The 72,089-nt window shown below is 43.5% G+C and overlaps 1 protein-coding gene across 1 annotated transcript; it reads left to right on the top strand.

Annotated features, from left to right (window-relative positions):
- The first annotated feature begins 15,061 nt into the window (after positions 1–15,061).
- FGG (fibrinogen gamma chain) lies at positions 15,062–39,928 on the top strand. Its single transcript, XM_085641699.1, has 9 exons — positions 15,062–15,190; positions 15,282–15,329; positions 16,991–17,177; positions 17,695–17,788; positions 19,071–19,201; positions 32,191–32,324; positions 35,571–35,755; positions 35,920–36,197; positions 39,606–39,928. The coding sequence occupies exons 1-9, from the start codon at positions 15,140–15,142 to the stop codon at positions 39,803–39,805; spliced, it is 1,308 nt and encodes a 435-aa protein (XP_085497825.1). The 5' UTR covers positions 15,062–15,139; the 3' UTR covers positions 39,806–39,928.
- Positions 39,929–72,089: the final 32,161 nt, after the last annotated feature.

Below are 72,089 nucleotides of genomic sequence, written 5' to 3'. Positions count from 1 at the left end.
TGTAGTTATCTACCCTTAGATGATGGAGGCTCTCACACGGAAACCCAATTGAAAAGCTTAGAGGCACTGTTTTGCCTACTGCCTTTTTATTTGTGTTGCTTCCTGAGAAAGACAGTGTATTCTAGACGAAAATTGTCCCATGGCATGTGGCCACTCATTTGAAAATCACAGGCCACATGTTTACAGTCCCCTTGTTATACAACGAACTGTTTAAAGCATCGCACTTGCTTCATCAGAAGGCGTTCAACATCAGAAAGGAAGAAGGAGCTGGTTTTGCCAAGAACCAGAATTTCAGTACAAAAGAGCGCCTGTCATGTGCTGGTAACCTCTGACAGTGTGCAGTCCCTTGAGCCCCTTGGCCTGAGTTTTTGGCCACACACACCCCCTCTTTTCCTTTGCTTCAATGGAAGTGCAGTGCACCGGCGGATCCAAGATTGACAGAAGGCACTACATTCCAGTGCCCATGGAAGAGCAGCCTGAGCGTCCTCTGACACTGAGTGACGAGTGTTGGAATCTGAGAATGGTCCCGAATCTGCACGAGATGACCTGTGCCTTTGATCAATGGAGAGCACACTACCTGTAGTGCCTGCCGCAAAGGAAAGATACTGGCGCACTGCCTTGAAACATTGAGACTCTCGATTGAGCTGTGAGGGCACTCCAACTAAGCAGTACTTTCTTTTCTCATGTAAGGCTTGAATGAAGAGGCCCATGCAAAAGAAAACAACAGAAGAAGATTTGATGGACAATAGAAGCCTGCCAGAGAGGCTTTTTGAACGGACTCTGGGCATAGGTGGTTTCACGAGAGGTTTCCGTGTGATTGTATAGACTAGGTGTTAGAAGACTGTTTGTTTTGCTGGCATTGTCTAGTATAAGCAGAATAAAATCCATTTTCTGTAGAAAGGTGCCCCCTTTTCACCTCAGAGCATTGATGAGGGTCACCACTGTTTCACCTGGACATAAAAAAAATGTATAGGAGCCCTAAAATGTTACTAAATATTTCATTTGTAATGGTGGTCGCTACTTTCTCCCGTTGTCTATATATATTCTTAATAACGTGTTTTCTAGTGGGTTTTAAACATGACGTTGTCATTTATGGGTGGGATTGTTTTTTCTCTACACAAATTGACTTCTGCACCCGCTTCTCAACCTATGTCTTTTTTCCACTACTGTTTCTTTGCACTCTTTTCACCCTTTTTCTGAACATGAGCAGGTTAAAAGATTAGAATTCGTAAGCAATTCTTCTATACAGCTCCTGCATCGACACTAGTTAGTAGTAAACATCACTAATTGTTGGGGGTGTGATCTTATGCCACCTAGATAAAGGTATTGCTTATTTTGTCCTGCCATATGTTACCTTTGTGCTTCTTCGTGTTCAAGGAGACCTGTGCAGAGAGAGAGTCCAAGTACTAGGATTTTGCTCCATCAGCAACATCTTGATGATCTGGTGAATATAGACCTGGACTAAGATCAGTATGAGTATAGTGATTGCCTATGTAAGGGCAAAAGGAGGGTCTGTCGTACTTTGGTATTTGGGACCACGTAGGAGACAGGGCCCTACCCCTGTTTATTCATGTATTAGCAAACCGCGATTGGTCAATGCGGTATGTACAAGCGCTTTGCATAACGTCCCATTGCCAAATGCACTATGTATACGTTATTATACATTGACTCCGTGGGTTCCATCTTGGAGCGGTGGCCATCTTGTCATTGCCCTCACATAGACAAACACATTATAAGCAAGTACGGGCCTTTAGAATACATGTACTTTCTTCTTGACTCCTCCATGACCTGGGCAGCTGTTCTCCGCTGCCCCAGGTCAGTCCGGTCTCACGAGCTCCCCTTCCTCCGGCCACCTGTGATTAGCATCAGGGCTTGACACACCATAAAGTCCTTTCATCGCACACAAGCCTCCGGCTAATCACTTTCGCACCTGCTTGTTCCTGCTTTATGGCCTGTTTCTCAAAACAGGAGATGCTCATGTTTATGGGGGTCAGTTGATATCGGATGTGGGATCTGAGCCTTGCTGGGTAAATAATTGCGGGCTGGCTGAACTGAAATGTGAGATTGCAATCATGACTCTGCTTGTTCTTTGAAGTAAAATATGTGAATGACCAACTGCAAGAGAAGGGCGGTGTTGCCCAGATTCTGTATAAAAAAGGAAACTGGTTTCTGTTCTGGGGACTGCCTCATTCAGTTGCTAAGGCTTCTGTGCGACGTAGTCTCACTCATTTGAGTTTAATAAAGATGTCTTTTCATATTTCAGCTTCTGTTGCCAAGTTCTTTGTGATATTATCAAGATATGCAGAATTTTATAATACCACATCAGGAAGTACTCGAAGGCATAGGGTGCTACCCCTAGCACCTCTGGAGTCTCAAAAATTGGAGTACTTCAATGGCACGCAGAGATGTGAAATATACCAAGTCGCATATTGAAAAATTAGACCAATTACCTTTCACAGTGGCTGAGACAGCATCCACCGACAGGATAATCCATGGTTACATCAACCTACCTGTCACGACTTTCCAATTCCCATATTGTCTCCAATACCAACAGGTAGGGCGATATGAAGTGCTAAGGGAAGGGTATGTGCACAAATATTGGGAATTACCATTTAGGTTTAGATGCCAAAATGGGGATACTGAAGTTTTTCTTCGTGTCTCCAACTGTGAAGATGCTTTAGGCAGATCCTTAGTTTGCAAGGACATTTCTCTCCACATGGCATACAAATGCTTCATTAGCGAACTTGTCCTGTTATCTGAAGGGGTCTCTAGCTGCCATGATTCCTTCTGTGTTCAGGCTGCTCTTGAATGGGAACTATTTGACACTGAATGATCAAGGTTGCTGTGGATGGGAACCAGGCATTGCTTATGTGATGACGGTTAATTCCATAGTGACTTGTAGTGCACAAGTACTGTTTCAACCGGCCCGCACAGTTAGGGAGGCAGCACTATGGCATTCGATAAATGTTAAAACTTACAAAATAGGTAATCAGATGGTATCTCTACATAATTTCCAAAATTTAAGTTATGAGGGTGGGGGGATAGACACATGTGTTAAGACGAGAACCCTTACTCACCCTAAGGTGACATGCTTCATCATTGGGTTCCCTCTTGCACACTGTGACTGCAAGGTACACAGTGTGGGCTACAACTGTCCCGCAGGAGAGGAGCGTGAGGTGTTTTTACTCATCCAATGTAGGTCAGAGTGAGGGGCAGAGTGCAAAAAAAGTCAGAAAGTGGGTTAAAACTATTTCCTGGAAGTCAATCATTTATTAGTGTCCCCAGTGGATAGATTTAAAAACAGCTAAGTGAAAATAGGGATATGGATGTTCCCTATTGGGCTCTGGTCAACATATTTCTGCCTAGTTAGACCAGATGGTTCTTGGCATTCTTCAGGACCAAATGCTTTGTTACTCTGCTAAAACAGTGAATAAATCATAAAGAAAATACCATACTGTAACTGTTATGGCATTGATCAGTGGTACCAACTGTAATCAGGTCCACCTTCTGTAAGGATATAGGAACAAATATCAAAGATATAGTATGCAGTAAAACATCACATTATTTACAAACCACCAGTGTCGAACACACTCACTGCACAAGTGAAAAAAGTCATACTCATGAGTAAGCAATTGTGTGTAGTTTCACCAATTAGAGACTACTAGTCTACATCCTCCTTCGAAAAGTCCTTTAGTAACAGGTTCTATAAATGTTTCCCAAAAATGTTTTATTCCCTGAGCAAATTAAAAGCCATGCTTTTTCAAAAGGATGTGGTCTTAACTTTAGCTACAGAAAGTTTGATCTCCAGGTTGCAAGGTCCTCGTCTGAGATACAGACACTACTCCACGCTAACTTTCGCTGCATTTTGGGGAGTTTGTCCACTGTATTTTTAACATGTCTGATACGAAAGGAATAGTGCACTTTTTTAAATGTATCGGCTCTTATTTGGTTAGCACCTTTCAGATGATTTTCGGAGTTATACCATCTTTCATACACTCATGTTGGGAAGAATTTTTGGAGGACTCCCACTTGTCCTGCTACTTGTGGCAGGAATCCTGATTTTATTTGATCTACTCCGCAATGGACGTCCCAGTTCAACTCTGAATGGAGACAGCACTGCTAGTGCTGAGTTGTCGTGAGCGCATGGTACTCTGCTTTTGCACATCTCGGCTTTAAGAACTAAACGAGCATTGGTTCACAACCTTCAGTCCTGTCTCGCTAAACTACATATAACGTATCTTACGCTGTCTGCTTTGCAGCTACAAATGCGTCATGGATATATGTCCCAGATCAGAATTGGTTGTGCCAACAGACATTAAATTACTGATGGACCCCTTAATGACCCATGAGTATTGCTTTCCCCAGCGTATTCCATTAATAATTAATGCATTCTTAGAGCCACCCTGGGATGCTTCAGCTCCTGGTGATGTGAACAATAGCTCTGCTGAAAACTTATGGGATACAGTAGCTGCAGTGGGAACTGAATGAAATCACCTTTGCTCCATAAACATGCAATTTGGCACCTTTTATAAACAAAATGAGCCAAAACAGCTTTTACTTTTTCTAGTCACCATGACTTTCTGAGTGCTTGGGATGTCAAACGATATAATGACTTCTAAATAAATATTTTAAAGGGAAGAGTGCTTTTAAGAAGCTTTTAAGAGTAGTTTTAAATGTTTTTAAAATTGTCTGCTGGCTTTTTACATAGCTTTTTTAGACATTGACCCTTAGTATAAGGAGTGGGTGTTATATTCCCAAGTTAGGCCCATGTAGCGAAGCAGCTTATTTCTTACATTGTCCTCCCAAATAACATTTTCAGCTGTGACCTTTTGCACATATTTCCGTGCATGGCAATATGGCATGACAATATGGATTTGTTTCCCTGAAACTGAACTTGTTTACACATCTAGCTTCACACAACATTATCCCAATGCCCTGAACACCATGTAGAAGGCCTCGTTTAGCACTATGTACAAATGTCATCTCTATCTTCATCCATGGGGCGACAGGGCTATCTACATATCCATAACTTCGCTAATCTATAAACACATCACAAGACTGCCTTCTATTATTAAAGATGAGCAGCCCGATAGATTAGCAGGGGAGGCTCTTCTGCTGACACTGAGGGTCCTTGCATGTAGACAAATAACCATGCAGCGGTCTGACATCTTGTGAGTGGTGTCCAGTATGTGACCAAGACAGGGTCCTTCATTCTCTCCCACCAGGTAATGGAGTTGGATCGTCCTTTGGGGAATTCTTGTCTCTACACTTACACACACTCTAGGTACACTTAGAGTGGGGTTTGCATGGTAAGAGTATGCTTGAACTCTGCCTTGTTTTATATGCCTGCACATATGCATTGTTTTAGCACCATGGTAGAACTATATCAACTATTGATGCTTTTGGTGCTTGTATAACAACAAGCAACAATATCTCAATTGGTATCAATGGCGGAGACAGTTAACTTAGTATGTAGCATACATTACGAGGAAGGAAAGGGGGAGACTCACGAAAGGTTTTTCAAGTGTGCACATGGCATCATATATTTAGAAAGGAAATTTTGGAAGCGGTACAGTTGTATCAGCACTGAAAGCATGAATTGTATAGACAGCCCAATTTGGACTTGGTGCACAAATGTGCTTGTGACAAATATTAGTGGTGACGCAAGTGACAAAGTAAATAACAGCGAAAAGGCGCGTAGTGACACATGGTGAAAATATGTACAAGTGACTGTGTGGTTCAGCACAAAATGATTTACAATAGTTGCATAGGAATGGATGGCGTGATTTAAATAGAACTACACGGAGTAGGGGCGTCTTCAATTGCGCTAAGGAGACGACGACGTTTCGATCCTATGGACTCAGGATTATCTTCAGGACTGGGCTGCTGTTTTGAAAGTGCTGAGAATGCTGCGGTTCCAAGTCCTCGCTGGGACTGTGAAAGAAATCCGGCGTCCGTGAGAAAATGCACAATGGCGTGTGCAAGGCGCGAATGATTCTGTGCAGAAGTCGAGTGGAGGGCCGTGTTGAAGATCGACATTATTGGCCCGGCGCCATGGAAGGAAGGCGCTGTCGGCAAAGTGGGCCAGCGGGTGTAAATCCACAACTGTGGCGGTCCACAGCAGACTGAAGCGCCGCACCCCTCCTCCAGGATTCACTCCTTCGCCTGATCCACGATAATCCGGACCCAGCGTGGATTTACACCCGCCGGCCCACGTTGCTGACAGTGCCTTCCTTCCACGGCGCCGGGTTCATTAAGCCGATCTTCAACACGGCTCTCCACTCGACTTCAACACAGATTCATTCGCGCTTTGCATACGCCATTGTGCATTTTCTCACAGATGCCGGATTTCTTTCACAGTCCCAGTGAATACTTGGAACCGCAGCGTTCTCAGCACTTTCAAAACAGCAGTCTCGTCCTGAAGATGATCCTGAGTCCATAGGATCAAAACGTCGTCTACTCCTCAGCGCAATTGAAGGCACCCCTACTCTGTGTGGTTCTATTTAAATCACGCCATCCATTCCTATGCAACTATTGTAAATCATTTCGTGCTGAGCCACACAGTCGCTTGTACATATTTTTACCGTGTGTCACTACGCGCCTTTTCGCTGTTATTCACTTTGTCACTTGCGTCGCCACTTATATGTGTCACCAGCACATTTGTGCACCAAGTCCAAATTGGGCTGTCTATACAATTCATACCTACAGTGCTGATACAACTGTACCGCTTCCAAAATTTCCTTTCTAAATATATGATGCCATGTGCACACTTGAAAAACCTTTTGTGAGTCTCCCTTTTTCCTTCCTCGTAATGTATGCTACATACTAAGTTAACTGTCTCCGCCATTGATACCAATTGAGATATTGTTGCTTGTTGTTATATTAGTACCCAGATCTCAATTGGTTTATGGGTCATACTCCTGTGGTTTTTTCCAAGTTTGGTGCTTGTAATCACTTTTATGTGCTTCTGTCAATTAATCATTGCAGAGCAAACACAAGGAGATGATGGATGGAGCGCTGAAACTTTTCAGACATTCACCCCCAGTCACAGATCTGGGTTGAATCCATCATCATTCTTTAGCTCACTTTGCCACCTCAGTTCAGACCCAGCTAAATGCAAATCAGTCTTGACCCTGTGCCTCATGGGAACAGTCCAGCCCGAACTGCCAAGTCAGGTCTTCCCTGAACCGAAAACAAGCATCCTGGGACCGGTTTCTGGGTAACACCCTTCATCAGCCAGGCTAGCTTGAATCCAGTGGCAAAGTGAGCAAGGGACCCATGTCTGGGCATACCGGGCTATCTTAGGGCGAACAAAGCAAACACAAGGAGATGATGGACGGAGCGCTGAAACTTTTAAGACACTCACCCCCTGTCACAGATCTGGGTTGAATCCATCATCATTCTTTAGCTCACTTTGCCTCCTCAGTTCAGACCCAGCTATATGCAAATCAGTCTTGACCCTGTGCCTCATGGGAACAGTCCAGCCTGAACTTCCAAGCTAGGTCTTCCCTGAACCGAAAACAAGCATCCTGGGACCGGTTTCTGGGAAACACCCTTCATCAATCGGCCAGGCTAGCTTGAATCCAGTGGCAAAGTAAGCAAGGGACCCACATCTGGGCATGCCCTGCCAACTTAGGGCGAACAAAGCAAACACAAGGAGATGATGGAAGGAGCGCTGAAACTTTTCAGACACTCACCCCCAGTCACAGATCTGTGTTGAATCCATCATCGTTAAAGTGAAAAGTTTCAGCACTCCGTCCATCAACTCCTTGTGTTTGCTTTGTTCACCCTAAGTTGTAAGGGTATGCCCAGACGTGGGCCCCTTGCTTACTTTACCACTGGATTCAAACCAGCCTGGCTGATGAGGGCTGTTAGCCTGAAACCGGTCCCAGGATGCTTGTTTCTGGTCCAAGGAAGACATGGCTTGGCAGTTCGGACTCGACTGTTCCCATGAGGCACAGGGTCAAGACTGATTTACATATAGCTAAGTCTGACCTAGGGTGGCAAAGTGAGCTAAATAATAATGATGGATTCAACCCAGATGTGTGACTGGGGGTGAGTGTTTTAAAAGTTTCAGCACTCTGTCCATCATCTCCTTGTGTTTGCTTTCTTCGCTTTAAGTTGGCAGGGTTTGCCCAGAGGTCGGTCCCTTGCTCACTTTGCCACTGGATTCAAACTAGCCTGGCTGATGAGGGCTTTTAGCCCGAAATTGGTCCCAGGATGCTTGCTTCCGGTCCAGGGAAGACATGGCTTGGCAGTTCGGGCTGGACTGTTCCCGTGAGGCACAGGGTCAAGACTGATTTGCATATAGCTGTGTCTGACCTGGGGAGGCAAAGTAAGCTAAAGAATGATGATGGATTCAACCCAGATCTGTGACTGGGGTGAGTGTTTTAAAAGTTTCAGCACTCCATCGATCTTCTCCTTGTGTTTGCTTTGTTCTCTCTAAGTTGGCAGGGTATGCCCAGACGTGGGTACCTTGCTCACTTTGCCACTGGATTCAAACTAGCCTGGCTGATGAGGGCTGTTAGCCCGAAACTGGTCTGAAGATGCTTGTTTCCTGTCCAGGGAAGACATGGCTTGGCAGTTCGGGCTGGACTGTTCCCATGAGGCACAGGGTCAGGACTGATTTGCAAAAAGCTGTGTCTGACCTGGGGTGGCAAAGTGAGCTAAAGAATGATGATGGATTCAACCCAGATCTGTGACTCAGGGTGAGTGTTTGAAAAGTTTCAGCACTCCATCCATCATCTCCTCGTGTTTGCTTTGTTCGCCCTAAGTTGGCAGGGTATGCCCAGACACGGGCCCCTTGCTCTCTTTGCCACTGGATTCAAACTAGCCTGGCTGATGAGGGTTGTTATCCCAAAACCGGTCCCAGGACACTTGTTTCCGGTCCAGTGAAGACATGGCTTGGCAGTTTGGGCTGGACTGTTCTCATGAGGCACAGGGTCTATTATTTATTTATTTGAAGGTTTTATATAGCGCGAACAAGACCCTTGCAGGTATCAGAGTGCTTTACATGATAGATGTAGGACACAAGAATAGACATAGAAGAAACACAGTTATTGGTGATTCAGATATACGATACTCAAATAGATATAGAACTAGCGATTAAAATACTAAGCTCAATAAAACAGTCTGGTAATTAAAAGACAGCAAAGTGTCAATAAGTTCACGTGAGTTTAGCCATGAGAATCGCTTTCACTTCTTTTTTGAAGGAGGCAGTGGAAGGATTCAGTCTTGTTTCTGTGGGAAAAGCTTTCCAGATCATGGGAGCCATTCCAGAGAAGGATCAGTTGTTGGTTTGTTTCTTGGCAAAACGTTGTGGTTTCAGTAGAAGAGTCTTGGCACTCCTGGGGGCTCTATTTCCAGCAGAGAGCACCAGTTTCTGAGCTAGGTAGTTCGGAGAGTTGTGGTGTAAGGCCTTGTGCGTCATGCATGCGATTTTCAGATTAATTCTAGCTTCAAACGGTAGCCAGTTGAGGGCTCTAAGGTCTGGAGAGATGTGAGAGTTTCTCTTTGAGCCAGTGATGAGTCTCGCAGCTGAGTTGATAGCGGCTCTTAGCGGGGCTGTCGACGACCTTAAGAGGCCGCATAAGGTTACAGCCCCATATTCCAGTCTTGGGATAACTAGGGCTTGAACTGCTTGTTTGAAGTCGTAAGCTGGCAGGAAGGGTTTCAGTTTTCGCAGAGTCTTTATGTGGAAGTTCGCTCCTTTAGTGGAAGCGCTGATATGTTTCTGCATCTTTAGGTTACTGTCCAGAGTCACACCTAGCGATTTTGCTGATTCGACAATGAGCGGTTGTCAATTGAGAGCTGTTAGGTGCTTCATCCAGTCCAGGATAGTGGATTCTTTGTTAGGGGGAGCGATTAAGAGGCGCTCAGTTTTGAGGGAGTTTAGTTTCAGATGGTTTTTGGCCAGACATGTTTGGGTTTTTTGTAGTGTTGTGTTGAGAGATTTGATGTCTTCAAGTGAGTGGATCTTGATGTAGATTTGGGTGTCGCCTGCATGCATATGGAAGTGAATCTTGGAGAGACTGAGATGTTCGGTGAGTGGTTCCATGAAAAGGTTGAAGAGAGTGGGTGAGAGGGAGGAGCCTTGTGGAACTCCTAACGTGACAGGCATGGGATTGGACAAGGATTGATTGTCCTTGAACCTTTATGTCAAGACTGATTTGCATATAGCTATATCTGACCTGGGGTGGCAAAGTGAGCTAAAGAATGATGATGGATTCAACCCAGATCTGTGACTAGGGGTGAGTGTTTGAAAAGTTTCAGCACTCCGTCCATCATCTCCTTGTGTTTGCTTTGTTTGCCCTAATTTGGCAGGGTATGCCCAGACGTGGGTCCCTTGCTCACTTTGCCGCTGGATTCAAACTAGCCTGGCTGATGAGGGTTGTTAGCCCGAAACTGGTCCCAGGATGCTTGCTTCCGGTCCAGGGAAGACATGGCTTGGCAGTTCGGGCTGGACTGTTCCCATGAGGCACATGGTCAAGCTTGATTCGCATATAGCTGTGTCTGACCTGGGATGGCAAAGTGAGCTAAAGAATGATGATGGATTCAACCCAGATCTGTGACTGGGGGTGAGTGTTTAAAAAAGTTTCAGCACTCCGTCCATCATCTCCTTGTGTTTGCTTTATTAATCATTGCAGCACATGTATTGTATACAAGAATAATGTTGGTTCAATAAATATATTGAAAACGTCCCACTGTGTATTTTCTGCATAATGCTCTGAGAACTAGTGAGCACGAGCGACTGAGCAAAAGGTTCTGCATGGTTTCTGCGACAACAAGGGCGGCACTATCTTGCGATAATGAGCATGTATTTCAGTACATTTTTATTTCAGGTGAAGACAGATTAAGAAAGTGGTGTTGTCTGGTCTGTAAGACCTTCTTCTGCATTTGCAGTATTCTTGGTTATATGAAGTTCTATGAAGGTATTCTTTCTCCCTTTAGTCTTGGATTGAATTTGGTTTTATCTACATGCTGCCAAGCTAATAATACTAATATGAGGATATCACAAAAATACCCTTGTATTATTTATGCACACACCACAGCGATTCAACTAGCATCATTATATCAAAGCATAGCTTGATGTAACAACACAGCATTAAATGGGATAAGGTGGAGCTCAGCTTTATATTCATTGTGCAGACTAATACCACCACAAGAGGGTTGAAAAAAGTTGGATCAAGGCAGAAATTTTATTTTCTTACACCCTATCCACCACTTGTCAGATCTGTTAAACCTTGAGATAACTTTTCCTAAGAGATATGAAAACCTTCTCTAGCTTTAATAGAAATAAACTATTTGCAACGACTTGGCATCCAGGCTTGAAAAAAAGCTGTTGCTTCTCTTCAGGCCTATGCAGCTCCGTTGGTTAACAGGCAAGGGTCACTCAGAAAAAATGTGGTTGTATTTTAAAGCATATTGTCAGAGAGAGTTTGATTACGGTTCTGTTATAATCTATCGTCCTGAGCATAGAGATAGCCTTTGCTATATCTTGTTTTCAATTACTGGGTGTACTCATATCTTGGGTGTAATTTAAACCCCGAAGCCCCTACAGTGCAGTGGTAGCAGACCTTCAAAGGGCACCCGTTCAGCCCAGGGTCAATAAATGTCTGTGAGATATAGGGGAGACCGTGGGTCCCCTCCTCACATTCTGCATGGGGGGTATCATTTTGTATTACGTCATTGACTCATTCAGTTATGCACCAGGCAAGGCTACAGTTGCATGTCAGGATACCGTGCACAGAGGTATTGCCTCACACGAATGTCGTTTACAAAAAACTTGTAAACTATATTTAAGCAAAGATATTTATGTCAGACAAGAGTCTGACAACAGTATTCTGGCACCATATCAAAGCAGCCCTTCCACATAAACATCCATGTGCTGTGTTTGCTTGAACACTTCGGAATGACAATTTAATTTGAGAACATCAAAGAACATAGGAGTGAAATATCCTGCAGATAAGCTCCTGTATCAGGCATCTCACCTACTATAACCCATTACTGAGAAAGGCAAATGGCGATGCCAACGTCTTTGGACCAGCATTAAATATGGCACAATTACTGGCATTATAGTCCAAAATCTCTACTTTACCAGTGAAAACCTGACTCTGCACACGTATTCAGTAATCTGAAACCTGGCTTAATTGACAGTACAGGCATATGAATGAATTTACACCTTCTGGTGTAAACGCCTTTTGAAGTAAGCAAGCCGTATTACAATGTTGCCTGTCATAGTCACACTGATTGTCAATAAAATAATTTTTCCAGCTTTGTTAGTGAAATTAGAAAGAATCAAATGTAAACACCTGCCCTTAACACCAAGAATGCTGTTTTATTTGTTTCTTTCTATCCTGTAAGCAAGGCCAATGGAATTTTGCAATTCAACGGCGGCACATTTTTCCCCGCATAACTATGAATTTGCCACATTACCCTCATAATGCATCTTCTACTGCATAATCTGCAGACTTTAACAAAAAAAATAGTTTCTAATGCTAACTGATCAAAAGGTACTAAAAATATGGCGAACAGTGGCAGCAGGCACTGATTAGGAGTGGTGTGCCAGGGCTTACCTTACTGCAGCATCCCTCCTCCGTCTCTCCTCTGCGTCAGGCCGGAACAGGAATCACCCAGACTCCTCTAAGCCAATTGCAATACTGAAATGCAGCGTTGTGATTGGTCTGAGCGCCGTGGTTTGGCGCTCAAATGGGGACTGGAAGCCTGGGCATGTTCTCGACCCAGGCTGCAGGCTGTAATGCAGCCTGGGTGGAGAACATGCAAAGTGTGCATTACTTTTTGGCAAGACCAAGATGGCTGCCAAAACATTCTTGCTCACTTACATAGTGCCCACCACTGCCTGCCCCCTGCTCTATGAGCAGAGCAGCTAGACCCGCAAAGCTGCAGCAGCATGAGAAAATAAAATGATAATAACATTGAGTTATTATTATTGAAAAGCAGTGCGGCGACGCTCCCCTGGAGCCGCCACACAGGCTACGTGGGTTTGCGTGCAGTAGAAGGCCATTTGCAAATCTTACCCGGGCATCTTTCAGTTGCTCTTTTCTGTATTTGGTTATTAAAGTGGTACTAATGAGGTGAAATCTTTGCCCAGGCAGTATTACCATGGGTAAAAATTACAAAACAATTATTAGTATTAAAAAATTTGCCACATTATGCTGCATAATTTTCTCTTTCTTGCTATATATTACAGTCAACCCTGCCGCATAATTTGGTGCTCCACTGCCGCATCATTCCAGCGGCCCTGCCTGTAAAGTAGCCCCGTCCCAAGTATATTCATGGAAGTAATTATCGTTTCTGGGTTTTTATGGCTTAGGTAGTTTAGCCCAAACCGTTCTTAGATAACGTGGCTGTGATTTCTTTTGCAAAAAAAGTGGCATAAAAAACACTGCAAAGAAAATATTACTGAACGAAATGAGTCTTTGCGACACTGCATTTTTTAACGTGTCGGCAGAAAGTTGACGTGATGACTTGGATATCCGCAATTAACATCGCGCATTGCCACGGTATCGGAAAGCTAATAAATGAAAGAGAACGTGTTTCTCATCTGAACTATACACCGAGCTCGTTACATAAAACGTTTTATTTTCCGACCTGCACAAAGGCACTTCAAAGGTAACGGTATTAAGTAAACGGTTAACTGCTATTTAAAAGCAGCTGTATTACGCTGGTCTCAACGGGCTTACCTTAAACAGCCTTTTACGTTATATTGTTTTGTTTAAACCGATATTTTTTCGTATCAAGTAGAAATAGAAATTCGTTTCAAGATAATGTCTAAAAGGAAAGGGAGCCGTCGAACTCCAAAGCAGGAAGATGAACCAAGCCGACACATCACGTTAGGATTGCACTGCCTGGTCTCAAACGGAAGGCTGCTAGGAGCTGCGCGAGTCTCGGTTAGAAATTGAGACAGCATTTTTATGGCTGTAGATAGATGGGTGTCCCGTGTCCGGATAGTCAGGATAAGTATAAGGAAATGAGCGAGAATATAAACGCGTATATACACCAAGAGTGTGCCAACAATCTTCTAATTTAGGCTGTTGTGAGGGAACATAGTTTGAGTGCAGAAGACAGAGTGTTATGCTCACGCGGTTTAAAATCGGCTTGCTTGCCAATACCCGTCGCTATACCTCATGTTAAGAAATTTGTTTTAAAAATTGTTTGAAGAGTTCGGGGTCCACCTTGTTTGAAGACTGCGTATTTTAACGTAATTATTTAGTTTTTTTCTCACAAATTTGGATTCACGCCTATCACACTAATTACCACAAGCTGCACTGACTATAATATTTAAAAGTTTGCTTCAAAGTGGGAACAGATGTGTTTAATTTAACTTTATACACATAGTGACAGGGGCACAAAAACCCCATAATTTTTATAGTCGGCAAACTGGCACCGCGTTAATGTGTTTCAGTTTGCACCATGCAAATATGACTACCCCGAGTGGGGGGTGATTCGTTTTTAATTATGTTCTGTTCTCACAGTAGAGGGCACCTCATCTCCCTATCACAGCTGCTCAGACAGAAAATACAAGCTGATGTTATTTCAGTGATTGTCATATGACAACGAGATTCGCATTGAGAAATCAAATTACAAGGCTAAAATATAATGCGCCGTGGTTGTGCATAGTGTGTCGGCTTCGCCAAGTGCGGGGGTTGCATTTGCCAGTAAACACGCAGAGGAGGGAACAGGACGACCAGGTGAAGAAAGGTCAGGGACGGATGTTACTGCCCGTGTGAGTGGGCGACGGACGTGGCAAGGTCCAGTCGCAGCATTGCTTGGGATGCTTCACAGGGTGGGTTCAGGAGGTCTGCTCCCGGAAAACCTCGCCGTCTCCTGCAGCATTTACTGGTACGTCATAACTTCCAGCTTCTAAGCGAGTCGATGTGAATCGAGACTGGAAGTATGACGCAACGACAGGCTCACTCTCACGTCACAGAGACCTTCACGCTCCCAATAGAATCTGCTGTGGATTAATTCTGTCAGTCACTCCCACACTGGCTCCGCCCCTTCGTGCCTGTTGACTGCTGCTGGGCAGCGCGTGCCCGCTCCAGACACCAGGTGCAGCCCCATAAAGCTGACAGTAGTCGAGAGGCGCCTGTCACTCGCTCACCTGACGGCAGCCAACATGCTCCTGCTGCTGCAGTGCGCCATACTGCTGCTCCCCGCCTGCCTGGCGGTAAGTCACCCTCGCAGCCCGACACCCGCCGCCCAGCTCAGCTTTGTGCTCTTACCAGCTCGCCCTCACCCTGCCACTTTTCTCTTTACAGCAACCGCCACCCAACGCAGAGAACTGCTGTATCCTGGACGGGCGATTTGTAAGTACAATGTCTATTTGTTGCGTATGTGCCACGCTTATCAAAGAGACCCCCAAGGGCCTGCAGGCTTGAGACCTGAGAGTTTTGCCCCGGCCCCCATGCTTGAAGATTTGTCAAAAAACACAGAGCTCCCAGGTGTCGGCATCCCTTAAGTTTATCAGACTGGCCAAGACTGAGCCTGAGGAGCGAAAAGTCTAAGGGGTGAATTTGACTGAGACCTGAGCTATCTATTATCACAGCAGGACAGCGGCAGTGTCGAGACGTGTTTTTAGGTGGGGCATATAATAGACCACAGATAAAACTGGCAGGGCCACCTACAATAGGAGATCATAAAGATTACGCGCGTGTGTGCTAATAACACACACACGCACACAGTCATGTTCTAAGCAGACTGTAAATTAAACATTACTATGATCTGTGCAATGGGCATGGCCTTCGGAGTGTCTCAATCACACCTGTTCTCGTCAAACCACTCTCTTCTGCAGTCTATTTGTTAGACATGTATGCTGTTTTTCTCCTTATATCTTTTCTGAAGCACTCAATCTGAAGATCTCACACCTCATCTTTTTCCTCCTTAGCACGTTCTTTTCACTCTCTCCTGCACTACCTCTTCTCATCTCCTTCACTAACATATACAATGCACACACTCACATATATGCACTGCAATCTCTTGAGACCTGCGTACCTCCTTTGCACTGTAATCACAATAGCTGTTGGCAGGCTCTGTGCAGTCCTCACAGAGGCCAAGGATTGGATGGAGGACCATGCATTCCAAACCCCTTTGTGACCCACTGACAGGCACTGTGAGATACTCACAGTGTTCATCCTGAACTCTGCATCTCTCACTCGTGGCTCACCCCTGAACTCACACAGATACATTGTGTTTTCTTCACACTATACATGAGTAGCATGTTCAATGATAAAACTACAGAAACATACCATCCCGATAAATGCAAATACTCTTGGGGAATGAAAGACTAGCTAAAATGTGAAATTTAAACAGGCACGAGATCTCTGTTCCTAGGGCTGATAAAGCGTGTCTATTTTTGCTGTCACTGGTGATGGGACACTCTGGGAAGCCTGGGCATTTACAGATGTACCCATGCGATGCCTGTACAGGGAAGGTTATCAAACAAGATACGATGTCCTGATATTTATATTACACTTCAATGAGCCCATAATGAGTAATCCTTTGTCCCAGTAGAAGCCTCCCCCACCTAAAAGATGGAATGACTCCTCCAGTGGTTGCCACATTTTGTTCGCCCCACCTTTCCAAGGAAGTGACCTTGCTTGACGTTCTTCGTGAACATTACTTTATTTTGAGAATTTTATCAAAATGAAAACACCTTTTGGTTACTTGGGATATTAATATGAAAATATAATCTGTCCAGAAAACGCTCGCACACCTTGCAGGTGCTTAAAAACGAGCCCATTCCAGACCAGTGTGAGTGATTTAAGCAAGGGGTTGCTTTGAACTCCCTCTGTATAAAGACATATTGAATCCCAAGGATTCAGTATTGCAAACACTCTCTGTAATTCACTTTGGTTAGAAAGGATCATGTTGATATGGTCTCTAGTCTTACGGAAGGTACATCGTCAAGTTTATCTTGTTTCGGATTCCCCGCTATTCAGCCATGTATTTGATTGTGCTATGAATGCAGGGAGAATATTGTCCAACGACATGCGGGATTGCGGATTTCTTGGAGAATTACACGCCAGAGGTAGAAAGAGAACTTCAGATGCTTGAAGGCCAGTTGCGGCAGATCACCAACCACACTACTGGAGCACAATATCTAATCAGGGAAATAAAAGAAACGAGTCCACAGCTTGTCACGTTTCCTCCACGAGGTAAGAGCTCTTTTGTTTTTGTTTTTCTTCCTTCCTTCCTTTCTCCCTCACTTCGTTTGTCTCTCCCTTTTGCTGCCCTTTCTTCCCTTCCTTACCTTCTTTGCTTCATTTTGCTCCATTGCTTTTTTCACTTCCGTCCTAACTTCACTGAATGAGCTTCCTTGCTTTACTCCGCCACTCTTCCTTCCCTCCTTTCCACTCTTCCATAACTTTGTTGCTTCTTTTGTTCCATTCCTTTCCTCTTTTGTTCCTGTCTTCCTTTATTTCTGTCATTCTCCTGCTCTTCCTCACCTCTTTCCTTTTTCCTTTTTCTCAGTTCTTTACTCCTGGCATCTTTTGGCTCTCATCCTTAATTCCCTTCACTTACTTCCTTGCTTTCCTCCCCCATGATTTCTTCCCTTTCTTTCCATATGTCATCACTTCCTTGTTTATATTCGTTCCCTTTTTTCCACCTTTCTAATTCCTCTCTCAGTAAGCACCATCTTTTAAGGAACTAAATGTGATCTCCTTCCCACAGACTTGGTGGATCCTTTCATCAAAAAGTCCAGAACCATGGTGCAAGACATAGCTAAATATGAGAACATGGCAACGACCCTGGAAAGTCAAATACAGTAGGTGTTTCAACCTTAAATACTATTTTATAATTAAATACATCAAACCAACGTACTTGTTAAACACTGCCAGCAAAATGTCTTCTGACCACTCTAATGTTGTTGATATTTCATTTTGAAACTTTGGCTGTCACAATCCAACAAGACACAATGTCACAACTGCATTTGTCAGTGATACCAAAGTATAACTGAGCACAAACTATACAATGCCCCACAACTTCACAAATTAAGCCAGGATGCAAGGGCACTCCACAGACCCCCGGATGATCTGTGGTCCAAGGTAGGGTGCTTCTAAAGCACAAAGCTTCACGGTGCTAAAGTAGACATTGTTCAGAAAGAGGAACTTAGGGGCAGATTTACAAGCCCCTTGCGCCACTTTTGCGTCATTTTTAACATTGGGAAAGTGACGTAAGGGTGGCGCAAGGGGCTAGTAAATAAGCCCCTTAATATTTAAATAGGTAGGTCTTTAAGAAGTTCCTGAATTATAGGAAACTCGGTTTTGCTGTTCTATCCCTGTGCAGCGCCCGCAGAGAGCTCTGTAACTGAGTCTGACTGTTCTGGTTTTGGTAACTCAGAAAAGTGATTGTGAGTCGGATGGCAGAGGGTGATTGGACGTATTTCAGTATTTTTTTCCCCAGTAACATCCGCCCTTTCCACCGGTCGGAATTATAAACCCTTTCCCCGTATTTCTAAGTCGTTTTTACTCTGTTTTTAGGTCAGTTTACGTTTTCGGGTGTTTGTCAACAAAATGTGAATGGAATCCTACAGCTGACTGTGATAGACACCACAAATACATTCTACTGTTAGTTTGAAATATGCACACTCTAGTTTGTTCTTTGATATTTCAAGTAATGCAGATTTAAATGCATTGATCATCTTGTGCAAACAAAAAAAAAACAGTGAAATACGAGAAAAATAAAGCGTTCCTCAATGGCTCGGTTTTTTAAGGTCGTGTTATAGTCAATGTGGTCACGTGACCAGTAGGAAAATCCAGGCCTCGGAACAGGCTGTTTCTAAAGTGTATTGAGATGGAATGGAGAGAAAAGCTTGGGCACCTCTATCTGCAAAAAAACATGCACAATGCTTTCATAAAGTACGTTTTTGGGGTACTGAAAGTTACAGAAGAGGACCCAGTTAACATTTTAAGTCTTTGTAAGAAATACAAAAACTGCACTGGTGTACATTACTTCCTGTTGAATGTAAACAACATAAATAAGTTAGCTGTGTTCTTGGAAACAAAGCACAAGGTGGGTTTTAGTAATTTTCATCTGCTTACCCGCAGGTACATGCAAGAGCTGTATTCAACAAATGCACTGAAAATTACGCAACTGGAAGAGAAGGCGGTCAGACTAGCAGAGCAATGCCAGGAGCCATGCAAGGACTCCGTGCAAATACAGCCAATCACCGGGAGAGGTAGGAAGAAGACCTTGACGCTGTGTGCAATGTTTGCGTTGGCTAACATTGTCACAAAATAGACCTTAGTGGGTATTTGGCTTTGCTGATCTTACAGGGTAAACAGCTGTGGCTAAGATTTCGTAATTTCACCTTCTTGTTTTTGTTGGGGGGGAACAACCATGTGCACTGAGAGCCAGGCTACTGATTTGGAGACCAATGAGTTGATCCCCACATAATGCCCAACACAGGCCCCAAGATGAAGAAGGATTATCAGAAGATAATTTCTGCAATTTCTCCGCCATTTCATTGGTTCAACAAACGTCAGAGAATCTATATGGCCAAAGAGGTTCATGCAATCAGTCGGGTTTCAAAAAGTCTTGGAGACCTATAATACCCACCTTCTTTCATACACACAATTAATGAATGAGTGAATCTGCAAAATGTTGTACTGTATCTTTTCGTTGATGGCGTGGCATCGGCATTCAATATAGAAGATCTCGGGTGCCCAATGACTCATAAATCATTGAGCAAAATGTACCTCATCACTTCATTTATTAATTTTACATTTTAGTCAGTTTCATACCCCAGTTTAATTTGGGTCTGGCAGGGTTTAGCTGCTCCATAGCTTACTGTGACACCCATGGACTTTTGATAGATGCTGAGACCACACACGTATTTTAATACAAGGATTTTGTAAGTGTGATGAAGAGGCAGCAGAGTATGATGGAACAAAGGCTATAGTGTCCTAAGCACGAGTAGCTTTTCATTTATGTTAATGTTTTAATTTTGATATTGATAAAAACCCCACATCAATTTAAGGCGGCATTGCACAGCTTCAGATCAGTGCATAGCTTGAACACTCAGTGGTTCCAGATTTGAGTTTCCAATCCTGACCATCAGTAGTATAAACCAAGGCTTTCCTGATCAATGCAACTCTCCAGTCAATACTCGTGTACCCACCCCATAAACCTGCCTTTCAAAGAATTGGTGCCATGCCAGGTATTTTCTACTCTCATAATACTGGAGCTCACGTTTTCAATATTGCTTTTTCGTGTCTACACTTTCCATTTCATTTTTTAAATTATTTTAATCGTGATTTTAGGTTACTAAATTTTGATGCCCTCCTTTTTAGGGAACTTAGTGAATGTTAGAATTAACTGTAAATAATGACAATGACACTTCACGTATAGTCAAACAATTCAATTCAATTCAATTCAATAATACTTTATTTCGACCAGTTTCGGCCATAAAAGCAGCATTTAAAACACAGTACATTAAAATACACAGTAAAAAACATCAATACTAAAATTTACAGCTAGCAACCCAAGTTTGTCTAGGCACTGTTTCGAATTATAAAACTCCTTTTTATCCAAAATGCATGAAGATACTTAGAAAGTGCAAACACAATATAACCTGCTGTGTTCGATTTAAAGATTCTAAGTGCATCTGCATATTTGCGGAAGCCCAGGTTCCTACATACAGGTACAATCCAGTGCTTCCGGGCTCTGCTGTACATGGGACAGAAGAAACGGATGTGACAATCATTCTCTATGTCCGTGCCACAGCCTGGGCATTTGGAAACCCCGGTGCTAGACCACTTGTTAGTGAAGCATGCAAGAGGGAGGCAGCCAAACCTCCATTGGATATATAACTTTCTGGCCAGTACAGGGTAAATTACATTCAAATAGTCCTCAAAAGAGTATACAGTTTTTATCTCTAGGAATGAATTTACCATAGAACCATTACATGAGTCATGCAACCATGCACTAGTGCATCTAGATCTATATGACTGGGTGAGCAGTTTCCCTGAGATCTCACTGCAGGCAATCGCTGGCTGATGCCACATATCTGCAAGACCCATTAACATTAGTTCCTGTTTGACATAGGAGAGCCAGGGAATGTGCACAGCGCAGTCCCGTTGTTTTGGCGATCCAAGGCCCCCAAAAGCAGCGTAGCGTCCTGGGCACAGGGAGCGTTGAGGAGACCCAGCCTGAAGTTCCCCACCCAAGATTTTAAATGCAGAAGCCTACGAGCAGCACCCGCGCAGCGGGGGCCACGAGGCGTGGCGTGGGTGGAGAGGCCAGCGGGAAGAGGAGCAGGTGAGCAGAGTTAGCGGAGCGCAATGCTCCAAGGTCCTCGCAGTCCCGTTGTTTTGGCGATCCAAGGCCCCCAAAAGCAGCGTAGCGTCCTGGGCACAGGGAGCGTTGAGGAAACCCAGCCTGAAGTTCCCCACCCAAGATTTTAAATGCAGAAGCCTACGAGCGGCTCCCGCGCAGCGGGGGCCGCGAGGCGTGGCGTGGGTGGAGAGGCCAGCGGGAAGAGGAGCAGGTGAGCAGAGTTAGCGGAGCGCAATGCTCCAAGGTCCTCGCAGTCCCGTTGTTTTGGCGATCCAAGGCCCCCAAAAGCAGCGTAGCGTCCTGGGCACAGGGAGCGTTGAGGAAACCCAGCCTGAAGTTCCCCACCCAAGATTTTAAATGCAGAAGCCTACGAGCGGCACCCGCGCAGCGGGGGCCGCGAGGCGTGGCGTGGGTGGAGAGGCCAGCGGGAAGAGGAGCAGGTGAGCAGAGTTAGCGGAGCGCAATGCTCCAAGGTCCTCGCAGTCCCGTTGTTTTGGCGATCCAAGGCCCCCAAAAGCAGCGTAGCGTCCTGGGCACAGGGAGCGTTGAGGAAACCCAACAAATCAAGGTACATCTATCAATCATAGAGAAAAAAGGGTAAAGTCAAATCAAAAAGCAGTATTTCCACACTTCATGAATATTTTCTGGTGGTCGTAGAATACTCCAATCCAACCAAAATAAATCCACGAAAAAAGCACATTGTAAAACCCTTGTTAGTTTGATCTATGAGCAGAAAACAAGCATATATTTAATTGAAAAAAACACCTATATTTAAAACTATTTTAGTATCTCGAATTGACCGTGTTAATGTTGCAGTTTCACCAAGAATAAAAGGCAAAGACCACTTTTGGTACTAGGGTGTCTTGGCCTAATCAACTGCTACTCCATGCCTTACATTCTAATCCGCCATTGCACGATCAGGGGCACCAACTTTGCCTTAGACACCCAGTTTTGGTCCATACACCTTCTTTGAGAGTGAAGAACATTGGGATAATAAAATATTAGGAAAACTCCCTCACACCCAGCACTCTCACATTAAAAATGTACTGAAAAGTTATTTTGTCCTCTCCACACCATCATCATATATTTCCCCTTTGGCACACTCTCAAACACTTTAGGCCCTAATCTCACTTTTTTTCTCTAGACTCGGTTACTCAAACACACTCTTCATGGACCTCACAGCATATCTCACAGGAAGACTACAAAAAGTGCAAAATGCAGTGGCCAGGCTCCAAATTCAACTTCAACTCCAGCTCAGAGAACACATCTCCTCTACCCTCAAGTCTGCACGCCGGCTGCATATCACACAAAGAGCAAGATTGAGAACCTTGTGCGTCATGCACAGAGCTTAAGTAGAAAAGAACCTGAATAATTACAACTGCATTGTTTCAAATATAAACAATCACAGTCTCAGATCCAACAGTGCTTCTAGGAAAGTGCCTCATTCTGACATGGTGCTCCCACTTTTTGTCTGATGCCTGGTGTGATTTCAAACTGTAAGTGCTCTGTGTCCCTGCTAACCAGGTCCCCAGTGCCTGATCTGTTTCCCAAATACTGTACTACGATTAGCAAAACTTCAGCTACCCCTGTAAGTGCCCAGTAAATGTTACCCCTGTCACCAAGGCCATGGGTACTGAAGAGGGGCCTCTGGGGCTTCATCACCAACTGTGCCACCCCGGGGACCCCTTACCAAAACTATGCATAGAGCCATTGCAGGCTGCTTGTCTTGGTGTAGAGAAATCCAAACAGTCATCATGGCACCCATGCCCCTCATACACTGCATAAGGTATAGGTAAGTCACCCCCATTGCAGGCCTTTAGCCCTAAGGCAGGGTGCACTATATCCTTTGTGTGGGCATATCAGCATGAGCAGATATGCCCCTACAATGTCCAGTCTATTCTGAGAAGTTGAAAGTGCACAGGAAAGCCACAAAGAGTACATGGGCTGGATATGTGTCACAATGAGTTTCCTACTTCCATGTTGGCTTCACTGATTTCAAGGATGTGTGGTACCAAAAAAACTTGTTTTAGTAAATCTTCACTGACGCCAGTGGTAGATTTATTAATAAATTCACATAGGAGACCTTTTTAAAGGATCCCTTAAAAACCAACAAAGCACTATGGTGGTTTCTGACTTATTTTCGCCAGTCTGCTACCACTAGAATTGTGTCTGACCTCATGGGGTGAGAGCCAGCACTCTCAGAGGACAGAGACAAAACTTGCTCTGAGCTGAGGTGCTTCACACCTCCTCCAGGACAAGATGGCTTCCTGGGCAGGAAGCCTCAAAGGCGATTCCACCTTTGAAATCCAACCCAGGAACTTCCAGATAGTAAGGGAGGCCAAGCCTCCTTTCCTGCTCCACTTTTGGTGGGAGAAAAGGCGGGAAACTTAGTTAGATTAGAGGAGGGTCCCCACTTAGCCTACACCACCCCTAGGGCGGGACAGGCCAGGTGACCCTTCTCCTAAAATTCCACTATCTTGGGATTGTGGACAAGCATCCTATCAGGGCTAGGGTAGGTCCTATTTCCACAGGAAGTGGATACAAGAGGGAATAAACACCTTAAAGGTAGATAGTCCATTGGCTACTACCTGTCTCCCCTTGTAACACCCCATAATCAGTATTTAGTTGGCTCTCTGAGACCTAAACATCAGGTTGCATGGACAAGAGAAGACCAGGACAAAGAAGACCCCTGCACAAAAACTGCTGCAGAAGAAAAAGGTGCCAAACTCTGGCTGCTGCCTCGAGGACTTAACTTTCGCTGCCTGCTGTGTTGTAGTAAACCTGAAAGGACTCCAAGAAACCCAGAGCACTTCCAGCCTTCAAGAAATCACAGAGAATCTCCCTTGGAGAGAAGGTATCACTCCCCTGCACACCGCAGGCACCCCTCCCGCGTAGTCCGGTTTGTTGACTTGCTGCTCCCCGACAACCTCGATGCAGCACTGAAGCAAGAAAAGGTACAACAGCTTCTGAGGGTCTGATCTGTTTCCCCACCACGTTTGGAGATACCATGACCTACTGGAGCCGTGGTGTACCGATACCCAGGGTACCGGACCGTTCAATGGCAAACACCAAGAAAAAGAGTCCACACCAGACTCCCAGAACACCAGAAGCAAACACTCATTGAGGGACGTCGAGACACCTGAGATCCACTTCTCGAGTCACCTAGCTGTCTCGAGATCGCCTCTCCAAGTTGCCTGCTCTTTACCTCCAGGACCTCAAGATGCACAACTCTCAGCTGACCTGTTTGCTCTGCACCTGGCCCCACTGGCCCCAGCACAACTAACCAGCTGTGCTCCAGTGGTCCCCAAGCCCTTGTAACATCTTGCCTCAAAGACGCCCCATCGGACTTACCTGTAAGTCCTCCTGTGCAGTGTGTATTTAATTGGGCCCCTTCGTCTTTGCTCACCAGCTTCCAAGACCCCCAGCACTCTGAACCTGGATGCTCCCGAACTTCTTCTGCTGGAACTTTGGATCTGGTCCCGACAGCAATCTAAAATGAGAAGGTGAACTTTGTGAAAGCATTGCCTGATTTTATATGCATTTTTCTATTTTTCACCCATTGTTTTCAATGGTGCGTAACTGCGCACAAAAGTGATATATTTTCTGAATGTTGATAAATTGTATCTCCAAATGTACTTACCTTAGAACTGTGTTCTTGGTCTAAAAATAATTACATAAAAATCAATTTTATTTTTATAAAATGGTATCGGATTTATTCTTGAGTGTGTGTCTCATTTATTGCCTCTGAGAGTGCAACAAATGCTTAGCACTGTCCTCTGATAAGCCTAACTGCTCGCCCACACTACCAGAAAAAGAGCGTTAGTATTATCTGTTTTTACCTCAGTGTACCAATTGGGGACTCACTGGTCTCTCTACACAGTGTACTTTGTTTTAGTACACTATAGAGAGAGCCAGGTCCCTACAGTGCTCACCTTCAGAAGAGGATAGCATTTAAGATGAAAAGTGGAGAAGGCCTGCGCTTACCCATCCTCATAGCTTACCTATGCCATTCTCTAACACTCTTTTTGTGCTCAATCTCAGATCACCCATAATTCAAAAGAACACAGAAAGCATGGCTATTTGAAAGCACATAAAAACTTCTTCAAGTTCACATCCCATACAGAATAAGAAATTCAATCAGCTCACCTCCTCAACAGCTCTACTCTTTCTGGTTCCCTTTTCTCTATTCTTATCTCCCTGTTTTCCCCCTCTCTCTTCACAACTCCCAGTCAAACACACACTGTAAGACCTAGCATCTTTTGGCGTGTTTCCCCTGTCTTTTTTCTTTCTGACCTCCCCGTTTTGACTCTGTTTTTGCTGGTTTCGTGTCTCTGCGCACTTTCTCACTACTGTTCAGTGTTAAAGTGCAAGTGTTCCTATTGTAAATTGGATTATGGATTGGTGTTTTCATTTACTGGTAAGTCCCTAGTAAAGCGCACTGAGAGTGCCCGGGCCTTTAAATCAAATGCTGCTAGTGGGCCTGCAGCACTGATTGTGCCACCCACACAAGTAGCCTTTCAAAGGGTTCTCAGACCTGCCACTGCAGTTTCTGCGCGCAGTTTTTACTGCCATGTCGACTTGGCAAGTGCACCCACTTGCCAAGCCCTAACCTTTCCTTTTATTACATATGAGTCACCTCTAAGGTAGTGCCAAGGTACCCCTTTGGGCAGGGTGGAGTGTATTTGAAAGGTAGGACATGTACTGGTGTGTGTGACGCCTGATAGTGAAATACAGTATATTTTGTTTTTCACTATTAAAAGGCTATTTGTCCCTTAGAATAGAATGGGAAGTACTGGGTAACATTTTACGAGTATATCTTCCCATTGGGACAAGATAGAGGAATGGAGTTTAGTATGCCTGAACTCCGAATGTCAAAAATCATCTTTTAATAAAGATGATTTTTATGTACTGATTTGAAAATACCACTCTTAGAAAGTAGGTATTTTCTTTCCTAGCCATCCTGTGTGCCTCTGCTGGGTTGTGGATTGACTTTGGAGTGACAGGGGCTGGGGATGCGCATTCTCTTCAGACAGCCACTGGAGGCGTTGAGGTGTGTCCTGCCTTTCCTGAATGAGGCATGGCTGGGCTGAATAGACCTCGGTCAAATTTAGAGTAGTGAGAGGAGATTTCCTTGCATCTGAATGGGCTTGGTCAGCCTTGGACAATGCTGCCTCCACCTCCTGCTTCGAAGCTGGGCCAGAGAGGACCAAACTGGTTTGGACTGAGCACAGACACTCTCTGCCCAAGAGAAAAAAGAGAAACTGAGTATAAATATTGGGGCCCAGACCCTAGAACTTTAGAACTTACTTGGATTAAGGAACCTGCCAAGAATAAGAGCTGGAAGAACTGCCAGTAGGAGGACTGCCTCTTTGCTGTGTTTTTGCTTTGCTGGGTTGGCCTGCAGTTGCTGTTTCTGCCTTGGGCAGTGAAAAGACTGGATTGAACTTTCTTCACTTGTCGCTGAGTATCTCCAAGAGCTTACAATAGAGCTTGCCTCCTGTTCATGAAGTCTCAGGGACAGCAAAGACTTCACTTACCTCTGGGTATCGCCTTTGGAACCGTGGGTTTCAGTTACCACAGGGGGGAAAGCAGCCAACACTGTCACATACACCGCTGCTGGCTCTGTATCCTGAAGGCACCGCAGAAGGCACCACCGTACTGCACACTGCAACCCTGGTCTCACCGTCAACCACTGCAGACACTAAGCTGCTGCTTGCACCGCGACCTGTGGGCACCGCAAAGAGCACTGGGTCACTCCGCACCACAGCCCTTGTCTCACTGATGCTTCTGGACGACCGTCACCGAGCCGTTGCCTGCACCACGACTTGAGGACACCACTTGCCACACCGCTTCGCTTCACATCGCAACCCCGACGGTTGCCATGACCATCCCTGCACCGACACGACTGGCTGGAACCAAAGGTACTGTTAACAAGTCTGCTGACACTAACACCGGTCCGCACCGATGCAGTCAGCTGGAACTGTTAGATTCGGTCATTTTCAGCACAGCGGTAGCCCCGGACGGAGATACCTGCTTCCACTAACTGCATTTTTAAGTTATTCTTGCAAAGTGCATATTTTTGAGTACTGTATGTTGGTCTTTTATCGTTTTGGTCTTGTTTGCACAGATAAATATTGGTTATTTTTTCTAAAACTGGCGTAGTATCCTTTTGTAGTGCTTTCACTGTATTACTGTATGTTATGTGCAAATGCTTCACACACTGCCTCTAAGATAAGCCTGACTGCTCGTGCCAATCTACCAAGAGGGTGAGCAGGGGTTATTTCAGTAGTGTATCCCCCTTATCCTGACTATAAGGAATGGTCCATATTTGGACAGAGGTGCAAACCATTGCCAACTACAGACCCCCATTTCTAACACACTCTCTTTCTCTCTCACTCTCTCTTCCTCTCTCTCTCTCCCTCTCTTCTTCTCATGGTTTGAAAAAGTCTCAAACCACTCCTCCCTCACTCAGGCTCTCTCACTTTCCCCACTTATAGGCATGACCTGTTCTGCACTACTTCATCACCACCTCCTCAATACAAAGCTGGTCATATTGCTTTTAAAGAAAATTATTCTGGGTGATGTGGACACAAGTAAAAGCAATATAAAAAAAATTAAAGTTTGTGTTTTGCCAGCTGCAAAGCTATCCTGGAACCAACCCATTTTCTCCAACAACTTTGGTTATGCTTCCATGTTTGAAAGTTGTCAGAGGATGTCTTGGCATAAATATAAGAAATGTTAATAGCTATGAAGACTAATTGAGACATATTTTTGCAGCTCTTACTAGATCTTCCCTCTACCTCCAACATGTTAGACCATTCCATTCTTTTTTAGGTCTTGCCTAGGCAGCACTTGCGCTGTCTCTTCAAGACATGCTGTATTCAGAATATGTGCATAAAGCTCTGCCTACTTTTCACCCATCTTTTTAATTGGCTCCTGTCCCTGTCCTTTGTGAATGGTGGCTTTTTATTGGTCATTAGGCTTAGTAGTCCCTCCTTAGTACCGCCTCGTCTTTTCTTGTAACCTCCCAAGAGGACACCCCTTGTTACATGTGTTGTTACGCCCTAGGTTTTAATTACAGCCTCAAGGCACTATTTTCTTAAAGTGCTTCAGAAAGGACACTCACTTGGTCCTAAACGAGTTTGGCAGTGGTTACTTTACTCGCTAGCACATCTCACATTTACATTAGACCCTCTATAAATTACCCTTCATCAGCTCCACAGAGAGTACAAACTAATCTGGAATTAATCTAATAATTATTTTATCACATTTCAAAGCTACTAATTGTACGTATGGACATAGCTATTTGAATGTACTCGTGGTACTTTCTTGCATGCAATGCATTATGGGTAGGGTTGATTTACCATATCTTCTGCGCGGTGCATAACTATATGTGACCAAAAGTTTATGATGCTTACTAGGGACGTCTAGGAGCAGTTTACGGTACTGTACCCAGACAAGCAGTGTTGGTGCCTTGCTCACTAGGGACCCCTAGGAGCAGCTTGCAGTACTGCACCTAGACATGCAGTGCTGGTGCCCTGCTCACTATGGACCTCTAGGAGCAGCATGAGGTACTGCAACTAAACAAGCAGTGCCGGTACCTTGCTCATTGGGGACCTCTAGGAGTAGCTTGTGGTACTGCACTGAGACATACAATGCTGGTCCCTGGCTCACTACGCAAGCATTTGCAATACAGTAGGTCTTGCATTACTGAAAGTATGAACTATTGGCATTGCATTATTATTTGCAACACCAATACCTCAAACTATCAGTAATTTGAGACCTATTGCATTGCAAATGCTAGTTTAATTTGTTGTTGGGGCGAGAGTTGGCAAAGAAGCTGACCAGTGTTTCCACTTCTTCGTGGAAAGGACATTTTAAAGTGTTGTAAAGCGTACATTTTTAAAGAATAAATTCACTCACAATAGGAACAAGCATCCCACACGAGGACCTGCTATTGTAAGTTCAGTTTAATTTATTTGTGTCCCCTCATCTTTCTTTGACATCCTAATTTGATATGTCAGATCTTTCTTGGGCGTATTAGTAGGGTAGCATGAGAAACACACTTTTAGTCCACAAGAAGGTTTATAAAAGAAACAGAAGAGTGGATGACCCAAAAGAATTCGCAACTAAATACTAACAAAACTGAATTCTTGCTCTCTGGGCAAGTACGATTAAGGGATTATTAGCAGTTTATAGTTAACCTACCTGGCTTTTTTTCCCCTACCTGTGATAGTTATTTCAAAAATAAAGAACGTAGAGGTATGATGTGATTAAGAGCCAGCCACAAAAGATCAAATTAAGGGTACTGTAAAATGGATCTTTTTTGTGCTGAGAGCAGGGCCGGCTTTAGAACTGGTGGCGCCCTGTGCGACAATGTTTGTTGGCACCCCCCACAGACTCCCTCACTACCATCCTTTCACAGTACCCCCTCAAGTCTGCATAATCACTCTCTTGCATGTATTTAATTAGTTGTATAGCACCTCCTCTACCAGTGTAGGGTGTCAGAGCACTTTACATCACACACACACTACACAGAGACAATCAATCATAGGAGTGTAAATCAGTGTATAGGAAATGTTACATAAGCCAGAAGACTACAAGGTGTAGGAGTCACATATCATCCATACTGGTAGACATTTTATTTAAGAGTGCTTGGTCTGGAGAAGTACAGACTCAGAATTGAAAACATAACCACATGTTTTGGGGTTACCTTTAATAATAGTGATTTTTTATTCTTACCAAAATGAACCCTTTTTGATACATTAGAATAATGAAAGACAGAGGAAAAATTATAATGCTCTAATCTATATCTTGCAGTTTGCATGCAGCTCTTTGACAGTTATTAGCTCACTGTTTCATGTTAGGATTCTAACAACTACACTGTCAGTAATAAAAGGATCTCTCTGACAAAAGCACTGATTGATATAAAATATATGCACTTTCTGATCTGCATGGTACACATACTTGGCAGCAGGCATAATAAACCCTCTCTGCTACCATAAAATGAGTTAAAACTTCCACTAGACAAAACTCCTTCTCTCCCCAGAAAGAACATTAATCACTGTAGTTATCTTGACATTTTTATTGCTGTATGAGAATTGCCGGAGGCTAGCAATGCAGCAGCAGGTGCCTTTAAAGCTATAAAACACTGCCAAGGATGGCACCCCCTTGAAGAGTCAGCACCCGGTGCGGTGGCACCGGTCGCACCGCCCTAGAGCCGGCCCTGGGGAGGGTCTACTCTGTTTCATCTGCCAACGGAAGGCCATGCCGTTATTATAGTTGTTAATTGCTATTGAAGTTTTGACTACTGTTATCTAACCTTTAACTTGTGAGACTGTCCCAGGACATCGTTCACCAGTTGCATGCTGCTTGAAGTGGCTCGGTAAAACTGGTGCGGACATAGATGGAGGGCTTGTGTCTATGAAATGAGATTGACACGGCACTGGCTGCTGGTTGGAACCAGAATCAACCTAAATAAGAACTTTAACAAACCATGGAGCATTGGTCGCCAAACCACAGAATAGCTGGGAAATAAGAGTTATAAACAATCACCTCAACAAGCGTTTTGTTTGGGGGATTGTAGCCTTTTTAGCCTTTTGGTTGTCAACTCACTGTCACATAATGATAATTTCATGCAAAACTGAAACATATTTATTCCCCAATGGTTGAAGATGGAGGAGAGGTATGAAAGTTCAGAAGGGTAGATGGCTTGTGCCTAGAGAGCACTTATTCGTTGTGCTGGGCTCTAAAAAATCTAATCACTTTCACTCATTTCTTTAAAAAATATTTCTTTATTGGCATTTATCAAATCGGAACATCAGTGTTCAAAACATCTGAAAATAACAGTCTTGTCAGCACAGAATCCAGTAGAAATGACCATATAAACAATATCACAAAGTAATAGCATTAAATTGCATGGCAATTGGGTGAGATTTGTGGTGCATATGTAGACCATACTTCCAGTGTTCAAGCTTTAGCCCCCAAAATACAGAGGTGGGTGGGTCAACACAGCCCCAAACGTACACTAACATAGCATATCTTTTTTACAACAATGATGAAAACCAAACAATTTCTAACATATTTGAAAATTCTGGGAACTGAGAAATTGGGAACCTGGGGGCGGCCATGGAAGCCCAATGGTGAAACCTATATAAGAGCAAAAAGAAGAGAAAAATATGCAGGGGGATGTGGCTCCACCGTTAAAGTGGAGAAGAATTGCCCCACTACTCTCAGAGCAGAGAGAAACGGAAAAATAAAATGAGAATAGCAAAGTTATTATCATTTTATTTTTCGTTGCTGTGTGGCTGGGTTAAGACAGGTGGGGCTGGTGGCTCAGGTAGGAGGAGTGGTTTGTGCACACTAAGTGTGCATGACTACTTGGCCGGCTGTCTTGGGCCAGCCAAACAATCATGAGCGCTTTGCATTTTCCCCACACGGCTGTAATGCACAGCCTGGTGGGGATCATGCACGGGCTCCCTGTCTCTGTCTGAGCACAGATATACGGCACTCAGACCAATCACAATACTGCATTGCAGTGTTGTGATTGGCTCAGAGGAGCCTGTTTGCTTCCTGCTTCTCCCTGACTGGAGTAAGGAAGGGAAGAGAAGCAGAGACGACAAGGAGGGACGGCAGAAAAGTTAAGTGTTTTAAAAAAACAAAAATTCGAACTCCCCCACTCACTTAACCCCTCCTGCTGCCACTCCTGTTCCCTACCAGCCGCCACTGCTTTTTACTGGTGAATCAATCACATGGAAGGACCCCTTTTACTATTTATTGTACAATGCCATTTAAATTTTACATATGTCGAAATAGCTTATTGCATTTTTGTAAACAGACGACGAAAATATGTTGTCATTGTTAAACACAGCATTTATGTTTTATCAATAGATTGTCAAGACATTGCAAACAAGGGCGCCAGAATAAGTGGGCTTTACTTCATCAAACCCACCAAAGCGAGGCAGCAGTTTTTGGTCTATTGTGAGATAGACACCAATGGCAATGGCTGGACCGTTTTTCAGAGGGTATGTATGTAAGTTATAAATGTAGGTCTTGACTCATCTGGCCATATATTAGCTCGGTATTACTGTTGTGCATTTCATATCTAAAAAAGTAGCTGTATGTGTTACCACATTGGTTATAAACGTCCACATCATTTACTTAAGAAAATCGGATTAGAAAGGAATACTTTACCTTCCCCATTTGAAACATGATTGGCTGAGACTGCACAGCGAGTTTTTCGCTCAATTTTGGTTTGCTTCCACATCACCATTAAGATCAACCCATCTACCACTTCAACGACCCTCTACCATCTACTATCTTCAAAGAAATAAAAGCTACCACCCTCCCCTTATGGTCTAGGATCGTCAATGCTTCATTAGTGCAAAGCATGATCCCCGACTGTCTAAAAGCAGCACAAGTATTCCCCATTCTAAATAACCTAACGCAGACAGCTCTGATCTGAATAACTTCTGTCCCATTTCCAATATCCCCACACTGGCGAAACGTCTTGAAAAGTGAGTGCAATCACAACTCTGCTCACACATTGAGAAATTCCAACTGTTGGATCATCATTAATCTGGTTTTTGGAGAGGGCACAACACTGAATCTTCTCTCACTCACATCATGGATGGCATTTTAACATTTCTAGACCAAAATTTATCTTGCCGCCTGATCCTCCTTGACCTATCTTCTGCCTTCGACACTGTTAACCACATCAAACTACTTTCCACTCAAGAACACAGGATGGGCCTATCAGGGTCGGTATTGAAATGGTTCACTTCTTTCCTACAAAACAGATCCCAAAGAATCTAGATGAATCAATTCCTATCTCAGCCCTATGCAGTAAGTATGGAGGTTCCACAGGGGTCCGTCCTGTCACCCATACTCTTCAATTTATTCTTGGAGCCATTAGCAAATGCTTGAACTCTGCATACATTCTTTTTCATATGTATGTGGATGACACTCAACTTTATCTGAAAATCACCTCCCCTGAAGACTCCATTTCACTCAACTCCATCTTGATGAACACTCAAAACTGGCTCACTGACAACTACCTCATGCTCAGCCCCTCCAAAACAGAATTCCTTCTCATTGCTCCCCCTAATCACACTCCCAAGATTGACCATTGGATGAAACACCTTACAGCCTTCAACTGCTTCCCCCACATCAAGTCAGCTTAATTCCTCAGAATCACACTAGACATGCACTTGAACATGAAGAACCATATCATCAATGCAACCAAGGGAGCTAAGCATCAGCTTAATATACAAAGATATCTCAAACCATTCCTTACATAGCAAGACGTCAAATTGGCGGTACAGGCTCTAGTTTTGCGAAGACTATACTATGGTAGTTCCACGCTCTGTGGCCTCCCCAAACAGAACTTGGCCCACTAGGGCTCACCACTCTGGTATCATGCCCCTTGGAGTAGATTTGCATTAAGCTGGCATACATCTGAGTGAATCCATTTAAGGGTGTGCATTTAAGTTTGTAGGAATTCACATGGTAGAAAACCTTACCCACTCTGGAATGCTCACAATATCCCTGTTGGAGCAGATTGTATTGCAGTTAAATTATATAGGGATGATGAGGTGTTGAAACAGTTAATGTTGAGGACTATGCTACTCCACAGCGCAAATCTAGTGTTAAGCAAGTGGTTATTAATTATTGTTGTAGATTTGCTGGTTATTGGGTTAGTCTTGTGCTGTAAGGATATTGAAGAACTTCCTCCATTTCAAGGGGTGATTAAGTTAATAGGAGTTAGGTGTGCATATTAGAGTGAGTTAATTCAAGTTGAAAAAGCGAGGAGAATAGGGAGGAGGAGGTTAGATATGGTGAGATGGCAAAGAGAGATGAAACAGAAATTGACGTAGTTTATGAGAGCAGGATGAGTAGATAGGTTAGAAAAGTTTTGGTATTGTGTAAATGGTTACTCGGAAGGAGAGTTTATGGTTTGTAAAGAGGGCCATGGCTAGCTAGGGAAGTATAGCAGAGAGAAAGGTGGCAGGGATGTAAAATAATAGGGTCAAATCAGAGGTACTAATCCATAAAGAGTGGAGTGTAAAGAGATTGTTTTTCAAATAGAAAAGCAGGAGAGAGAATAATCCCTTATTATAAATCAGGTTATTTTCATGCAGGGTTTGGGAATGTTGAGGTAAGTTGCAATCTGATGAAGTAAAAAGAGTAGAAAGAATGAACGTGTATTAGCTACAGGCAGGTGATATAAATTGTCCCCTCTTATGTTGTTCAGTTTGGCTGTTGGTGGTGTTGATACTCTGTTATGTTTATATAGATAGTGAACATTATTGACATTGTTTGACTTTGAAGTTGATTTTTAATATAGAGTACTGAGTTACGTGGCATGTCTGGATAGTGGTTTGTTAAGTATGTCTTGAGATTTTGTGGAGTTTGCGGGTTTACAAGGATCAAACTGTTATGTGTTTTATTCAAACATGTGTAAATACTTTTTTGCAGATACAAAATGCACATTTTCACCTGTGTATGTAGACATTTTTGTGACCAAATGCATCTTGAGTGCTCAATTGCCTTTGAGAATTAAACTCTGTTCTTGCCGAGTGTAAAAAAAGTATTCTAGAAAGTTTTTTGTTAGTACTTTTAATTGATTTTTTACAAATGAACATTTGGTTAAATTGCAAAAAAAAACAGTTTAGTGTGTTAGGAAGGTTGTACACATATAAAGAAAGAATTGAAATAAACAGGATCCCAATTTGGATTTTTACTATCATAAATTTTAGTTTAGGTTTGCATGAAAGTAAGTGCCTGTTAAAGAAGAAAACCTTTGTCGAAAGCTTACCATTTTTTGCCTGTACGGGTGGAGGGTTTGATCACTGCTTTTTTCAGTACTGAGCTAACTACATACAATTCCTTGCATAGGAAGCTTATGTTTTATTTACACATCATGGGGAGATTGCTGATTAAACGTAGGGGAATTTGGTTTACATTCATTATTCACTAGGGAAAATCCTAGAAAACAAACAAAGTGTTGACAGGAGGGAGTACACATAAAATCTGTATTCTGGGCGCAATATGTGTATATTATATTTAGAAATGGTTCCATTAATGTTTGGACTAAGAAATTTTAGTGGATGTGTATAATTCCAGCTATTCTTGCACTGTTACTAAACAACTCGCTAAAGTCACATAGGTTTATTTATGTATACATAGATGTATACATTACATTAAGTAAATAAGGAATAATGAACACATACTAAATCTGATCATGAAACGTTATGCTAATCCATTTGTAGAGACTGGATGGCAGTGTGGACTTTAAAAAGAACTGGATTCAGTACAAAGAAGGCTTTGGATACTTATCTCCAAACGACCAGACCGAGTTCTGGCTCGGGAATGAAAAGATCAATTTGATAACCACACAGTCGGCCATCCCATATGTGCTTCGGGTGGTACTGGAGGACTGGGATGGTGTAAAGAGGTATTGTATACTTCAATCATCACCACAGCTACAATAAATAAATAAACAAATTAATTAATTAATAACCAATCAGCGATGTGGATCAAAATTGCCCAGTTATTTTCAATGTTCTTGGGCTGCGAGTAATTTGGTTACAAATAATTCCTGAATTCCTCACCCAACAGCTCTGCAGATTACTCTACATTCAGAGTAGCACCGGAAGCAGACAAGTACCGTATGACCTATGCCTACTTCATGGAAGGTAGTGCTGGCGACTCCTTCGATGGCTATGACTTTGGAGATGATCTCAGTGACAAGTTTTACACTGCTCACAATGGCATGCAGTTCAGTACGTATGACAGCGACAACGACAAATTTGAAGGCAATTGTGCCGCACAAGATGGATCTGGGTGGTGGATGAACAGATGCCACGCAGCTCATCTAAATGGCAGATATTACAAGGGTAAGGCATTTTTTATTTCTGTTTCATTATAAGCATGCACATTATTTACAGGTTGTTTCCCCACAAATTCACTTGACTATGGTTTGCATGAACCAGACGCTGAATCCTATTTTACTGAAAGGTAGAGAAGTCTTGATAATCACTGCAAGTAGATGATTCATGAAAAGGCTAACATCTTATTCTGGTTAATTATCTCTGTTACGTAAACTTCAAGAATTTTCTTGTTAATTTACAGTAGAATTCGTGATAAATTCTGTGATTTAAAGAAGTCAGCTGTGAAGCAAGGAAAAGATTGACATTTAAAAGCTCTTTTTACAAACTACGTCTGATAGAATATGACAAAAAGTATAAATGAAAGGACTTCTGTTGGGTGAATTTTAGGGTGAGCCAATTGCTCAAAAATTCTGGAGTCAACCATAAAAACATGCTTGTATGCCCAAATGTCATACTCAAACATTAATGTTTATGTTATGTAAGCATGTGGTATTCGAATACGACAAATTTAGCCAAAAGGCAGCAGACTGGGAACTTTTGGTGAAACTGCTATATTTAAAGCCAGTTTTTTGCATGCTATTTACATATACTGTCATTAGGATGGCTTTGATAATCTATTGCATGGATGATTTGATCAGAACACTTTTATTTAAAAGCACATAGAAAGAGCAGGGGCTTATTTATGAGCCCTTGCGTCACTTTTGCGCCGCCGGTGCGTCCCTTTTTGTGACGCACCAGCGGCGTAAAAATGTCACTATGTTGCGTCATATTTACATCTAGGTAGATGTGTCACTTTGTAAACCCCTGCGCCACATCATACCTGCACCAGGTATAATGTATGCAAGGGGGGCGTTCTGATGCAAGTAAGCCTCGTAGAAGTATAGCAGTGGAATCTATGAGATTTAACTGCGCCACTTCTAGGACGCAAATGACTCCATATCTTTTTTTTTTGTATATGTTTATTGAGAAGTACATGTCAGTTTATCAACAATACATAAAAAAAAAAGGGAGTATAAACAAATATGACTCAATATCTTATGCCTGCCTCACAGCAGGCGTAAGACTGACGCAGGCACATTTGAAATGGGACTTGCCCATTTGAAATGACCCATTGCTGGAGTTGCGTCACTTTTGTGACACTCTCCAGCAATGCTTCATTTTTGCGCCTACAGATACGTCAGAAATACTGATGTATCCGTAACTGAAAAATAACTTTATAAATAACTGAACTGTGGGACAATGATATCGTCTTTGTATTTAGGATCTATGACCTACTGAGAGATTTATAGTTAGGGAGAGGTTTTTGTGTTTGTCTCCGTAACTCCTTGCGACATGATGCGTCATACTGTAAATATGACGCATCCAGCATGTCTCAAGGAGGGCGCAATAAAAAGTGACTCATCGCTGTTTTGACGCAGCGATGCGTCACTTTTCATAAATGAGGCCCAGTAGTGTTTACATAGAAATAGCAGTGCCCCACAGAAGCAACCATCATCTAACTGCCCATTGCCAGCGCCCCATTCCCCACATCCTCAGCTGAGCATTAAAACACTTTTCCTGCTCTGTTATGTCTTTCTTTGGGTGACCTCTAGGTCCAGTGTTTTAGCCATGAATGTTCTTCTCCCTTTCAAATGAGGAATCATGATTTACAGTATCCGGGTTTTGAGTGGATAGTAGCTTATTGGGCTACGCTGACTTTTTCACTTTAGCAAGCGTAGGAAAGGGTAGGGAAGGTTGGTGGTAGGTATTTGTACACGTGGGGGGTAAGAAGGAGTGTCAATGCAGAATCTGTATAAAACTCACGAATTAGAGATGTTGTGGAGTTTTCAGAGGCCTTGTCTATTGTTTCTCTTCCTGAAAACCTGCAAATGAAGACCAACAAAATATGTGTCCAAGTGGGTCTCCAAGATGGGAGAAGAAAGGCGGCCCACGAGTATTTCTTGGAGATTTTGAGCAGTGTATTCTTTCACGGGAAAAATGTATTCTGTGTGTGGTGAAAAATAAAAAAAATACAATACAAATAGAATATTAACCATAATCCTAAATCTGGTCGCTCATCAAACAGTATACAACACCTCAGGCTTAAGTGTAGAGCAGAAAAGCAAGTCCTGGAAAACTACAAGAGTCATAGCTTTCCAATGTGTTTTTACCTGGTGCGAATACCAAATAATGACTTAAATTGATTTGTTTCAGCAATAAATTTGCACTTTTTTTTCGTAAAGGGACCCCTTTCTAAGTGCCAAATTCCTTCCACCTCCAGCCTAGTCACAGCTCCTGGCTCTTTGCTTCTGGGTTACACATTGAGAGGGGAAGGGAGCCAAGTGGCAGGCTCTAAAACCGCCATTGTTGGACTGAAGCCTCTTCATCAGATGTGTTTTCACCGAAAGTCAAATCTGTAAACAGTGTGCGCTTTACAGCAATTCTCCGGAACAAAGTATTACTAATTCTGTTATATTTAAAGGGGTCCTCTGTGGTATCCTGTCAAGCCTCTTGTACCAGATTACATTGCGACATATGCTGTCTTCCTGGACAGCAATAGCAGAATATGTGAAAACCATCTTCTGCAAAACCATTGACCGTAATAAAACACAAAGGAAGGACACCATTTAATGTCTTGCAAAAAAGTCTCCATATGTACTTGCATAAGATTTAAAATTGTGCAATATTGTTATTTAAGGTTTGCTGACCGCTAAACTGTCAGGCAATAGGTATAGCACAGGGATTCACTTTTAAAATTACATTTTATAGTTCCTATCCAATAGTGTGTGTAATCTGAGCTGGTTCTTATCATTCTGAATAGTATATAATTTGATTTATTAAGAGGTTTTTTTTTTTGCAGAGTTTTATATAGCGCGAACTTGACCCGAATCGGGTATCAGAGCGCTTTACATAGCACCAGTTACGTTACATGAGGACACACATTCATTTTTGTTAGGCACAGGGCGATTAAGTGATTTGCCCAGATTCACAGGATATTCAACGTCATTGCTGAGACTCGAACCCAGTTTCCCAGATTCGAGGTCGACCGCCCTAGCCCAACTCCTCTCCCCAAGAGTTGTCTTTCAAACCCATATTTTTGACATAGGGAGACCTTGTGATAAGCATAATTTCCACTTTTCGTTTGGATGAGAAGAAATAGAACATATTGCAGAGAAATATCATGAAAGGGCTGTTGATATCAAAGAAAAAATAGGTGCTGCTTGCTGGCATGCCAAAGCATGTGTCCCGTTATACAAATGGAGATTACCGTAATTAGAGTAAAAATCTTATAAGGGGTTACTGATATTGAAAAAAAGTTACTGCCAGCATGGGAAACCATGATCTTGTTGTGTGCTGGTCTCTTTGTCATGTGGTTTTGGGAGGTTTGGAGCAGTATGATATGGAATAATTATTATTGTAATGCTTACATTTTAGGTGGAGCATACACAGAGGCTGACGCTGGAACAAGTGGCTATGATAATGGCATTATTTGGGCGACATTCCGCAGTCGATGGTATTCCATGAAGAAAACGACAATGAAACTTCTGCCTATCAACAGAATTGGAATGGAGGGACAGCAGCACAATCTTGGCGACACGAAGAAGACTGGCGCAACAGGCCGGGGAGATATTTAATACAAAAATCAATTGAATCCACCTGGACAATTTTATAAGGAAACAATACTTACCAATTCCAAATAAAAACATGCTGCTTGACCTCAATGACAAATAAATGGATAAAGACTTACAATCAGAAAAGTTTCATTGTGTCTTTATACATTTAGTGACGTAGAGAAATGCCTCAGAAGATCGCAGTGAATAGAACTGTGCCATCATACAATAGTCATGAAGCTATCCTGGAAACCATATGGGCTGTGTTTGTCTTGGAAAGTATATTAGGTGGGGCCGTAATATACGTATGCAGTAGGCTGTGATGTTGTGCTCATTAGGCAGTGCATTATCCCTGAGTACTACCTGTCTGCACACAAAGATAGGAAACACCTGGAAAACATCTCTAGAACAGAATTTCTGTGCTTCCTCAAGAATTAAGCTACAACAATCACACTGGAGATATTTTCTATTGAGAGACTTCCCTGTATAGCCTTTTTTTACCAATAGCATGACACCATATCGCTTTCCTAATATAGATGCCCTTTTCATACGTTTCTGGGGTTGACATTGGTCAGTTGTGCATGGGTGTTTGGTTGTGTTTTGTTAGAAGAGATGGTAATGGTCCTTACTGGTTAATGTGAAAGTACAATGGTCCTAATGCAGACAAAGATCTTTGTAGTGTGTTGCCTGAAAGGGTAAGTATGCCAAAGGACTTTACCTCTTTTGTGTTGAGCTTTCTGGTTTGTTGTCTATTGCTAGGACAGTGCAGAATCTTTTCTAGGAGGACATTACTAGGTAAGATTATGGCCCAAACCAATTTTGTGCTTGTGATGGTATGGTATGTTCAGCTATCTTTATGTAAATGATTATAAGATGCATGTATGCTGGTGAGATGACAGCATTATGCCAACTACTTGGTTTTGGTGCTGTATTCTGTGCATGAACCTGTCAATGTTCAGTCTAGCGTTTTCTATTTTGGAAAAGCAAATTATAGGTATGATCGATTTGCATCGGGCCAGTTCTACTGGGCCTGTGTGAATTAAGGAAAGTTAGGTAAGCCTTGTTATATTGAATGTAACTATCCTTAGGAAAACAGAACTACTCACTGAACTGCCAAGAACCTCCTCGTTGGCTTGCAAGGTTTATTCGCATATGATATGGGGTAGAAATCCTAGTTAATGTTAGTGGGGTATCACAATACCATTTATGTCTAAGCAATGTTCTCCTTTAAGATCTCGCTCGAATTATTCCACATTGTTTTTAAACCGAGGATCTACAACTGGGCTCGAACATAATTCAGCCATGGTATTCTGCAATAAGCATCAAGCCTCAGTACCTTTTAAGGAGGCATTTTAAATGATGTCTACTACTCTGTATGCCAGATTCGCCTCCAATACAGCACTGGCTTCAAGTTAGCTCTCTGTACAATGGGTTTAATATCCATGTCAATGTAAAGGGGTGGAGCTGGGGTGCTCCCGGCAAGTTTTCTAATGATCTCAAGAATTTCCTTTCTATTATAACCAATTTGAAGACATTTAAATATCCGCACACTTCTCCACTATATAAAGCATAACAACTGCTTGAACATTGTAAATCTATAGTGCTGGGGTAACCGATCTAGCCAGAGTAGACCTTTGTGGTTTCAATATCCCAAAGCTATATCGCTTAAGCTTTTGAAGACCATTTCTGGCTGCATTACCTATGACATGCTTTCTTTCAATTTCACATCTTGATATTCTAAGGTCTTTACCCTCTCAAGCTTGCTTCCTTCCATTTTCAACACACCACAATACCTCCTCAGTGGGTTGAGGACCAGGAATTTTGTCGTAGCCGGGTTGACTTCTAGCCATTGCTGCTTGTATAAGACACCAAATTGATCCAGCTAGGCCTGTAGGCCCATAGGTGTCTTAATAGGGTGCTACCTCAACCTCTACTAATGTATTTGAATTTTTGAGAGGAAGGTTTTTCTAATAAGTAATTGAATCAGGAGAAATGCATTGTTGTGTAATGATTTAGTAATAGAGTAAAAATGTAAATATAAGTAACATTTTTAAAGGTTTGTTCAGAGACGTTTTAATGCATGGGCAAAGTGGGCTCTGGCCCAGGGCCCCAGCCTTTCAGGGGGCCCCCTGACAGAGTTAGCTCCGTTCTCCAGAGTTTTGCCCCAATGACCTTGAATATTTCTTAAACCGATTGCTTTAAATACTGTTTTCCTTTAATTTATTTTTATGTACCTGATGTGTGAGAGTCTAGTACAGCCATTTTGCAGAGAAATGTTGTGCTTATGTTTCATGCAATGTACATTTAAAAAAAAGTTTCTTTTAGATCAAAACAAGGCCTAACATATAAGAAATGGGAGGGCGTCACAGAGATTATTTGTAGTAATATTGGTGAGCTGCTGCTGGGTTACAATATTGAAAACACACATAACTATCTATCCCTGAATATTAGATGTAAACACATTTAGGGCCTTATTTATGAGAAGTGATGCATCGCTGTGTGAAAACAGGGATGCGTCACTTCTTAGTGCGCCCTCCTTGCGACATGATGCATCATGTCGCAAGGAGTTACAGATACGTCAGTATTTCTGATGTATCTGTAGGTGCAAAAGTGATGCATTACTGGGCTGTGTCTGTAAATAGACGCAACTCCAGCAATGTGTCCTTTCACATGGGGCAAGCCCCATGTGAAAGGGTCTGCATCAGTCTTACCCTGCTGGGAGGCAGGTGTAAGATATTGACGCAATGGCCTCCTAGAAGTGGCGCACTGAGTTCTCGTAGATTTCAATGCGCCACTTCTACGAGGCTTTTTGCGGGGGCACACCCACCCTGCATACATTATACCTGATGCAGGTGTAATGTGGTGCAGGGGTTTATAAAATAAAGCATCTGCCTAGATGCGTCACTTTGTAAATAGGGTGCAACATGGCACATTTTTTACGCTGCCGGTGCGTCACAAAAGGTGACACACCGACGGCATAAAAGTGAAGCAAGGCCTCATAAATAAGGCCCTTAGAATTTGGACGAGTGTTCCTTTGCACTGTCAGGGACCTAATGAAATGAAATGAAATAGTGTATTTATTAAAGCGTGCAGCTACTCAGACTAGAGTCTCCTGGCGCGTGACAGCGGTAGGAAAACATGCGTAAAGGACCCATCAGTTATTAAAAAGCAAGCAAGTTCTTCCTGAAAGAGAGTAGGTCTGTGGTTAGGTTCAGAGACTCAGAGAGTTTATCCCACAATTTTGCGCCTAGGAAGCCAAGGAATTTGCCTCCAGTGCGGGCATGGCATATTTTAGGCACAATGGCCAAGTTGGTCATTGGAAGATCTTATGGGTCTAGATGTTGTGTAGCGATTAACGCGCTTATTTAGGTAAACAGCTCCATGAAAAGCTTTAAAGAAGATGGTCATCGCTTTGAAGTCGATCCGTTCTTTTATGCGCAGCCAGTGTAGAGACTTAACAATAGGAGTCATACTAGATCTGGGTTTAGGTCTCAGGATGGCTCTGGCCGCCGCGTTTGGTACCACTTGTAGGCGCTGTATAAGGGATTTGGGAAGACCGAGGTACAAGCTGTTGACACAGTCAAGCTTTAATGTCACCAGAGCCTGCACCACGAGCTTTCTGTTCTCAAGCGGTAACAGTGCCAGGTATTTTTTTTGCATCCGGAGTATGCCAAAGCAAGCGCCAGTTAGATTTTGGATTTGAAAAGCGCATGGATACTGTCTTGTCTATGACAATTCCTACGTTTTTGACTTTCTCCTTTTCTGCTGGTGGGGGCGGCAAATCTTTTGGCCACCAAGAGCTCCAGTCAGGCATTTCTGGATTACCAAAGAAAACAACTTCAGTTTTGTCAGGATTGCACTTGAGCTGATTGTCTTAAGCCAGTTAAAAACCTTTGTGAGGCAAGACCTAATCATTGCCCCGTCAAAGTCGGTTCCTTTTTCACATGTAAAAACTCAGCTGAGGGTCATCAGCATAGGAAACAATTTTGGCGCCCTCTTCCTCTACCGGAAATGCAAGGGGGGAATAGATATATATTAATAAGGGTAGGACTGAGAATGGAGCCTTGAGGGACATTCATGGATGGAGCTGGGGATGAGAAAGGGGGGAGCCAGATGTCCTGAGATCTATTTGCCAAGAAGGATGACATCCATGTTAATGCGGTCCCCCCCAGGCCGATGTTAGCAAGTCTCTCCAGGAGCCTCTCATGTGGAACCGTATCGAAGGCCGCCGACAGAGCGAGCAGTATCAGAACAGCCTTGCCTCCCTGGTCCAGCTTACCCTTGAAAAATTCAGTCACTTCCAGCAGAGCGGACTCCGTACTGTAATTAGCCCTAAAACAGGATTGGGACTCATGAAGGAGCTTCCCATCTTCAATGTGTTTTTGGAGGGCCTTGTTTACATGCTTCTCTAATACTTTGGAGAGGGCCGGAAGAAGGGAGATAGGCCTGTAGTTGGCAGGGTCCATCGGTTTTGCGTTAGCCTTTTTTATTAGTGGAAGAATCTTAGCATTCTTCCATAATTTCGGCATGTTGCCTGAGGAGAGGGAAGCATTAAAGAGCTGGTTTACTGTGAGGTTTATGATGGGAGCTAATAGGTTCAGGATATTCGCTGGACATGGGTCGGTAGGTGAGCCGGACTTAATGCTTTGGAGAAGGGTCAGTGACTCTTAAAGCTGAAACTCATGGAAAGCTAGTAAATATGAAGTATCCAAGAGGTGAAATTTGCTATTAGAGCTAAGGTAAAAGGGCAGTTCTTCCTATGAGATGTTAGTGAAGGCTTGTGGGATCACGAGATCTGTTTGTGGGAGAATTGAGCTATTTGCTTAGACCATTCTTCCGTGCATGGGCCTTCCTTTGTGCTGGCTTTCGGGGCGGTAAAGGATTTAACTATGCTAAAGATATCCTTACTTTTATTTTGGGCATTTTCTATCTTGGTTTGAAAGAAGTTTTTCTTGGCTGCCTTCATGAGAATGTAATAAGCTTTTAAGGTGTTTTTATACACTTTCCTGTCCTCAAGTAGATAGGATTTAGGCCATTTCTGTTCCATTTTTCTACAATTTTTTTTTTGCTAGATCTGAGGGAATCGTTAAACCATGAAGCTGGTAGGGCCGACCTCTTTAAGGAGCGGGAAACGACCGGTTCCGCTGCACAATGTTGGTTCCGAGCCAGGAATCTATTGAGAGGCATCCGAGTCGGGGCAGACAGACAGCTCCAGTGAGGAACGACCGAGGGCGTCTGCTAACATCTAGATGGATATTTTATGGAACGTCTTGTAATTAGAGACCCTCTGCCCTGCGTTAGCCCGAGGGGCTGTGGCAAAGTTGGGAATGACACATTTTAATAGGAGGTGATCAGACCAGTTAATGGGAAGAGGTAGGCTTACTGATATGTCAAAGTTGGGAAAGATTTGGTCTAGGGTATGGCCCGTCTCACGGGTGGCAGAAGAAATAGATGGAAACATGTTGCAGGCCTGCAGCGTCTCCAACAAGGAAATTGTTTGAGGGTCTTTTCCATTGTCCATATGTATATTGAAATCTCCCAGAATAAGGCAGTTATAAGGCCAGGGAGGTGGTGGCTGTATTAAGCATAGTAATAAAATTTCCAAGTGCACCGGGAGGTCTGTAAATCAGAAAACCAGCTATGCTATGATGGGGGGATAAGGTACAGTGGAAGTCTAAGGACTCTGTGCCCTCGATGTTTTCCATGGGTATGGGAGAGCAGTCTAGTTTTTGATTGTCAATTATGGCGACACAGCTGTCCCTCCTAAGAATTTTATAACCCGTAGGGATGGCCGAGGTGATAGTGGGGTTGGAGGCTTCAGACAGCCAGGTCTCAGTGAGAAATAAAAGATCAGGCTGTTCATATAAAAGTAGGTCATAAATGTGTGGTTCATGCTTTTGCATAGAGCGACAATTTAAAAGGGTGGCCTTTAAGTCCTCTGTTTTCTTATTGTTTTTACACTTATTGTTGCGTGGGAGGATCTTGGGTGCGAGTTTCCTGGGCTGGAGGAGAGACCAGTTGCACTTATTGCATCGAAAGTCTACCTCCAAGCTCGGATCAGCAGTTGTACACTGACATAATGGTAGCCGCCTAAGGCTAAGCAATTTTTCCTTATTGCAAAATATTGGAAGAAATTCACTGGAGGGGAACTGGGCAGCATGGCCGGTGCCGCACGCCTCCGGGAAGCTGATGGGCACAGAGGGGCTTGCCTATGATGCAAACTAGATCGCTAACGCAGCTCAGGAAGCGGAAACGGCGTGGGCTGAAATGAGGAGCCCGATAGTAGCCCCAGCCCTTCACACAATCACCGTATCAGCAGCGGCGGACCAGGACTGGAGGAAAAGCGAGATTCGAATCCGAGCAGCTAAGGAGGTGTAGGCAAGCAGAATCAAGTAAAGTGAAATTGCCTGTAGGTAGGAGAAATTGTTAAAAAGCACAGAGTAATTCAGCCACACATATACAATTTAAAAAGTATTGAAAACCTATTAGCAGGGCAGGAAACACTAAATCCTACCGCTGTCAGCTGTGCGCCTCCGTTTACATGGCAATACATAGGCTAATGCCTATGATGCAAACTGAATCGCTAACGCAGCTGAGGAAGCGGAAACTGCGTGGGCGGAAGTGAGGAGCCCGATAGTAGCCCCAGCCCTCCGCACAATAAGCGTATCAGCCGTGGCGGACCAGGACTGGAGGAAAAGCGAGATGCAAATCGGAGCAGCTAAGGTGGTGTAGGCAAGCAGAATCAAGTGAAATGCAAGTGTGCGTAGGTAGGAGAAATTGTTAAAAAACACAGAGTAATTCAGCCACACATATACAATTTTAAATGTATTGAAAACCTAGTAGCAGGGCAGGAAACACAGATCCTACCGCTGTCAGCTGCGCGCGTCCGTTTACATGGGGAATATATAGGCTAATTCCTATGATGCGGACTGGATCGCTAACGCAGCTGAGGAAGCGAAACGGCATGGGAAACAGGGGCTTAAATTGGATCATAAATTCAAAGCTGTTCTGAACAGGGGCCCCAAAAATATGTTTGGCCCAGGGCCCCCAAAATCCTTAAGATGTCCCTGGGTTTGTTAGTAGTAGTTTCAAAATAGTATAGATTCAGTTAGCATTTTTGTGTTGCATAATTACTGTTAACATTGGTTAGTAAATGTGTGTACATTGTTCACAGTTTCTTGTTATATTTTAATTGGTGCATTAATAATATGTATATCGGGCAGCTAAATATTTTCAAAGACTTTCATGAACATGCTCAGCCTTTTCCGAATGTTATCACCATGTCCCTAAATCCTTGGGGCATCATTTATTTTATTTTGGCGCACGGCATCGCAGCAAGCCTTACTGCTGCACTGCCATGCATCAAAATAAAAGGCAGGGATGTGCCATATCTACAAGATACGGTGGATTCCTGTCCTTCTCCCCTGTGCCGGCCCATGAACAGGGGCTGTGCATCAACGCAGACAACCTTGCGCCATGGCGCAAGGGTGCCTGCATTGCAGGGATGATTGTTGTTGTGCCTTCCTGCACAAAAACCAATCATTAACGGTGTTCTACTCCTTTCAAAAAACAAGAAGAAATAAAAGTATTTCTCCTCGTTGCGCCACTCCTACGTCACCCCTGGGAAGGTGTAGCATTCCGATGCATTCCCAGGTTTACGCCATTTCGTAAATCTGGGAATGTGTCAGGTTCCATGGATGTTGTGTTGCAACACCCATGGAAAGCCCCTTTTACACAGAGTAATGCGTCAAAGGGGCCATATTTACAAGGCCATGAAAAGTCACGCAGGGTGCCTTTACGTGGCCTTGTAAATATGGGCAGGCACACTGCGCTGCCCGTTCGTCTTAAAAGGTGCGCATCGGCCGTGCAATGGGCTTGTAAATGAGGCCCTTTCAGTTTATTTTCAATGGACGCTTAAATATTTGCAAAGGTTTTCATGTAATATTAACTTTGTGCATGCGGTAATGGAGAGTAAAAAGCCTAACATTAAGCTTTGTTGACATTTAATTATGGTGTACCTTATAAATAGCTGAACCCCACCCCTGGGACACCTAGGGGAGACCCTGGGGGTCACTAAAATGCCAAAACATTGAAGGGTATCCATTTTAAGTGCTCCAAACACTACAATTTACTTTTTTAAATCAGTCCTGGCACCCAGTGCTGCTTTTAAACTGACCTCAGGTTTCAGCAGTGCACACATGCAAGTGCAAAAAGAGCTGCTGGCCTCTAAACTGCCATGCCCCGGGGTACTAGGGACTCCTAGGTAGTTTCAATCCCCTGCCCTATTATATACTAGGGGCTTATAGGGTAGGTCATGCCAATCACAGGGGTACCCCACCATACCATCGTGTACCCTAGTGTATGTAGGCGTTTTAACTGCATTCTAATGTGTCTCTTTCAGCATAGCACTGGCCCTGGGCCTGGTTAGGCAGAGCCCAGGGTCAGTCAGAGTCAGTTACCACCAGTATCAGTCAGCAAAAAGCTGGGGGGTGCCCAGGGCACAGAATGACTTTGCAACAGTTTCCATTACTTGCTATTACTTTGGGTGTCTATACTTTGCTTAATTGTTGACAGGCAAGGCTTTGTTCTTACACATCTGTTCTAGGATTACATTCAAGGGGCTTGGATTAGCAGGACAGCAGTACTATTAGGAATGTACACCACTGGCTGCCTTACAGTTGGATAGCTTTTAGCAAGCACATACAAGCTTTTAGCAACTGCTCTACATTTTACATATGACCGGTTAGCCACTTTAAGCACTTCAACATATGATGTCAAGCCAAAGTACCAACATTTGTTTTTACAGAGTAACACTAAGGGCAGTGCTTAATTTGTAAAATAATGAAGTACCAGGGCCCTTCTTGGAAGGCCACTGCAGCCTGCACTACCCATACCCTACCAGCGCTGCCAATGGCAATACCAACATAACATATAACCATCACACTTCTACAAGTGTGGTAATTCCGACTATTTCAGACCACACAAAGCTATAATAATGGCACAAGAGGCAAGTATTATTCATTTTCAATGTATATTTACTTTATAAAGACGGTTGTTCTCATCTCAAAGATAAAAATTCAGCGCCACTAAGTGGTGGGCCATTACTAGAGCAGGTGCTGATAATTAATTGCTGGTGCTGAGCACCAGGAATCACCGGCACAAATTAAGCACTGACTAAGGGTCTGATTTAGAGCTTAGCATACAGGGGGGCATATTCTCAAGGATTTATCGCCGAGTTATCGGCATGTTATCACAGCCAAAGTGGTGAGAAATATATAGCACCATTCACAAGCTGGTGCTAACAGCCGATATCACCAGTTTCCCTGTGATAGCAGACACAAAAAACATCACCAAGGATGACACCGGCAAGTAACGCTAATGAGATGCAGAGTAGGCGTTCCCGTGCAAAAAGCTGCGAAAACACCACTTCACAACATTCTCAACGACCAGCCAGATTTGCGATAAGACCACAAAACAGGCAATAAGGCGCGTTATTAGCAGCAGGAAATTAACACGTGCTCTGACCTGGTGCAAAGTCGGATGACAACCTGCACCAGAAAAGGGAGCCCAGCCCACAGCCACACCTGAAGAACAACAGGTGCCATGGAGCCACTGATCTTGCGGCTCGGAGACCCAACAGGGCCACAACACCCACCGCCACCACCCCCAGGACTGCCACCCCCCCGGATCACCACAGAGGCAGCGCAGACAAAGACAGCGGACCCTCAGGAATGGCACCAGCCTCACCATCCAAGTCCCACACACCTGTCCTGAATGCCATCATCAGCTTGGTACCCAAGTACCCATACGTCCCCCACAATGCGCAGGAACAGCTGGAGACCAAGCAAGGACTACACGCCATAGCTGGATTCCCGCACGTGCTGGGGGCAATCGACAGCACACATGTCCTATTTGTGCCCCCTGCCGACACTGCACACAATTACCACAACAGAAAGCACACGCATTCCATCAATGTGCAGGCAATAGTGGAACACCGGGCACTCCTCACCAATGTCTTCGGCAACTACCTAGGCAGTGTGCATGAGTCTATCATCTTCCAACAGTCCAACATCAACCAGCGCTTCCAGGATGGCATCCATGGGAATGCACTGCTCGTTGGTAACTACCAAATGAACACACTACACATCTGAACTCCACAATCATGCAACTCACAACTCTGGGAATGCACACGTCACAAAATCATATACAACATGCCAAACAACATGCCCACCCACCAGACATGACAGCACAACTTACTGTGGCAACATGGGCTAGCCATGTACATGAGCCTTCAACGGCATGGCACCTCAGCCACACAATAGCGGAATGTGGGGTGAGGTGGGAACCAGGCTCGTGCGAAGGAGGCAAGTGACCCTTGATTGAGAATGTACACAATGCCAAGTGTGGCGGAGATGTGCTGGACAGACTGCAGTATGCAGACCACAGACATATCCATGTCTACATGCACTGCTGGTGTTTGGAGTGTAGTGGACAGTGGATGCAACCATGTCACCCCAGCCAGTGGGGAAGATCTCGGAAATGTAGCTTGTGACGTCCACCCCGTAAGCGTGTGCGGAGTGGGCTGGCCCGGTGTACTCCAGGCCAGCATAGGGGTGTGAATAAAAAGCACGTAGCCTTGGGCGTGGTTGTCTTCCGGAATGCCCAACGTGTCTGCCAGGGCGGCGCCTCCCACCCCGCCATGAGGCCGATGCCGTTAGCGGTGTTGCCTGCAATCTTGTGCGCCTGCTGCACCCCGGGCCGCTGGTTACCAAACCCGTCTTGGACGCCCCTGCGCAGCCAGGCCTCACTGCTCACCTGCCAAAACCGGCGTGTGTCAAAGAGGGCCCACCATACGCCGGGGCAAGCACCAAGCCCGAGGCCCGTGACCTTGGCAGCCTCCTCAGACCATCACGGCCTCTGCGACACAGGCCCGCTGTACTCCTTTCTCGTTGACGTACTCTACCGCTGCCTCTGGCCTACACTACGGTCAAGTAGGTCACACATTTGGAACTGAGTCTTGATTATACAATGGCCGAGTGCACATATCAATGCAGAGTTTATAACACTGTACTCCCTTCGATGCTGTGCCACCAAGACTGTGCATAGCATCGCAACTACATGTGTCTGTGGGCCCGTGATGACTACGACTATGGCCTACACAGTGGTTAAGTAGGTCACACATTTGGAACTGAGTCTTGATTTCTGTATGGCAGAGTTCATATCATTGCACTGAAGGAGAGGTGTAAGAGGAAGACGTGTTTGGGTCTGGAGGAAAAAATGGATCATCGTTACGGAGGTGATCGAACACTGCCAACAACTGCTCAGGTGTCACTAACTCTGTGATTCGCGAGCCAACAACACGTGGCTATGGGACCCTGCTGACCACTGTCTCGGTCCTACACTTAGGTCGAGTAGGTCACACATTGGCGACTTAGTCTTGATTTATTTATGGCTGTTTTGATCTCATTGTACTGGCCTCATCGCAGACTGCATCCCCTTTCAGCGCCGGTGCCACTAAGTCTGTTCCCCGACATCCATGGACACTTTCTGGTTGAACTTTGGTGGCGAGTGAGTCTATGGACTGTGGGTTGTCTTCATCATCATGTCGGTGATACTGACTTTGTGGCAGAAACGAGGCTGTAGCATTCCACTCCGCCATTCGCCACTTCCGGCCGGCTTCTGCCCTCTGCATCCTGCCCTGGAGGACACCTTCCACTGTCCCAGTAACACTCTGCGACATTCATCTTCGACATTGACGAGGCCCCGTTCAGCTCTCGTGGCCCTATCTCACTGCACCGCAAGTCACCGTCCCGTGGCCGTGTGCCTATGCCTGCCACGGTGCATCCAGGACCACTCACTCTGTGCAGCTCAAGTCATGGACCCTCTCTGACTGACTAATGAATGGCCTCTGAGTCGATGGCCTGGGAGTTATCAATGCGATGTGTCTGTGGCCCTGCGCCAACTGCTGCCTCTGGCCTCAACTGAGGTCCACCAGGGCTCATACATCAAATCGAGTCCTGACCTGCCCGGACGTCGCATCACCGCAGGATGCACACACCACCACCACCAGGACCAACTCCACACAACAGGTGCCAGAGTCGGAGGTGTCTTACTGCCAGGCTATCAGAGTTGCTCACACCTGTCTTGGGTGCCATCATCAGCTTGATACCCATCTCAACTCTTCAGGTGCCACTGACTCAGTGCACCACAACTCATGGACCATTCTGGTTGCAAATTCGGTGCACACTGTACTTTCTCCGCCTACCACCAAGATGTTTCACAGTTGTTTCTGTTATGCTGGTGTTTTCTGTTTCTGCTTTAATTGTGATTACTGTTCAAGTTGTTGCCAGCACCAACGACTCCATGAGGGCTGGCTTACACTCACCCCACACACATCCAGCACAGGCGTCACTGTACATGTGACCCTGGCAATAAAGGTGCCGAGCGCACGTGCCTGTAGCTAGTTCCACGAACTATCTGAGTGTGTCCGTGTGCTCATGACGTATGCATTAGGGTGCCGTGCCCGAAAAACATTACATTGTGCCGTGTACAGCGGACGCAGCCAGGTCACCGCAGGCAGCGGGTTAGACCTTGCACATGTAGCTTTGTCGTCCCCCACTCAATACGTAAGAGGAGTGAACTGGGGCGGCATACGCCAGTCCCGCGTGGGTGTGTGGATGATTATCCAGTGGCTCTGGGTGTGGTTCAGTACTGGAAATGTGCAAAGGCATGTGTCACTGTCGCAGTGTGGGTCTCCGTTGGGGAGTACAGGTGGTCCCTGATGGGACTTTAACACCCACGTATGTGATCTAGTTCGGCTTCCATGAGGTAGAACCCCACCGGCACCTGTTCGGCCACCCCCTTCTGGCAGTCTGACACCTGGCCTTGGAATGCGATGTGTGCTTCGGTGGGCTGCTGGGAGCCAGCCGTGGTGGTGGGTGCGTCCAGCTTTGTGGCCTGTGCAGGGGGTGGGATATATCCTGGATGCAGCTGGGCTGCCCTGCCCCTGGAGGTCGATTGCCTAAGATGTCTGTGAACTGTTGTAGGGCGTCGGTGTCGAAAGTGTGGAGGTCCTCTTCAGCATCACTGTAGAGTTGTCTGGTCTGGTCTGGTCTGTTGGAGGTGTTGTTTGTCCCTCTGCAATGTGAAGGGGAGATGCTTGTTGACATTGTGTTGGCATGTATGTTGACGCATTGTTCAAGTTTACATACAGACTGCATGACAATGTACATTGTGACTGTTTGGGAGGAGCGGACTATTTGATGCGGGACAGTGGACAGTTGGACTACATGACGTAGCTGAGGTTGTACACGTACATTTTCATGTCACAGTTTCCTGCTATTTCAGATGTGATGGGCCATTTTCTATGCACAAGCGCACCCAGTTGTGTCCTCTGTTCTGCAGTGTAAGTGTTGCACTGTGTACCACATTGTCGTCCATGTGGATGTGCTGTCATTGCTATGTGTGTGTGTGCTGCATTGTGGGAGAGGCTGTGATTTTGCTGCCCCTTATCCCTTGGAGGCGGGGTGCCTTTGACTTTTGTGCTTTTAAGGTGCTGTAATGTTGGCGACTTGGGTCATTTGTGCTCTTGGACCGTTTATGTACTCTTGTGCATTGTTTGTCTGCAGATGTATTGTTGACGTCAGTGGTTGTTTGTGCACGTGGATGTGTCAGAGTGTGACCTGCTCCTTTACGGATGTGGTCCACACTCAGCCACCTCAGTCTCGAGGCGTGCACAATGTCATGGTGATTGTACTACAGCCATGCTGCTCATCATGTAGCGCCACTTGCATTGTCAGTGTGGCTCACAGATACACATCTTTGCTGTGTATCGCACGGGTGCATGTGTCTGTTGTGAAATTGGTGATGTGTGGGGTGGGACCCCTTTGGGCACATGGTGGACTTGATGTTTGTCTGTGTGCTGCAGTGTGCCAAGGGGAACAGGGACATGACCCAGGGTCATTATGGGTGTGCAGTGTGCTACACGTCGTTGTGCATGTGTGCCAGTGTGCCTGTCACTCCTCATTTCCCAGTCCCTGTTCGTGACCCACCCTGTTGATGTTGTGTCAGGTCATGTCGAGCAGTGTCTGGAATCCCGACTCCTTGCACTGTCTCCACACTGATGACTGTCTTAAGGAAATGGTCCTTTGCATCAAGAGAGAGCTGAGTTAATTGATGGAGTAAGGTTTGGGGAGGTAAGGGTCTCGTGGTGAAAATCTCCCTACGGTAAAGTATAGGAAAAAGTAAAAAAGTTATTTAAACTTGAAAAATATAGTAAAAATATTTTTAGATTAAATATGAATGAACATTCTTTTTTATCGTTATTTTAAATGTAAAACAAAATAAAAAGTTACATCATTCTTAATTTAATCTAAAATGTGTTTCAATATATTAAATTACATTTATTTTTCTGAAGTTTAAACTTAAAATTCTCCCCCTAAAGTAGAACAAGTATTATTGTGTTTTAATAATGATTAAACGTAAAGTTTAGTGTTGAATAAAACTAACATATTATATTCTAATAACAAATTATGTTGCCTTAATTTTTAAATAAAACAATATAAGTAAAATATGTTGAAATTAAATACAAAATATGTTGCATTTTTCATCATTTTTTAATTAGTTATATTATTTGCTATGGGGTTCAATGTACAGTACAGTACCTGCCTCCATTATTTTCTATCGACGGTTGGTGATTTGTCATGTGTGGTGCTGGACTTACTCTAGCTCTGAGCTAGAGTAATGTGCTACAGTTGTGTGTCCTTTTGGCTGCAGTAACTTTAGAAGTACAGTTTGTGGAAAGCAATGGGCTTACTGTTGTGTGGGTGGGTGGCTGTCTCTCCATAAACTCTGCCCTAAATCTCTCCAAACACATTCTTATGTCTCGATGAATCCCTCCCATTTAGTAGTAAGTATGCTCCTTTTTTCAGCCACTTCCCCATCCCTCCCACATTTACTAATTTGTACCTATATGTGTGTGAGGATCTCTCCCTAGAAAATATAAGAGAGGTGGAGGTGGAGATTTACACTTGTACGGTTGTGAATTGCATTTTGTAGTACTTTAGTATTGCTACTGTAGCACTGCTAAAGTACTACAAAATGCCGTTTGTGAATAAGCCTCAGTGTGTTTATTTTCTTTATAATTTTGAATTTTATGATGGTAATCTCTCTGCATTTTCTGCGTTACCCCCAATTTCTTTCAGTGTTCCTCCATCTGCTCTCATTTTACGCATCACTGTTCCTCTTTCAATCCCCACCTCTTTCCCTTCTGTCTGTACTGTTTGCACGGCATTGTCAAATTTATTTATGCCGTTATTTCAATATATCCAGTTGGTCTGCCTCTTCATTGCAGTCTATGCGGGGCACTAGCTAGAAATTCTACACGTGACATGTAATGGATTTTTCATCACATTATCTAAAGACGCCATTATTCTTTTTACGTATCATCTTACGCAATCAGACGCTATCTTTTTTTTAATATATATTTTTATTAACTTTTGCATCGTACAGCATGTATGGGTGATAAATAAATGTAAATTCATTCAGCACAAAACAAAGCGACAATCAGAAGGCAACAGTAAGTATAACATTTCACAATGTGTTACAATATCACATTCACCTTCCACACAACCAACTTTAACTAAAAGATTACAGGCATCACACTAAGCCCCTGGCTACCCCGTGTCCTCTCTGGTTTTTAAAATAACCTAAACCCCCACCAAGGCCGCCTATATTTTTTCCCATTTTGTTTGGCCATCCCCTCTCCTGGAACACTACCTGCTCTGCTCTCTGACACCAGTACAGATATCAGACATCCATTCCCTGATGGTCGGGGTTTCTATCTTGTCCCACGCTCGGGCTATATTTCACTTGCCCACTCCGGTCGCTACTGTCACCCAGATTTTCTGATATCTAGGCCTAGGCTCTTCCCTCGATATATTCAGCAGTAGTCTTTTTGCACTCATCGAGACTGTTCTGAACTTAACACGGGTCAACACCTTTGCAATTTGTGTCCAAAATGTTTGGATCTGGGACATGCCCATAAATTATGAACACATTTAGCTTCCTGGCCACAACCACATAGACATTGTGGGGACAGTGCCTTTCCGGCCCTTAAGAGGAGCTTTCCTGGAATAAAAGGATCTGTGCAAGATCCTCAGTTGGCTCCTAGGCAACTAATAATTTACAAGCCAGAACTGAAAGCACGCACAAAAAAGACTTAAAAAACAACTTTTATAGAGAAATAGAGATATTTATTGTTTACATTTTTAGTATTCAAAATATATATTATATATACATAAAGGCATCAAAAAAATAAATATGTAAACGCAATACATGTCATTCACATTATTCTCTTTTAAAAAACATATAATATTAATTGTAGCCACATTTCTTAACCTACATTTGCAGTGTTAGAGAGAAATGTTTTATTCGATATAACGTGATGTAGATGCTTACCAAAATGTAACTTATCTCTAAGTATTTCTGTATTTTGTATGTTGGGTGCATGAAGTGAATGTAAGTATGGGTATGTGTGAGCAGAAGAAAGTATTGTGGATGACATGTATTGCCTTTACGTATTTATTTTTTGATGTATTTATTTATATATAATAGATTTTGAATACTATAACTTTAAACAATAAATATCTCTATTTCTATATAATCATTATTTTTTTTTTTTAGACTTTTTGTACGTGCTCTTTCAGTTCTGTCTTGTAAATCAATAGTTGCCTAAGATCTTTTTGAAATGTATTACTATCACTACTTTGGGAACTCTAGTTAATAGCAGGGGAACCCTTCTTATATGTTACATGATCCTCAGTTGGACCAGACGAAATCTAGCCCTGATAGCAATTTTCCTGGGGCTTTGGATGGCCTCGGACTATTCCTTATAATCAGTGTTGACCGGTCTTCCAACCATTTATCACGTAAATGTAACAGTGTATCTGGGAAGTTATTAAGTAATTTCTTACAGACCAATGAGATACCTTTGTTTGGCGTGGGATCTGCCAAGAACCGGCCTTCCAGAGGAGATGATTCTAGCAAGCCCTCCCCCCTCCTGTAGATGACACCTCACAGCAGCGCCCAATTGCAGGCATCTGTAGCGCTCAGTTTCGACCATGTTGTATTCCTGACAGAGGTCCGCAAAGGGTATCAACGCCTGTCCCCTCCATATATCTCCTAGGATATTCTATCCCAATTAATTCCTCCTTGAGAAGCTTTTTAGGGCCCCATCTCTTTTAATAAGTCATTTTTCCTTAGTGGGGTCCAGTTCGTTAGCCTATTGTGCCACCCCAAATATTCCCCTCCAGGCCCTGAATACCGATTACGAGTCAGGTGGCAGGTTTCGCTCTCAACTGCGAGAACCGTTTCATATCTATCCACGTGATAGGAGGGTTCTTGCTGATCCAAGAAGACCCAATCATTGGTCACTATTAATTATGTTGACCAATAATACAGCCGGGTATCTGGGACCCCAAGTCCTCCCTCATACACTCCACTCTGCAATTTACGTAATGCAGTCCTGAGGGCGGAGCCCTGCCAGAGTAGCGTGCAGATTTCCTAGTCTATTTTCTGAAATATTGTCATCGGAACACAAAACTGAGTGTTTTGCCATGTGTACAATAGTGGCGGAAGGGTCATCATCTTGTAAAGGGATGTTCTCAACATCAGTGACAGTGGTAAGTTTCGCCAGTGGACCACATCACCTCGTAGTCTCTCCAGTCGGGGAAGTATGTTGAGGCATATACATTCTTGTGAATCTTGGGTACTGTTAATGCCCAAGTATTTGAACCCATCCTCTACAACTGGGGCCTGATGGAAGTTGGTGCACTCCACCCACCAGCGGGAACACCACTGACTTGGACCAGTTTACACGATAAACCGAGTGGTCACTGAACTCCTCAAATATTTTTACTAGTCGGCTTACAGATCGATATGGTTGTGTCACATAGATGAGAAAATCATCTGCACAAAGCAATATGCATTCTTCCCATCCACCGACCATCAGCAACCCTTCAATTAGTGGGTCCTAACATAACAACGCTGCCATGGCTCAAGGGCCAGCGCAAAAATCATTGGTGACAGGGGACAGCCTTGTTGCGTCGCTTTGTGTAGGCGAAATTCCCGGAATTCTACTCCATTGACCCTCACTCGTGCCAGGGGGGCCTGATATAGTAGCTTAACCCACCTGCAAAAGTAGGGGCCGAAACCCATCCTCGTCAATACTGCAAAAATGTAGTTCCATAGAATGTTGTCAACAGACATCCTAACATCTAGGGCTAGCAAAGCAGCTCACTCCAAGAAGGGTGGATCAGTCAGGCTCCGGGCCCCATAGAGGCACCTAAGGTTAAGATGAATACTGTGATGGGGCATAACGCCCGATTGCTCTGGATGAATTCATGTTGTGATCACTCAATGCAGTCTAGTTGCCGGAACCTTAGCAAGCACCTTTACTTCTACATTAAGGAGGGATATTGATCTCTAGGAGCTACATTGTGATGGTGGTTTGCCCGCCTTATGAAGAACAATAATTGTGGGAAACAGTTGCGGCTGCTGCCCGGAAGCAGCAGTGGGGCGGGTGGGGGGGTCAGGGTGAGGGGGGCGGTCGGGTTTAAAAAAGTAAACACTTACCTCCCGGCTGGCCGACCGGCTGGCGGGTGCCGCCACCTCTCCTGTGTCCCCTTTGTGGGACAAACAGGAAGCAGGAAGCACTAGAGCTCTCAGGCAGGGGCTGGAGGGGTGGGCATGTTCTCCATGCAGACTGTAATGCAGCCTGCATGGAGAACACTGAAAGTGCACATGACTGTTTTGGGCGGCCTGAGAGGGCCGACCAAACAGTTATTGTGCACTAAGGCGTGTTCTCCCCTGCTCTGCAGCCCCGTCCCCTCACGCAAGCTGCTACAGCAGGAGGACAACATAAAATGATAATAACATAATTTATTATCATTTTATTTTTTCCTTTCTTTTGCTGCTTTATGGCAGTGGCACAACGATCCTCTGCCTTAGCGGAGGAGCCACCACTGGTAGCAAGGCGTTGTTCTCTCGGCAGGCATCCCTCCATGCGAGCCCTCCGAAACATGTCTAACATAGGCCACCCCAGCCGCACAGGTTTTATATAATTCCACAGGTAGGCCATTGGGGTCCATCGCTTTCCCAGATTGTAATCCCCTCTATCAGATCTGCCTTCAGTCCATTTCTTTCATCCTGCAAAAGTATCCGTAGGTCGATATTTTGCAGTGGTGCAGTCTAAGTCAGCCCTGGGCACCGTGGAGGAATACAGAGCTTCATAATAAGAGGCAAATGTCTACGTTATGGCCACATTTGTTCTCTCTGTCACATCATTTTCATCAAGCACCTCAAGTACGCAAGTCTTGTCACAATCTCATCAGTCCAACCAGGTCTATAGTTTGACGGCCTTATCCCCTACTTCATAAAGACGTCGCTGAGTTGCCAAGGCATAGCTTCGAGCTCTATATTCTCAGCAAGGGCGTGAAGAGCATCTTGTTAGCCTAAGCTGTTAAACCAAACTCTCTGTCCTATCTGTTAGTGCCTTTTCCTCAAGCGCCAATGCCTCTTTTTCTGTTGTGTCATACTCAAGTTTTAGCTCTTTCTTTTTCCCTCCTATAAGAGCCAGAACCTGATCTCGGAGCACTGTCTTATAAGCTTCCCAGAGGAAATAGACGGAGGCGACCAAACCCTGGTTTTCCTGAAAAAATAGAGTTGTCCTATTTCTGATTTTATTTTTCATGTCTCTGTCCTGAAGGTACCAGGCGTAAAATTCTGGGGAACAATAGGGAGGTCTTTGAAGAACCCTGCAGATGCGCCCCAATGGGGCAATGGTCCGAAATACCTGTAGCATAAATTGGCACTTTCTGAAATAACCCCGCAGTCAGCGCATGCGGGAAAAAATAATAAAATCTGGAGAAACTAGTATGTACAGAGGAAAAGTGTGTGTATTAGCGAGATGAGGGGTTATGCTGTCTCCACAGGTCTGTAAGCCCCATCACTTCCACAAAGGAGGGCAGTCGGACTTTGCCTCCACCCAGTACCACACCACCGGCATAGAATGCAATGTCGAACAGTGGCGTAGTGGGGGCTTAAGTATCGTATAGTGGAGTTTAGTGGAGCCTCATAGGATACAGTGTAGTAAAGCAGCTTAGAGTGGCCTGGTGTATCACACAGTGTAGTAAAGTGTAATACATTGGAGTGCCATGTAGTTCAGTGGAGTGGAGTGGCGGGCGTGGTGTATAATGTTTGAAAGTGTTATACTACAGAGCACAGTGGCATAGCGTGGAGTAGAGTGTTGTACAGTGGAGTGGCATACAGTTCAGTGCCTTAGAGTATGGTGGACTGTAGTGGTATAGAGTGTTGTAAAGTTGAGTGGCATAGAGACATGTAGAGTTGAGTGGTGTACAGTCGAGTAGAGTGGAGCCCTGTGTTATAGAGTACAGTGGAGTAAAGTGTGGTGGAGTTGTGTAGAGGTAGCAGCGTAGTAAGCCTTAGAGAAAAGCTGAGTGCCATAGAGTGGCACAGAGTGTTTTACAGTTTAGTATAGTGCTGTACAGTGGCACAGAGTGTATTAGAATGCAGTTTTATAGAGTAGAGTGTTGTTGAGTGGAGCCACGTACATTGGAGTGTCATACACTGGCATAGAGTGAGGTAAACTGTTATACAGTGAAGTCATGTGGAGGGGTGTAGCATAGAGTAGACTAAAGTGTCAGATAGTGGGGTGGCGTCTGGTATACTACAGTGCTGTTGAGTGGAGTACAGTGTATTGGCATAGCATAGAGTGGAGTGAAGTGTTATAGAGTGGAGTGGAGTAGTGTGTTGTACAGTGGAGTGGTATACAATGTTGTAGAGTGCTGGAAACTGTCATAGAGTGGAGTAGAGTGGAGTGGCATAGAGTGGAGTGCAGTGTTGTAGAGCATAGTGAGGTAGAGTACAGTGCATAGAGTGTGGTACAGTGGAGTGACATAGAGTGTTGTAGAGCTGAGTGGTATACAGTGCCATTGAGTGTAGTGGCACAGAGTGGAATAGTGGAGTAGAGTCAAGTAGAGTGTGGTGGAGTCGTGTAGAGGTAGCAGCGTAGTGAGCCTTAGAGAAAAGCTGAGTGCCATAGAGTGGCACAGCGTGTTTTACAGTGGCATAGAGTGGAGTAAAGTGTTGTACAGGGGAGCGTAGGGGCATACAGTTTAGTATAGTGCTGTACAGTGGCACAGAGTGTAGTAGAATGCAGTTTTATAGAGTCGAGTGTTGTTGAGTGGAGTCACGTAAATTGGAGTGTCATACATTGGCATAGAGTGGGGTAAACTGTTATACAGTGAAGTCATGTGGAGGGGAGTAGCATAGAGTAGACTAAAGTGTCAGATAGTGGGGTGGCGTCTGGTATACTACCGTGCTGTTGAGTGGAGTACAGTGTATTAGCATAGCATAGAGTGGAGTGAAGTGTTATAGATTGGAGTGGAGTAGTGTGTTGTACAGTGGAGTGGTATGCAATGTTGTAGAGTGCTGGAAACTGTCATAGAGTGGAGTAGAGTGGAGTGGCATAGAGTGTGGTACAGTGGAGTGACGTAGCGTTTTGTAGAGCTGAGTAGTATACAGTGCCATTGAGTGTAGTGGCACAGAGTGGAATAGTGGAGTTGAGTCAAGTAGAGTGGAATAGTGTGTTTCTGACACAAGATGGAGAATGTAATTCAACAACTTGCAGTTGGTCAATGGAAACTGGAGTGGTCCTACAGAGAGAGATATATGACGATTACTAAAACAGAGCGCAGTCTCTTCCAAGATACCCTAAAAAAACAGGCTGAACAATTGACCAAAGTCTCGGAAAGTCAACTTCAAAAAGCTTCGGATGCAACCCAAAGTAAAGGAGTTGCTCCTGTTGGGCCTACGGTGTCCCTACAAAAACTTTTGCAGGGAGAAGATCCCGAAGCATTTTTATTGAATTCTGAAACAGCAGCTGGAGCCAGTTCATTACCAGAAGGTTGAAACAGGCCATTGAAATGGCTACTACTTTTGCAGGGGCACAACCTTGCTCACACCTTAATGAAATGGAGAAAGGCTCATGTCCCTCACAACCTTACTTCTCTAGCAGAAGTGAGAAGAAAAGTCATAAAAGTTGTCCAGAGCAACTGAAGGGTCGAGGAATCAAGACAGACTCAGTTCCTACCAGTGAGCCCTAGTGTTATGAATGTGGAGAGTGGGGTCATATTACCAGATTTTATCAAAGCAAGACAATTGCAGGAGGATTAAATGAAGTGATCTACATATCTCGCTCCATTTATTTCACCCAGGAAATAAGACACAGCCATTACCAAATGGACGAAGAGAGAAAAAGAGAAGAAGGAAAGGATAGGCTAGGCTAGAAAAGGAGAGAGAAACAGAAAGGAAGGACTTTGAGCAAGCGCATGGTGAGGAAGTCGGAAAGAGCGCAGAGGACGAAGACAACCAGATGCAGACAACTTGTGAGGAGAGACGCATGGAGAAAACTCACCACATGCAGTTTTTTCCCTGGTCTGAAGACCTAGTCCAACTTGTGGAACAGATAAGCTGACTACAGACAACCATGTGTGGCAAAAGCAAAACACCAGAAGAGGCCAACTCTGTTAGCCAAGAAGCCAACACCAGAAGCCCAGATGATCCCTGCCAGCTTCGATCAGTTACCCTCCACGCTACCGGATGAACATGGCTTTCTCAGGTGCTTGACAGGGTCCGCAACTGGAGAGGGAGTACGGGAGAGAGGGTGGGGACTTGGCGGGTCATTACGGGGGAAATTTGCTCAGTTACGGAGAAGTCACACAACTTGAGCAGTGAGATAATTGATGGTAAAGGTGGATGAACGAGTGTTGTCATAGTGAAAGTTGATTTATAGAACCATACAAACCAATAATTATTGTGTTAAGGTGACTTAATTCTCCCTTATTTCTGTTGTTTTAGTTTAACTTTATTTAACTCGTGGAAAAAGCATTTTATTTCATGGAGTTTTTGTTCAGGTATGTAGCATACCCTAAGGGGAGATAAAGCTATGCAAAGGTCAATGCCAATGTCAAGGCAACTGACAAAGCCCATAAGGGAGGAGACTCTGAGAACGAGCCAGCAAAGTTTAAAAGATTAAAAGCAAAGAACAAAGACAAGACAAGAAAAGATCAATGCAAATAGTACAGAACATACAGGAAAAGAAACAGATTAATGAGATCTAGAGAAGGGTATATATTAAAGAGTGCAAACTTTCCTGTGCTTTTTGCTCTTTAAGGGTATCGACGGGGAAAGTCCAAGCCCAACCCTAAAGATCGGAGAGAAGAAGCCATCATTCAAGAGGATAACATCATATACAAAAGTCTCTTAATGTTATACTCTTGTGAAATAATACCTCTATAAGAGCTTCTATTGAACTTCCTATATTTATTTATTTATTTATTGCGGATTTATAATGTGCATGGCTGCCACAGTAATGAGGCGTCCCAGCGCAGCACAGGGACCAGAAACGAGAGTCTAAGAAAGTCGAGGCAATTAAATGGTGGGAGTGGGAAAAAGCAATGTCTTCAAGGCCTTACGAAAAGCCAGGTGGTTCAAAATAGTTCTAATAGGGGTCGGAAGTGAATTCCACAATTTTACCGCCAGGCAGCGGAACGAACGTCCCCCTGCCCTAGCCCTCCACACTCAAGGAGTGCAGACCATAACTTGGTCAGCAGAACGCAACGGGCGCTTGGGTACATAGGCCTCCAGCAAATGGAGAAGGCCCGGCGGAGCCTGTCTTGCTAGGATCTTGTGTGAAATGCACAATGCTTTAAATTGTATCCGTTTGTCCACTGGCAGCCAATGGAGTTTGGGGAGAACCTGTGCTACTGAGCAGTGCTTGGGTAATGAGACCAGAATCCGTGCGGCCGCATTCTGGACCCTATATTGACACCCATCCCTAGATCTCAAAGTATAATAAATGAAAATACTTAGGGCCAGATGTACGAAATTCTTCTTTTGCATTTCCTATTTAGGAAATGCAAAATTATATGTACAAAATGTGCGAATTCCAAATAGCAATTCCACTCTGTCGGAATCGCTATTCAGAAATTGCAAATAGCAAATGCTCTTGCATTCCCACCTATGGGCCAAATAGGAAATGGATTGCATTTACTAAATTGCGATTTCCTATTAGGAAATTGGAATTTAGAAATCCAAACCCAAGGGTGTCTCCGGCCTTAAGGCTCCCCTTCCCCCGGAGGCACCCTGAAAATTGCAGTGCACATGTAAGTGCACATATGCCCTTGGGGAATATGTGCGCTTCATGTCACATTAAAAATGCATTTTTAAATGCATTTTTTTGTTTTGCACATGGTTACCACTGACTCTGAGCCAATGGTAATAGCATTTCCTAAATGCCCAATTCCCATGTAGGAAATGCTTTTTACATGTGTTTTAGGAGTCGCAAATGGGTAATCCCTATTTGCGATTTTCTAAATCACGGTCGCAATTTGCGATTTCTACTGGGTAGACATAGCAAATTGTGACTGCGATTTGGCCATTGTACATATCAAAAGGCCATTTAGCATTTCTTAATGGCCTGAAATAGTGATTCGGACTGTTAAGAAATGCTAAATCGATTCATACAGCTGGCGCTTACTGTGCATACAAGTGGTTGTGGAGTCATCATCCTGCTAGACAGCAAGTGACAGTGTTTTAGAGTAAAGTGGAGTAAATTCTGGTGGAGTGGCATAGAGGGAGATGCATAGAGTGTTGTAGTGTTGTGTATAGTCTGGTACAGTGGCATACAGTGTACTACAGTGTTGTATAGTGACATAGACTGGAGTACAGTGTTGTCCAGGGGAGTAGAGTAGAGTTTGTTAGAGTGGAGGGGTGTATAGTAGAAGTTTGTAGAGCAGAGCAGGCTCGAGTGGCGTAGAGTGCAGTCTCATACAGCGTTATAGAATGTTGTGTCATAGAGTAACGTGGCATACAGTGTCATGCATAGAGTGTATAGGTGTAGAGTGTCAAAGAGTACAGTGGGGTGGTGTAGAGTGGAGTGGCATACACTGGAATAGCATATAGTGGAGTGGCGTACAGATGAGCAGCATATAGTGGAGCGGCATACAGTGGATTGGCATACAGTGAAATGGCGTCCAGTGTAGTATAGTGGACTAGCGTAGAGTGGAGTGCATTTTTTAACATAGAATTACAAATGGTTTGAGAAAAATATGTACTAAATTGGTTTTAATCAGTTTTATTAATTCCTTTCAATATTTTTGGGTACCGAGGCTGCTCTGTCGGACCGAAACCAAGACCGTACTACAAGAACCCTATGTTATCTTATTCCAATCACGTGAACTCAATGTACCCGCGAACTCTGATTTCGGATTTGTTAAAAATGTAGAAAATGATTTTGCATATATATATATATATATATATATATATATATATATATATATATTAAATCCGAGATCCTCCTTCCTGGTGTCCTCAATCTTTAGGGGGTGGCTCGAGACCGGCGGAGCAAAACCGGCTAAAAATATGTTCAAAAAACGAAGTTCCACTCGAGCTCTCGGGCGGCATATGCAAAGAAATAGCGGACTCAGATCCAAAAGTAAAGGGGGTTTATTACATCATAGACCCGCCGTGACGCGTTTCGCCACTTTCGTGGCTTGTTCACACAACGTTGTACATACAAATGACACCATTACATACTTTTCAACTATCATGGAAAAAGAAAGAGGCTGTCACTTTTGATGTTGCATTGAATCGAAAGCAAGGAAGCAACACGAGCGCCATCTTAGCCTGTATATTACGTTATAACATTTTTATATGATTTCTATCCCTCGTTCTAGATAGCGCACTCGGGAAAATCCCATTGAACAGAAATATTAAATAAAGGATACTCAATTTTAACAGTACCATTTTGAACAATTAACGAAAATAATCGTTGTGTGTCGTTGTTTTGCATTTTTTGCCCTTACGATGATTGTGGACAGCAATTTATACATTTATAAAGCAGTCATGTAAGTCATAATAATATCATCGTTTCGTGAATTACGTGCAGACTATTGTTCATTTGTCAAATAAAATAAAGTTTTTTTCTCTCTCTGCGTCGGAGGAAAAAATGTCTGGTTGCCAGGTTACAACATTAACATTATTTGTCAAATGCGAGTTAAGAATCATATTAATGACGATACTTGCTTCCTTAGTATAAGCCTCCAGTTGCCAGAGTGTTAATTCCCCTTGTTAGTGGGTAAAATCGAGGTTATGCACATTTTATGAACAGGAAGCTTAAATCCTTATCTCCTGTGCTTGATGGACTTCTAATCTTTACATTGTACCCTGATTAGTGGGTAAATACGATTTATGTTATTCTCGATTATTAATAAATTAATGCAAGGTGTCATGTGTTACCCTTATTTCACCTACTAGTGTTTAAACTATGAAACCATATTGTTTTATCTTACACCAAGGGACGTCGGATGATCTGATGAGGAGAAAAAGGGATGGGAAATCTCAAAACTGGGTCAGCCAAAACACCCTTTCTCTTCTCCTCCTGTTAAAAAGATACCACATAAAAGAGAAGAAAGAGAATATGTAAGAATATACATCTCATAGCAGTCATTGATATAACATATTCATTCATTATGCAGATGTATTGCCATTTCTTCATCAAGATTATGGCCGTTAGGGAACAGGGTGCACATGCTTATAATGTGTTTTGATTCACGCTGTCTCAATCTTAACACCCTGTTTCCTCCTCTCACTTTGGGTGTGATTTGTTCAATGGCATAATAGGTGAGTTTAGAACAATCAGAGAAATGGTAACTTGAGAAATGACGGGCAATGGGATATTGTTTATCCTTATTTGTAATAGCCCGCATATGTTCCAGCACACTTTTTTTGCCATATGAACGGTACTGCCAACATACCGGAGTTTACACGGACACTCCAAAACATAGATCACAAAATTACTCGTACATGTCAAAAATTGTGAAATACTGATCATTGTATTAGTACTGGTGTTCATGTATTCTTTGACCATTTTGCTGTTCCTGCAGGCTTTACAATGGCCACATGGAAAGAAGCCCGGTAGATCAATGCCTCTCACTTCAGGGTTGAAATTAAGATCACTATGTACAAGAGTGTCCCTGAAACTGCGTCCCTTCCTATATGTGATCATAGGTTTTGTTGGTAAATTACTACCTATAATGGTGTCATTCCTCAGGATTTCCCAGTGACGTTGTACGATCTTGCGGACTTCAGTAGAATGACCATTAAATGTCATGATCAATCTAGTTTTGTCCTCTTCTTCCTAGGTAGCAAATTCTGGGGTCAACAGGGTGCTAGATCTCTCAACTGACTTTATTCTTTCTGCAGCTTTTCTAAGAACCCATGATGGATAACCTCTTGCTTTGAACCTTTCCATCATTATTCTTTCTTCTTTCTGATAGTCTGATAATAAGCTACAGTTTCTTTTTGCTCTGAGTAGTTCTCCATATGGAATGCTCCACTTTAAATTATCGGGGTGACTACTCAGAGCATGAAGCAAAGTATTGCCGGCAGTACTCTTGCGGTATAAGATAGTATGTACTTCGTTGTTCTTCACCTGCACACATGTATCTAGGTACTCGACTTTCTCTTTACTGATGGTACTAGTTAGTGTGATGTTTTTGTTGTTCTGGTTTAGTTTGTCAATGAACCGTACAGCCTCACTCTCTTCACCTTGCCATACTACAAAAATGTCATCGATATATCTTAGCCATAAAATGACTTTGGTGTGAAATTCTTGTAGATCTGGTCTCGCTAGGATCTCTTCCTCCCATGCCCCCATGAACAAATTCGCGAAACTAGGCGCGAAACATGTACCCATCGCGGTACCGTGTTTCTGTTTATAAATCATATCATTAAACAGAAAATAATTGTTCGTGAGACAAAATCTAATCATGTCCAGGATCATGCCTGTGTGTTCCAATAGATCAATGCTTCTGCGTTTCAAAAAGCCTGCGCATGATTGGATCCCTTGCTCATGGTCTATTATGGTGTACAATGAATTAACGTCTAATGTTATCAGAACGTAATTCTCTTGCCACACTAGTTTAGAGATTTTGTTGAGAAAGTCTTTTGTATCTCTTACATAAGATGGAAGTGTAAAAACAAATTCTCGCAAGAAATGATCTGCGTATCGTGAGATATTTTCTAGGGAACTGCCTCTGGATGAGATAATCGGTCTGCCTGGGGGATTGTCCCTATTTTTATGTATCTTTGGCAACAGATACATTACCGGTAAAATGGGACAGTCTTTTTTTAGGAAACAAAATTCCTCCCACTCTAGCAGGCCTTTATCTCTCCATTCCTTAAGCAATTCCCACCCTTTGTTGATGCTGTCATTGTATTCCACCCGTGTCACATTGTTATATGTCTTACCATCCTTGAGTTGTCTTAATGCCTCATTAACGTACATGTCTTTGGGCAAGATCACAATATTGCCCCCTTTGTCTCACGATACGCAGATCATTTCTTGCGAGAATTTGTTTTTACACTTCCATCTTATGTAAGAGATACAAAAGACTTTCTCAACAAAATCTCTAAACTAGTGTGGCAAGAGAATTACGTTCTGATAACATTAGACGTTAATTCATTGTACACCATAATAGACCATGAGCAAGGGATCCAATCATGCGCAGGCTTTTTGAAACGCAGAAGCATTGATCTATTGGAACACACAGGCATGATCCTGGACATGATTAGATTTTGTCTCACGAACAATTATTTTCTGTTTAATGATATGATTTATAAACAGAAACACGGTACCGCGATGGGTACATGTTTCGCGCCTAGTTTCGCGAATTTGTTCATGGGGGCATGGGAGGAAGAGATCCTAGCGAGACCAGATCTACAAGAATTTCACACCAAAGTCATTTTATGGCTAAGATATATCGATGACATTTTTGTAGTATGGCAAGGTGAAGAGAGTGAGGCTGTACGGTTCATTGACAAACTAAACCAGAACAACAAAAACATCACACTAACTAGTACCATCAGTAAAGAGAAAGTCGAGTACCTAGATACATGTGTGCAGGTGAAGAGCAACGAAGTACATACTATCTTATACCGCAAGAGTACTGCCGGCAATACTTTGCTTCATGCTCTGAGTAGTCACCCCGATAATTTAAAGTGGAGCATTCCATATGGAGAACTACTCAGAGCAAAAAGAAACTGTAGCTTATTATCAGACTATCAGAAAGAAGAAAGAATAATGATGGAAAGGTTCAAAGCAAGAGGTTATCCATCATGGGTTCTTAGAAAAGCTGCAGAAAGAATAAAGTCAGTTGAGAGATCTAGCACCCTGTTGACCCCAGAATTTGCTACCCAGGAAGAAGAGGACAAAACTAGATTGATCATGACATTTAATGGTCATTCTACTGAAGTCCGCAAGATCGTACAACGTCACTGGGAAATCCTGAGGAATGACACCATTATAGGTAGTAATTTACCAACAAAACCTATGATCACATATAGGAAGGGACGCAGTTTCAGGGACACTCTTGTACATAGTGATCTTAATTTCAACCCTGAAGTGAGAGGCATTGATCTACCGGGCTTCTTTCCATGTGGCCATTGTAAAGCCTGCAGGAACAGCAAAATGGTCAAAGAATACATGAACACCAGTACTAATACAATGATCAGTATTTCACAATTTTTGACATGTACGAGTAATTTTGTGATCTATGTTTTGGAGTGTCCGTGTAAACTCCGGTATGTTGGCAGCACCGTTCATATGGCAAAAAAACGTGTGCTGGAACATATGCGGGCTATTACAAATAAGGATAAACAATATCCCATTGCCCGTCATTTCTCAAGTTACCATTTCTCTGATTGTTCTAAACTCACCTATTATGCCATTGAACAAATCACACCCAAAGTGAGAGGAGGAAACAGGGTGTTAAGATTGAGACAGCGTGAATCAAAACACATTATAAGCATGTGCACCCTGTTCCCTAACGGCCATAATCTTGATGAAGAAATGGCAATACATCTGCATAATGAATGAATATGTTATATCAATGACTGCTATGAGATGTATATTCTTACATATTCTCTTTCTTCTCTTTTATGTGGTATCTTTTTAACAGGAGGAGAAGAGAAAGGGTGTTTTGGCTGACCCAGTTTTGAGATCTCCCATCCCTTTTTCTCCTCATCAGATCATCCGACGTCCCTTGGTGTAAGATAAAACAATATGGTTTCATAGTTTAAACACTAGTAGGTGAAAGAAGGGTAACACATGACACCTTGCATTAATTTATTAATAATCGAGAATAACATAAATCGTATTTACCCACTAATCAGGGTACAATGTAAAGATTAGAAGTCCATCAAGCACAGGAGATAAGGATTTAAGCTTCCTGTTCATAAAATGTGCATAACCTCGATTTTACCCACTAACAAGGGGAATTAACACTCTGGCAACTGGAGGCTTATACTAAGGAAGCAAGTATCGTCATATGATTCTTAACTCGCATTTGACAAATAATGTTAATGTTGTAACCTGGCAACCAGACATTTTTTCCTCCGACGCAGAGAGAGAAAAAAACTTTATTTTATTTGACAAATGAACAATAGTCTGCACGTAATTCACGAAACGATGATATTATTATGACTTACATGACTGCTTTATAAATGTATAAATTGCTGTCCACAATCATCGTAAGGGCAAAAAATGCAAAACAACGACACACAACGATTATTTTCGTTAATTGTTCAAAATGGTACTGTTAAAATTGAGTATCCTTTATTTAATATTTCTGTTCAATGGGATTTTCCCGAGTGCGCTATCTAGAACGAGGGATAGAAATCATATAAAAATGTTATAACGTAATATACAGGCTAAGATGGCGCTCGTGTTGCTTCCTTGCTTTCGATTCAATGCAACATCAAAAGTGACAGCCTCTTTCTTTTTCCATGATAGTTGAAAAGTATGTAATGGTGTCATTTGTATGTACAACGTTGTGTGAACAAGCCACGAAAGTGGCGAAACGCGTCACGGCGGGTCTATGATGTAATAAACCCCCTTTACTTTTGGATCTGAGTCCGCTATTTCTTTGCATATGCCGCCCGAGAGCTCGAGTGGAACTTCGTTTTTTGAACATATATATATATATATATATATATATATATATATATTACCTACTGGCAGTCGCCAGTAGGTAGTTATAGTTAGGACCACGTTTCCATAGGAAATCCGCAACATTCTATTTGGAATAACTTTGGCGCCGGTCGACGAATCCTCGCGAATTTTTCAAAATAGGTGGGGCGCTACGCTCCGCTCCTTCCCTGAAAGTCTCGGGGGGATTCGTCAAGCGGGGGCTGAGATAAAAGGGGGGTCCCAAAACGCGTTTTTCCCATGCATTTTTCCATAGGACCTTTAGACAGGGCTATATATATATATATATATGTATATATATATATATATATATATATATATAATACACTAATTAGGTTAATAAAGTTAGTGCAGACATATTTGAGGCCATATTTATTGAAGTGTATATTTGTATTTAAGATTCCTCACACAGTTTATATTTTTTGCGGCATCGTGAATCTACGGACCAGTACTGCAAATTCGTAGGATGACAGCCAAACCTGCCCTTTTGATTGGCCAGATAAGCACACACTAAACAGTGCAGACAGCTACACTGCCTCACAGAGATCTGCTGCTTTTCAGTTTTTTAGGTGCTCAGAACTCTAGTTTTGAGAATAATGGCTACATCTAACCTCCCAGGGAAGAAGATGATCCTGTCCTGGTCTTAGAGGATGAAGAACAGCAGATTCCTCCAGCTAAGAGACAGTTGAAGTGTGGAAATATTTTACAATATCTTCAGGAGAGAAGAAGGTGATGACAAGGATTGTGAAATGTACAATTTGGGACAAAGAATAATCTTTTTTTTACATTTTTCAAAGTCCTCATATATGACATAGGCAGGAGGCATAATCTGAAAGCGGTCTGGGAACACAACATAAAATTGCTGATTTCAACTGCTTTAACCAGCCTCACACTTTTATGGATATGGTTGTGTTTTGTACCCTAGACCCAAGGGAGAGTGAACACCCCCTTACTATGAATGACATTAACTAGACAGCGAAAGAAAAGGGGACCACATTCTCTTCCTCTTTTCTGAACCAGTTAAACAACCCAGCCTACCAATGTGTTTAGCAGAGTCCATCCAATCTAAGCAGGATGTGGCACGGTGGAGAACTATTTTATACAGATATGTCTTCGTGCAATAATTATTAAGGTAAAGATCAGCTGGGTTTGTAATTTTGCCAAATTGTGAGAAACCCT

The sequence above is a fragment of the Triturus cristatus genome, chromosome 2_2, assembly GCF_964204655.1.
Source record: "Triturus cristatus chromosome 2_2, aTriCri1.1, whole genome shotgun sequence".
NCBI lineage: Eukaryota > Metazoa > Chordata > Amphibia > Caudata > Salamandridae > Triturus > Triturus cristatus.
This window is presented reverse-complemented; position numbering and strand designations above follow the sequence as displayed.

What these genes read in the sequence shown, in the direction of transcription:
- FGG (XM_085641699.1), top strand. Translation starts at nt 15,140, where the DNA reads ATGCTCCTGCTGCTGCAGTGCGCCATACTGCTGCTCCCCGCCTGCCTG. An exon ending in ACCCTGGAAAGTCAAATACA is followed by an intron (nt 17,789 to 19,070) that starts GTAGGTGTTTCA and finishes GCTTACCCGCAG; the next exon opens with GTACATGCAAGAGCTGTATT. An exon ending in AAATGGCAGATATTACAAGG is followed by an intron (nt 36,198 to 39,605) that starts GTAAGGCATTTT and finishes CTTACATTTTAG; the next exon opens with GTGGAGCATACACAGAGGCT.